We start from the raw sequence: 72,089 nt of genomic DNA, 5'->3' as shown, positions 1-72,089 counted from the left end.
CTACTCATGTACAGATCCTCTTCCCATGTAAATTACTATTATTTTTTTAAATAAATTTATTTTATTTATTTATTTATTTTTGGCTGAGTTGGATCTTCGTTGCTGCATGTGGGCTTTCTCCAGTTGCGGTGAGCGGGGGCTACTCTCCGTTGCGGTGCACCGGCTTCTCACTGCAGTGGCTTCTCTTGTTGCGGAGCACGGGCTCTAGGCGTGTGGGCTTCAGTAGTTGTGGTGCATGGGCTCAGTAGTTATGTCTCATGGGCTCCAGAGCGTAGGCTCATTAGTTGTGGTGCACGGGCTTAGTTGCTCTGCTGCATGTGGGACCTTCCCGAACCAGGGATCGAACCTGTGTCCCCTGCATTGGCAGGTGGATTCTTAACCACGGTGCCACCAGGCAAGCCCCCGTGTAAATTATTACAGAGCGTTCAGTAGACCTCCCTTGGTATATGGTCGGTCTTTTTGATACGTGTGTTTAATATGTATTTGCATACGTACGGTAACCCTAATCTTAATGTATCCATTCCTCCCACCTTTCCTTTTAGATAACCATAGTTTGTTTTCTAAGTCTGTGAGAGTCTTTCTCTGTGGAAATATGTTCATACGTGTCAGTTGTTAGGTAACAGCTAGGAGTGATATCACAGGTTATTTGTCGGCTGCTTTCCGACTTACCTCATGTTCTGTGATTATCTCTAGGCTCATCTATGGTGCTGCAAAGAGCAGTGTTTCATCCTTTTCCATGGCGAATATTGCATTGTGTACATGGACCACTTCTTCTTTGTGCATTCATCTGTGGATGGACATTTTGGTTACTTCCAAGTCTTGGCAATGCTAAATATTGATGCAGTGCAGGATTGCCAGCCTGTGTCTTTTGGATTCTGGTCTTCTCAGGGATTAGGCCCAGCAGTGGGCCTACTAGATCATATGGTAGTTCAAATTTTTCCCTTTCAACGCACCTCCATTCTGTTCTCACTACTGGCTGTTACCAGTGTACATCCCACCAGCAACTAGAGGGTACACAGTTCTCTAAAACCCCTTCAGAATTTATTGTTTGTAGACTTTTTACTGATGGCATTTTGAGTGTTGGGTGGTGATACCTTTTTGTAGGTTGGATTTGCATGCGTCTAATAATTCCCGATATTGAGCTTTCATCTACATTTTTTTTTTAAGTAAAACAGAGAAACTCACCTCTTCAAATTGTTTCCTTGAAAAATTTGCCATGTTCTGAATTCCTGTGGCCATTACCTGCACCAGGACATTTTTTGAGGGCAGGTGTCCTTTACAGCCCTGTAGTAATTGTGAATATCACATGACCATTAGTTCTGCATTTAAAGCTGCTGTTGCAGGAAACGGCCACAAGGGGGCAGCATTTCTATATTCCCAACTCTGGTTACTAGGGCAACACAGCCTTCCTGGAAGTCCTGTTTGTAGGTTGTAAAGTAGAGTGGAATGTGCCAGGACAAACCCCCAGAAACTATGTCTACTTATTTGTTGTTGATATTCTCAGTTTAATTTTCATTTTTCTCAGAGCAAATTTGATTGCAATGTTGTGTTTGTTCTAGGTGTACAGAATGTCTTTCATTGATTCATATATCTTTTCATGTTTGGATCCTGTTCCGTAGAGATTATTACAGAATGTTGTGTAGACCTCTCTTGGTATTCGGTATGTCTGATGATTATATATTTTATAAGTATTAGCATATGTCTGTTAAACCCAATATCCTCCGTTATACATTCCTCACACCTTTCCGTTTGGTTAAGCACAAGCTTGTTTTCTGAACACGTGAGTGTCCTTCTCTGTGGAAATAGGTTCATTCCTATCAATTTTTACATAAGACCTATACGTGATATCATAGGATATGTGTCTCTCGCTTTCTGACTTACTTCAAGTTGTGTGATTGTCTGTAGCCTCGTCTATGGTGCTGCAAACGGCATTGTTTCATTCTTTTCTGTGTCTAATATTGCATTGTGTACATGGACCACTTTTTCGTCCATTCATCTGATGATGGACATTTTTGTTGCTTCCATGTCTTGGCTATTGTAAATACTGCTGCAATACACGATGTTCCATCCTGTGTCTTTTTGATGCTGGCTTTCACAGGTGACAGGCCCAATAGTGGGCCTTCCGGATCATATGGGGACTCAATTTTTACCTTTCAACGCACTGCCATTCTGTTCCTATTATTGGCGGTTACCAGTTTACATCCCACTTAGACCGAGAGGTTACGCTATTCTCCACAACTTCTTCAACATCTATTGTTTGTTGACGTTTTGCTGATGGTCATTCTGACTGGTGTGAGGTGATACGTTTGTGTAGATTGGATTTGCATGCGTCTAATAATTCCTGATGTTTTGCGTGGATCAATGTCCTTTTCATTTTTTTTTAAGATTCAGCTAAACTTACAACTTCAAATTTCCTTCTTGAAAAATTTGCCGCGTTTGGATTTTTTTGGCCATTCCCTACCCCAGGACAGTTTTTGAGGGCATGAGTCATTTACAGCCCTGCAGTCCTTGTGAATATTAGTGACCATTAGCAGTGGATTTAAAGCTGCTGTTTGAGGAAACGGCCTTAAGGTGGCAGCATTTCTACGTTGCCAACTCTGCTTGCTAGGGAAACAGAACCTTGCTGCAAGTTGTGCTTTTAGGTTGCAGATTAGAGTGGAATGTGTCAGGACAAACCCCCATAAGTTTTAGCCTCCTTAATTCTTGTTTGTGTCTTTAAGTTTTCATTTTTATCAGAGCAAATTGGATTTTAAAATGTCTTTTGTTCTAGCTGCACAGAATCTTGTTCATGTACACATATACATATATCTATTGATCTTTGTGTCCTTTTCCATGTAGGTTATTGTAGAGTGTTGAATAGACCACTCTTGGTATTCCATAGGTCTTTGGGGATGATATATTTTATATGTATTAGTATATGTTTGTTAACCCCAATATCCTAATTTGTCCATTCCTCACACCTTTTCTTTGGCTTAACCATAAGTTTGTCTTCTCCATCTGAGATTGTCTTTCCCTATGGAAATATGTTCATTTTTATGAATTTTCAGATAACATAAGTGATATCGTAGAACATTTGTCTTTCGCAATCTGACGTACTTCACGTTGTGTGATTATCTCTAGGCTCATCCGTGGTGCTGCATATGCCATTCTTTTATTTTTTTTTCGTGGCTAATATTCCATTCTGTACATATACCACTTCTTCTTTGTCCATTCATCTGTTTATGGAGCTTTTTTTTGCTTCCATGTCTTGGCTCTTTCAATATTGCTGCAGTGCACATTTGCCTGCCTCTGTCTTTCCGATTCTGGTGGTCTTAGGTTATAGGCCCAGAAGGTGCCCTGCCGCATCATACGGTAGCTCAATTTTTACCTTTTAAAGCAGCTGCATTCAGTTTTCATTAGTGCTGTTAGCACTTTACACCCCATCAGCAGCTAGAAGGTACACAGTTCCCTAAAACCTCTTCAGCATTTATAGTTTGTAGACTTTTTGCTGATGGTCATTTGACTGGTGTGAGCTGAAACCTTTGTGGACGTTGGATTTGCATGCAGCTAATAATTCCTTATACTGAGCTTTAGGCATGTCTTTTTTTTCCTTTTCCTTTTTTTTTTTAAAGAGTGAGTACAACTTCCCTCTCATATTGACTTCTTGAAAACTTTGTCATGTGTTGAAATTTCTTGCCTATTCCCTACCCCAGGACATTTTTTGAGGGCAGGTATCATTTACAGCCCCGCAGTCCTCGTGACTATTAAGCGACCATTAGCACTGTGTTTAAAGCTGCTGTTGTGGGAAACAGCCACAAGGCGGCAGCATTATTACGTTCTCAACTCTTGTTACTAGGGCAACAGAGTCTTCCTGGACGTCGTGTTCCTCGGTTGTAAATTAGAGTGGAATGTGCTGGGACAAGCCCCCAGAAGTTTATGTCTCCTTACTTATGTTCGTTTTTTAAATTTAATTTATATTTCTTATCGGAGGAAATTTGATTAGAGTGTTGTGATTGTCTGGCTGTACAGAATCTGGTCAATGATTCATACATATGTCTGTTCATCTTTGGATCCTGTTACCATGTATGTTATTACAGAATGTTGAGTAGACCTCCCTTGGTATTTGGTAGGTGTTTTGTCATGATATATTTTATATGTATTGGTGATTATATAATTCATATAGTTTATATGTTATATGTTTATATACATTTAACATATGTTAGTATATGTATGCTAATTTCCTAATAATCCTAATTTATCCATCCTCCCACCTTTCATTTTGGTTAACCATTAGTTTGTTTTATCAGTCTGTGAGTGTGTTTTTCTGTGGAAATATGTTCATTGGGAGCAATCTTAGGATAACACGTATAAATGATATCATAGGATATTTGTCATTCCCTTTTGACTTACGTAACGTACTATGATTATTTCTAGGCTCATGTGTAGTCCTGCAAACGGCATTGTTCATTTTTTTCCCGAGGCTACTATTCCATTCGGTACGTATACCACTTCTTCTTTGTCCATTTATCTGTTGATGGACATTTTGTTTGCTTGCATGGCTTGGCTATTGTAAATATTGCTGCAGGGCATGTTTGCCTGTCTGTGCCTTTCCCATTCTGGTCTTCTTAGGGTATAGGCCCATTAGGGGATCGGCCGCATGATATGGTAGCTCAATTTTTACCTTTTAAACGCAGCTCCGTTCTGTTCTCATGATTAGCTGTTACCAGTTTACATCCAACCAACAGCATAGTGGGTATGCATTTCTCCCCCAACCCGTCAGCATGCATTGTTTGTAGACTTTTTACGGATGGCATTTTGAATATTGGGTGGTGAAATCTTTTTGTAGTTTGGATTTGCATCCAACCAATAATTCCTGATATTGAGCTTTTATCCATGTTCTTCTTTTTTTAAAACAACCGAGTGAGTAACACTTACCTCTTCAAATTGTTTTCTTGAAAAATTTTCCGTGTTGTGAACTTTCTTGGCCATTACCTACCCCAGGACATGTTTTGAGGACACGTGTCATTTACGGCCCTACAATTACTGTGAATCTCAAGTGACCCTTAGCCCTGTGTTTAAAGCTGCTGTTGTGGGAAACGGCCACAAGGCGGCAGCATTTCTCCATTCCCAAGTCTGGTTACTAGGGCAGCAGAGCCTTCCTGAAAGTTGTGTTCCTAGGTTGTAAATTAGAATGGGATGTGCCAGGGAAAACCCCAATAACTTTATGTCTCATTAATTGTTGTTCGTGGTTTTAATTTTTTAAATTGGGGTAATGAGCAGAATAGTGTTTGTTCTGGGTGTGCACAATCAGGTTCAATTGAACATTATATATATCTACTCATGTACAGATCCTCTTCCCATGTAAATTACTATTATTTTTTTAAATAAATTTTATTTATTTATTTATTTATTTTTGGCTGAGTTGGATCTTCGTTGCTGCATGTGGGCTTTCTCCAGTTGCGGTGAGCGGGGGCTACTCTCCGTTGCGGTGCACCGGCTTCTCACTGCAGTGGCTTCTCTTGTCGCGGAGCACGGGCTCTAGGCGTGTGGGCTTCAGTAGTTGTGGTGCATGGGCTCAGTAGTTATGGCTCATGGGCTCCAGAGCGTAGGCTCATTAGTTGTGGTGCACGGGCTTAGTTGCTCTGCTGCATGTGGGACCTTCCCGAACCAGGGATCGAACCTGTGTCCCCTGCATTGGCAGGTGGATTCTTAACCACGGTGCCACCAGGCAAGCCCCCGTGTAAATTATTACAGAGCGTTCAGTAGACCTCCCTTGGTATATGGTCGGTCTTTTTGATACGTGTGTTTAATATGTATTTGCATACGTACGGTAACCCTAATCTTAATGTATCCATTCCTCCCACCTTTCCTTTTAGATAACCATAGTTTGTTTTCTAAGTCTGTGAGAGTCTTTCTCTGTGGAAATATGTTCATACGTGTCAGTTGTTAGGTAACAGCTAGGAGTGATATCACAGGTTATTTGTCGGCTGCTTTCCGACTTACCTCATGTTCTGTGATTATCTCTAGGCTCATCTATGGTGCTGCAAAGAGCAGTGTTTCATCCTTTTCCATGGCGAATATTGCATTGTGTACATGGACCACTTCTTCTTTGTGCATTCATCTGTGGATGGACATTTTGGTTACTTCCAAGTCTTGGCAATGCTAAATATTGATGCAGTGCAGGATTGCCAGCCTGTGTCTTTTGGATTCTGGTCTTCTCAGGGATTAGGCCCAGCAGTGGGCCTACTAGATCATATGGTAGTTCAAATTTTTCCCTTTCAACGCACCTCCATTCTGTTCTCACTACTGGCTGTTACCAGTGTACATCCCACCAGCAACTAGAGGGTACACAGTTCTCTAAAACCCCTTCAGAATTTATTGTTTGTAGACTTTTTACTGATGGCATTTTGAGTGTTGGGTGGTGATACCTTTTTGTAGGTTGGATTTGCATGCGTCTAATAATTCCCGATATTGAGCTTTCATCTACGTTTTTTTTTTTAAGTAAAACAGAGAAACTCACCTCTTCAAATTGTTTCCTTGAAAAATTTGCCATGTTCTCAATTCCTGTGGCCATTACCTGCACCAGGACATTTTTTGAGGGCAGGTGTCCTTTACAGCCCTGTAGTAATTGTGAATATCACATGACCATTAGTTCTGCATTTAAAGCTGCTGTTGCAGGAAACGGCCACAAGGGGGCGGCATTTCTATATTCCCAACTCTGGTTACTAGGGCAACACAGCCTTCCTGGAAGTCCTGTTTGTAGGTTGTAAAGTAGAGTGGAATGTGCCAGGACAAACCCCCAGAAACTATGTCTACTTATTTGTTGTTGATATTCTCAGTTTAATTTTCATTTTTCTCAGAGCAAATTTGATTGCAATGTTGTGTTTGTTCTAGGTGTACAGAATGTCTTTCATTGATTCACATATCTTTTCATGTTTGGATCCTGTTCCGTAGAGATTATTACAGAATGTTGTGTAGACCTCTCTTGGTATTCGGTATGTCTGATGATTATATATTTTATAAGTATTAGCATATGTCTGTTAAACCCAATATCCTCCGTTATACATTCCTCACACCTTTCCGTTTGGTTAAGCACAAGCTTGTTTTCTGAACACGTGAGTGTCCTTCTCTGTGGAAATAGGTTCATTCCTATCAATTTTTACATAAGACCTATACGTGATATCATAGGATATGTGTCTCTCGCTTTCTGACTTACTTCAAGTTGTGTGATTGTCTGTAGCCTCGTCTATGGTGCTGCAAACGGCATTGTTTCATTCTTTTCTGTGTCTAATATTGCATTGTGTACGTGGACCACTTTTTCATCCATTCATCTGATGATGGACATTTTTGTTGCTTCCATGTCTTGGCTATTGTAAATACTGCTGCAATACACGATGTTCCATCCTGTGTCTTTTTGATGCTGGCTTTCACAGGTGACAGGCCCAATAGTGGGCCTTCCGGATCATATGGGGACTCAATTTTTACCTTTCAACGCACTGCCATTCTGTTCCTATTATTGGCGGTTACCAGTTTACATCCCACTTAGACCGAGAGGTTACGCTATTCTCCACAACTTCTTCAACATCTATTGTTTGTTGACGTTTTGCTGATGGTCATTCTGACTGGTGTGAGGTGATACGTTTGTGTAGATTGGATTTGCATGCGTCTAATAATTCCTGATGTTTTGCGTGGATCAATGTCCTTTTCATTTTTTTTTAAGATTCAGCTAAACTTACAACTTCAAATTTCCTTCTTGAAAAATTTGCCGCGTTTGGATTTTTTTGGCCATTCCCTACCCCAGGACAGTTTTTGAGGGCATGAGTCATTTACAGCCCTGCAGTCCTTGTGAATATTAGTGACCATTAGCAGTGGATTTAAAGCTGCTGTTTGAGGAAACGGCCTTAAGGTGGCAGCATTTCTACGTTGCCAACTCTGCTTGCTAGGGAAACAGAACCTTGCTGCAAGTTGTGCTTTTAGGTTGCAGATTAGAGTGGAATGTGTCAGGACAAACCCCCATAAGTTTTAGCCTCCTTAATTCTTGTTTGTGTCTTTAAGTTTTCATTTTTATCAGAGCAAATTGGATTTTAAAATGTCTTTTGTTCTAGCTGCACAGAATCTTGTTCATGTACACATATACATATATCTATTGATCTTTGTGTCCTTTTCCATGTAGGTTATTGTAGAGTGTTGAATAGACCACTCTTGGTATTCCATAGGTCTTTGGGGATGATATATTTTATATGTATTAGTATATGTTTGTTAACCCCAATATCCTAATTTGTCCATTCCTCACACCTTTTCTTTGGCTTAACCATAAGTTTGTCTTCTCCATCTGAGATTGTCTTTCCCTATGGAAATATGTTCATTTTTATGAATTTTCAGATAACATAAGTGATATCGTAGAACATTTGTCTTTCGCAATCTGACGTACTTCACGTTGTGTGATTATCTCTAGGCTCATCCGTGGTGCTGCATATGCCATTCTTTTATTTTTTTTCGTGGCTAATATTCCATTCTGTACATATACCACTTCTTCTTTGTCCATTCATCTGTTTATGGAGCTTTTTTTTGCTTCCATGTCTTGGCTCTTTCAATATTGCTGCAGTGCACATTTGCCTGCCTCTGTCTTTCCGATTCTGGTGGTCTTAGGTTATAGGCCCAGAAGGTGCCCTGCCGCATCATACGGTAGCTCAATTTTTACCTTTTAAAGCAGCTGCATTCAGTTTTCATTAGTGCTGTTAGCACTTTACACCCCATCAGCAGCTAGAAGGTACACAGTTCCCTAAAACCTCTTCAGCATTTATAGTTTGTAGACTTTTTGCTGATGGTCATTTGACTGGTGTGAGCTGAAACCTTTGTGGACGTTGGATTTGCATGCAGCTAATAATTCCTTATACTGAGCTTTAGGCATGTCTTTTTTTTCCTTTTCCTTTTTTTTTTTAAAGAGTGAGTACAACTTCCCTCTCATATTGACTTCTTGAAAACTTTGTCATGTGTTGAAATTTCTTGCCTATTCCCTACCCCAGGACATTTTTTGAGGGCAGGTATCATTTACAGCCCCGCAGTCCTCGTGACTATTAAGCGACCATTAGCACTGTGTTTAAAGCTGCTGTTGTGGGAAACAGCCACAAGGCGGCAGCATTATTACGTTCTCAACTCTTGTTACTAGGGCAACAGAGTCTTCCTGGACGTCGTGTTCCTCGGTTGTAAATTAGAGTGGAATGTGCTGGGACAAGCCCCCAGAAGTTTATGTCTCCTTACTTATGTTCGTTTTTTAAATTTAATTTATATTTCTTATCGGAGGAAATTTGATTAGAGTGTTGTGATTGTCTGGCTGTACAGAATCTGGTCAATGATTCATACATATGTCTGTTCATCTTCGGATCCTGTTACCATGTATGTTATTACAGAATGTTGAGTAGACCTCCCTTGGTATTTGGTAGGTGTTTTGTCATGATATATTTTATATGTATTGGTGATTATATAATTCATATAGTTTATATGTTATATGTTTATATACATTTAACATATGTTAGTATATGTATGCTAATTTCCTAATAATCCTAATTTATCCATCCTCCCACCTTTCATTTTGGTTAACCATTAGTTTGTTTTATCAGTCTGTGAGTGTGTTTTTCTGTGGAAATATGTTCATTGGGAGCAATCTTAGGATAACACGTATAAATGATATCATAGGATATTTGTCATTCCCTTTTGACTTACGTAACGTACTATGATTATTTCTAGGCTCATGTGTAGTCCTGCAAACGGCATTGTTCATTTTTTTCCCGAGGCTACTATTCCATTCGGTACGTATACCACTTCTTCTTTGTCCATTTATCTGTTGATGGACATTTTGTTTGCTTGCATGGCTTGGCTATTGTAAATATTGCTGCAGGGCATGTTTGCCTGTCTGTGCCTTTCCCATTCTGGTCTTCTTAGGGTATAGGCCCATTAGGGGATCGGCCGCATGATATGGTAGCTCAATTTTTACCTTTTAAACGCAGCTCCGTTCTGTTCTCATGATTAGCTGTTACCAGTTTACATCCAACCAACAGCATAGTGGGTATGCATTTCTCCCCCAACCCGTCAGCATGCATTGTTTGTAGACTTTTTACGGATGGCATTTTGAATATTGGGTGGTGAAATCTTTTTGTAGTTTGGATTTGCATCCAACCAATAATTCCTGATATTGAGCTTTTATCCATGTTCTTCTTTTTTTAAAACAACCGAGTGAGTAACACTTACCTCTTCAAATTGTTTTCTTGAAAAATTTTCCGTGTTGTGAACTTTCTTGGCCATTACCTACCCCAGGACATGTTTTGAGGACACGTGTCATTTACGGCCCTACAATTACTGTGAATCTCAAGTGACCCTTAGCCCTGTGTTTAAAGCTGCTGTTGTGGGAAACGGCCACAAGGCGGCAGCATTTCTCCATTCCCAAGTCTGGTTACTAGGGCAGCAGAGCCTTCCTGAAAGTTGTGTTCCTAGGTTGTAAATTAGAATGGGATGTGCCAGGGAAAACCCCAATAACTTTATGTCTCATTAATTGTTGTTCGTGGTTTTAATTTTTTAAATTGGGGTAATGAGCAGAATAGTGTTTGTTCTGGGTGTGCACAATCAGGTTCAATTGAACATTATATATATCTACTCATGTACAGATCCTCTTCCCATGTAAATTACTATTATTTTTTTAAATAAATTTATTTTATTTATTTATTTATTTTTGGCTGAGTTGGATCTTCGTTGCTGCATGTGGGCTTTCTCCAGTTGCGGTGAGCGGGGGCTACTCTCCGTTGCGGTGCACCGGCTTCTCACTGCAGTGGCTTCTCTTGTTGCGGAGCACGGGCTCTAGGCGTGTGGGCTTCAGTAGTTGTGGTGCATGGGCTCAGTAGTTATGGCTCATGGGCTCCAGAGCGTAGGCTCATTAGTTGTGGTGCACGGGCTTAGTTGCTCTGCTGCATGTGGGACCTTCCCGAACCAGGGATCGAACCTGTGTCCCCTGCATTGGCAGGTGGATTCTTAACCACGGTGCCACCAGGCAAGCCCCCGTGTAAATTATTACAGAGCGTTCAGTAGACCTCCCTTGGTATATGGTCGGTCTTTTTGATACGTGTGTTTAATATGTATTTGCATACGTACGGTAACCCTAATCTTAATGTATCCATTCCTCCCACCTTTCCTTTTAGATAACCATAGTTTGTTTTCTAAGTCTGTGAGAGTCTTTCTCTGTGGAAATATGTTCATACGTGTCAGTTGTTAGGTAACAGCTAGGAGTGATATCACAGGTTATTTGTCGGCTGCTTTCCGACTTACCTCATGTTCTGTGATTATCTCTAGGCTCATCTATGGTGCTGCAAAGAGCAGTGTTTCATCCTTTTCCATGGCGAATATTGCATTGTGTACATGGACCACTTCTTCTTTGTGCATTCATCTGTGGATGGACATTTTGGTTACTTCCAAGTCTTGGCAATGCTAAATATTGATGCAGTGCAGGATTGCCAGCCTGTGTCTTTTGGATTCTGGTCTTCTCAGGGATTAGGCCCAGCAGTGGGCCTACTAGATCATATGGTAGTTCAAATTTTTCCCTTTCAACGCACCTCCATTCTGTTCTCACTACTGGCTGTTACCAGTGTACATCCCACCAGCAACTAGAGGGTACACAGTTCTCTAAAACCCCTTCAGAATTTATTGTTTGTAGACTTTTTACTGATGGCATTTTGAGTGTTGGGTGGTGATACCTTTTTGTAGGTTGGATTTGCATGCGTCTAATAATTCCCGATATTGAGCTTTCATCTACGTTTTTTTTTTTAAGTAAAACAGAGAAACTCACCTCTTCAAATTGTTTCCTTGAAAAATTTGCCATGTTCTCAATTCCTGTGGCCATTACCTGCACCAGGACATTTTTTGAGGGCAGGTGTCCTTTACAGCCCTGTAGTAATTGTGAATATCACATGACCATTAGTTCTGCATTTAAAGCTGCTGTTGCAGGAAACGGCCACAAGGGGGCAGCATTTCTATATTCCCAACTCTGGTTACTAGGGCAACACAGCCTTCCTGGAAGTCCTGTTTGTAGGTTGTAAAGTAGAGTGGAATGTGCCAGGACAAACCCCCAGAAACTATGTCTACTTATTTGTTGTTGATATTCTCAGTTTAATTTTCATTTTTCTCAGAGCAAATTTGATTGCAATGTTGTGTTTGTTCTAGGTGTACAGAATGTCTTTCATTGATTCATATATCTTTTCATGTTTGGATCCTGTTCCGTAGAGATTATTACAGAATGTTGTGTAGACCTCTCTTGGTATTCGGTATGTCTGATGATTATATATTTTATAAGTATTAGCATATGTCTGTTAAACCCAATATCCTCCGTTATACATTCCTCACACCTTTCCGTTTGGTTAAGCACAAGCTTGTTTTCTGAACACGTGAGTGTCCTTCTCTGTGGAAATAGGTTCATTCCTATCAATTTTTACATAAGACCTATACGTGATATCATAGGATATGTGTCTCTCGCTTTCTGACTTACTTCAAGTTGTGTGATTGTCTGTAGCCTCGTCTATGGTGCTGCAAACGGCATTGTTTCATTCTTTTCTGTGTCTAATATTGCATTGTGTACATGGACCACTTTTTCGTCCATTCATCTGATGATGGACATTTTTGTTGCTTCCATGTCTTGGCTATTGTAAATACTGCTGCAATACACGATGTTCCATCCTGTGTCTTTTTGATGCTGGCTTTCACAGGTGACAGGCCCAATAGTGGGCCTTCCGGATCATATGGGGACTCAATTTTTACCTTTCAACGCACTGCCATTCTGTTCCTATTATTGGCGGTTACCAGTTTACATCCCACTTAGACCGAGAGGTTACGCTATTCTCCACAACTTCTTCAACATCTATTGTTTGTTGACGTTTTGCTGATGGTCATTCTGACTGGTGTGAGGTGATACGTTTGTGTAGATTGGATTTGCATGCGTCTAATAATTCCTGATGTTTTGCGTGGATCAATGTCCTTTTCATTTTTTTTTAAGATTCAGCTAAACTTACAACTTCAAATTTCCTTCTTGAAAAATTTGGCGCGTTTGGATTTTTTTGGCCATTCCCTACCCCAGGACAGTTTTTGAGGGCATGAGTCATTTACAGCCCTGCAGTCCTTGTGAATATTAGTGACCATTAGCAGTGGATTTAAAGCTGCTGTTTGAGGAAACGGCCTTAAGGTGGCAGCATTTCTACGTTGCCAACTCTGCTTGCTAGGGAAACAGAACCTTGCTGCAAGTTGTGCTTTTAGGTTGCAGATTAGAGTGGAATGTGTCAGGACAAACCCCCATAAGTTTTAGCCTCCTTAATTCTTGTTTGTGTCTTTAAGTTTTCATTTTTATCAGAGCAAATTGGATTTTAAAATGTCTTTTGTTCTAGCTGCACAGAATCTTGTTCATGTACACATATACATATATCTATTGATCTTTGTGTCCTTTTCCATGTAGGTTATTGTAGAGTGTTGAATAGACCACTCTTGGTATTCCATAGGTCTTTGGGGATGATATATTTTATATGTATTAGTATATGTTTGTTAACCCCAATATCCTAATTTGTCCATTCCTCACACCTTTTCTTTGGCTTAACCATAAGTTTGTCTTCTCCATCTGAGATTGTCTTTCCCTATGGAAATATGTTCATTTTTATGAATTTTCAGATAACATAAGTGATATCGTAGAACATTTGTCTTTCGCAATCTGACTTACTTCACGTTGTGTGATTATCTCTAGGCTCATCCGTGGTGCTGCATATGCCATTCTTTTATTTTTTTTTCGTGGCTAATATTCCATTCTGTACATATACCACTTCTTCTTTGTCCATTCATCTGTTTATGGAGCTTTTTTTTGCTTCCATGTCTTGGCTCTTTCAATATTGCTGCAGTGCACATTTGCCTGCCTCTGTCTTTCCGATTCTGGTGGTCTTAGGTTATAGGCCCAGAAGGTGCCCTGCCGCATCATACGGTAGCTCAATTTTTACCTTTTAAAGCAGCTGCATTCAGTTTTCATTAGTGCTGTTAGCACTTTACACCCCATCAGCAGCTAGAAGGTACACAGTTCCCTAAAACCTCTTCAGCATTTATAGTTTGTAGACTTTTTGCTGATGGTCATTTGACTGGTGTGAGCTGAAACCTTTGTGGACGTTGGATTTGCATGCAGCTAATAATTCCTTATACTGAGCTTTAGGCATGTCTTTTTTTTCCTTTTCCTTTTTTTTTTTAAAGAGTGAGTACAACTTCCCTCTCATATTGACTTCTTGAAAACTTTGTCATGTGTTGAAATTTCTTGCCTATTCCCTACCCCAGGACATTTTTTGAGGGCAGGTATCATTTACAGCCCCGCAGTCCTCGTGACTATTAAGCGACCATTAGCACTGTGTTTAAAGCTGCTGTTGTGGGAAACAGCCACAAGGCGGCAGCATTATTACGTTCTCAACTCTTGTTACTAGGGCAACAGAGTCTTCCTGGACGTCGTGTTCCTCGGTTGTAAATTAGAGTGGAATGTGCTGGGACAAGCCCCCAGAAGTTTATGTCTCCTTACTTATGTTCGTTTTTTAAATTTAATTTATATTTCTTATCGGAGGAAATTTGATTAGAGTGTTGTGATTGTCTGGCTGTACAGAATCTGGTCAATGATTCATACATATGTCTGTTCATCTTCGGATCCTGTTACCATGTATGTTATTACAGAATGTTGAGTAGACCTCCCTTGGTATTTGGTAGGTGTTTTGTCATGATATATTTTATATGTATTGGTGATTATATAATTCATATCGTTTATATGTTATATGTTTATATACATTTAACATACATTAGTATATGTATGCTACCCCCATAATCCTAATTTATCCATCCTCCCACCTTTCATTTTGGTTAACCATTAGTTTGTTTTATCAGTCTGTGAGTGTGTTTTTCTGTGGATATATGTTCATTGGGAGCAATCTTACGATAACACGTATAAATGATATCATAGGATATTTGTCATTCCCTTTTGACTTACTTAACGTACTATGATTATTTCTAGGCTCATGTGTAGTCCTGAAAACGGCATTGTTCATTTTTTTCCCGAGGCTACTATTCCATTCGGTACGTATACCACTTCTTCTTTGTCCATTTATCTGTTGATGGACATTTTGTTTGCTTGCATGGCTTGGCTATTGTAAATATTGCTGCAGTGCATGTTTGCCTGTCTGTGCCTTTCCGATTCTGGTCTTCTTAGGGTATAAGCCCATTAGGGGATTGCCCGCATCATAGCCGCAAATAGCAAGACAGGAACACAAACCCACCCATTAGCAGAGAGGCTGCCTAAAATCATAATAAGTTTACAGACATCACAAGACACACCACCAGACATGGTCCTGCCCAGAAGAATGACAAGATCCAGCCACATCCATCAGAAGAGAGGCACCAGTCCCTTCCACCAGAAAGCCTACACAACCCACTGAACCAACTCTGGGGGCAGGCAGCAAGTAAAACGGGAACTACGAACCTGCAGCCTGAGAAAAGGAGACCCCAAACACAGTAAATTAAGCAAAATGAGAAGACAGAGAAATATGCGGCAGATGAACAAGCAAGGTAAAAACCCACCAGGCCAAACTAATGAAGAGGAAATAGACAGTCTACCTGAAAAAGAATTCAGAGTAATGATAGTAAAGATGATCCAAAATCTTGGAAATAGAATGGAGAATATACAAGAAACTTTTAACAAAGATCTAGAAGAACTAAAGAGCAAACAAACAATAATGAACAACACAATAAATGAAATTTAAAATTCTCTAGAAGGAATCAATAGCAGAATAATTGAGGCAGAATAGCGGATAAGTGACCTGGAAGAAAAAATACTGGAAATAACTAACACAGAGCAGCATAAAGAAAAAAGAATGATAAGAATTAAGGACAGTCTCAGAGACCTCTGGGACAACATTAAACACACCAACATTCGAACTATAGTGGTCCCAGAAGAAGAAGTGAAAAAGAAAGAGACTGAGAAAACATTTGAAGAGATTATAGTTGGAAACTTCCCGAATATGGGAAATGAAATAGTCAATAAATTCCAGGAAGCACAGAGAGTCCCATAAAGGATAAATCCAAGGAGAATCACGCCAAGATCCATATTATTCAAACTATCAAAAATTAAATACAAAGAAAAAATATTAAAAGCAGCAAGGGAAAAGCAACAAATACCATACAAGGGAATCCACATAAGGTTAACAGCTAATCGCTCAGCAGAAACTCTGCAAGCCAGAAGGGTGTGGCAGGACATATTTAAAGTGATGAAAGGGAAAAAACCTACAACCAAGATTACTCTACCCAGCAAGGATCTCATTCAGATTTGATGGAGAAATTAAAACCTTTACAGACAAGCAAAAGCTAAGAGAATGCAGCACCACATAATCAGCTTTACAACAAACGCTAAAGGAACTTCTCTAGGCAGGAACCACAAGAGAAGGAAAAGACCTTCAATAACAAACCCAAAACAATGAAGAAAATGGTAATAGGAAAATACATATAGATAATTACCTTAAATGAAATGAATTAAATGTTCCAACCAAAAGACATAGACTGGCTGACTGGACACAAAAACAAGACCCATATATATGCTGTCTACAAGAGACCCACTTCAGACCTAGGGACACATACAGACTGAAAGTGTGTTGATGGAAAAACATATTCCATGCAAATGGAAATCAAAAGAAAGTTGGAGTAGCAATTCTCATATCAGACAAAATAGACTTTAAAATAAAGACTATTACAAGAAACAAAGAAGGACACTGCATAATGATGAAGGGATCAATCCACAAAGAAGATATAACAATTGTAAATATTTATGCACCCAACAAAGGAGCACCTCAATACATAAGGCAAATGCTAACAACCACAAAAGGGGAAATTGACAGTAATACAATCATAGTGGGGGACTTTAACACCCCACTTTCACCAATGGACAATTCATCCAAAAGGAAAATAAATAAGGAAACACAAGCTTTAAATGATACATTAAACAAGATGGACTTAATTGATATTTATAGTACATTCCATCCAAAAACAACAGAATACACTTTCTTCTCAAGTGCACATGGAACATCCTCCAGGGTAGATCTTATCTTGGGTCACAAATGAAGCCTTGGTAAATTTAAGAAAATTGAAATCGTATCATGTATCTTTTCTGACCACAACACTATCAGACTAGATATGAATTACAGGAAAAAATCTGTAAAAAAATACAAACACACGGACGCTGAACAATATACTACTTAATAACCAGAGATCACTGAAGAAATCAAAAAGGAATTTAAAAAATACCTTGAAACAACTGACAATGAAAACACAATGACTCAAAATCTAAGGGATGCAGCAAAAGCAGTTCTAAGAGGGAAGTTTATAGCAATACAATCCTACCTCAAGAGAAAAGAAAAATCTCAAATAAACGACCTAAACTTACACCTAAAGCAATTAAAGAAAGAATAATTTAAAAAACCCCAAAGTTAGCAGAAGGAAAGAAATCATAAAGATGAAATCAGAAATAAATGAAAAAGAAATGAAGGAGGGCTTCCCTGGTGGCGCAGTGGTTGAGAATCTGCCTGCCAATGCAGGGGACACAGGTTCGAGCCCTGGTCTGGAAAGATCCACGTGCCGCGGAGCAGCTAGGCCCGTGAGCCACAACTACTGAGCCTGCGCGTCTGGAGACTGTGCTCCACAACAAGAGAGGCCGCGATAGTGACAGGCCCACGCACCGCGATGAAGAGTGGCCCCCGCTTGCCGCATCTAGAGAAAGTCCTCGCACAGAAATGAAGACCCAACACAGCCAAAACTAAATATAAAAATTTTAAAAAAAGTTTAAAAAAAAGAAATTAATAAAACAATGCATAAAGGCTGGATAGGGTGTGGAGAAAAGGGAACCCTCCTGCACTGTTGGTGGGAATGTAAACGGATACAGCCATTATGGAGAACAGTATGGAGGTTCCTTAAAAGCTAAAAATAGAACTGCCATATGACCCAGCAATTCCACTACTGGGTATATACCTGGAGAAAACCATAATTCAAAAAGATACATGTACCACAATGTTCACTGTAGCACTATTTACAATAGCCAGGACATAGATGCAACCTAAATGTCCATCGACAGATGAATATATAAAGAAGACGTGGCACATATACACAATGGACTATTACTCAGCCATAAAAAGGAACAAAACTGAGTTATTTGTAGTGAGGTGGTTGGACCTAGAGTCTGTCATACAGAGTGAAGTAAGTCAGAAAGAGAAAAACAAATACCGTATGCTAACACATATATATGGAATCTAGAAAAATGGTACTGACGAACCTAGTGACAGGGCAGGAATAAAGACACAGATGTAGAGAATGGACTTAAGGCCACAGGGGGGAAGGGGAGACAGGGACGTAGTGAGAGAGTAGCACTGACATATATACACTACCAAATGTAAAATAGCTAGTGGTAAGCTGCCGCATAACACAGGGAGATCAACTCGGTGCTTTATGTCCGCCAGAGGGGTGGGATAGGGAGTGTGGGAGGGAGGCTCAAGAGGGGGGGATATGGGGAATATATGTATACATATAGCTGATTCACTTTGTTGTAAAGCAGAAACTAATACAATGTTATAAAGCAATTATACTCCAATAAACATGTATTTTAAAAACCCACAGCATTGTAAATCAACTACACTTGAAGATATTTCTTTAGTGCAAAAAATTTTTTGAATGTAAGTTTTATTGTGTGTGTGTACCACAGGTTCAATATATATGAATTATGTCAAATTGATTACATTGCTTTTCAAAATAAAGAATTTTTGATATTTTACATCAGCTTCATAATATAAATGCAGAAAAAATATATTATTTTTTTCTAAAGTTCAGAAATAGCCATTTTGCTCATTCGGTATACTATAAACCACTAACTTTATTAAAAAGGGATTTGTGACCGACCTCTTCCTTCCAAAGAAATATTTCTCCACTCACACAAGTTTAATAGAATGTTCCGCCATGAACTGACTTCCCACCTTAGAGACACGAGATTTGCATCCTGAAATCTCTTTCTTGCAAAAATGTCCAATTAGCATCCTAGCATTACAGAAAGGAAATGCTTTTTTCCAGATCTCAAATTCCATACAACTTTAGTCAAGACATCATGTATGTTTTTTTTCACACACACAGACTGTATTTTATTTTTACAAGAGATAAATCAACTGACACCAAGCACTGTAAATGGATGACCACAACAAAAACAACAATGATTGCAATTACCAAACACGAAACACACTCATACTATGTCATAATATTGACATTCAGTCCAGTAATCCTCCACTGTAACAGCTCCTTTACTTTGCAGTGAAAGACATCATGTATTTTAAAATAATCAGCACTCACCTGAGGTCTTTAAATATCAACAAAAACATAATTTTGTGTTCGCTTTCATTTATTCTGGTTCTAAGTGGTCATTTCTAAATGAAAGTATTTAAGTATGTTAACGTCATCTTATAACATCATATTTCCAATGACTACCGTGTCTACAAAGATGAAATATGAGGAACTCATAATTAGGCTTTCCAAAGTTTTACTCTCTGAATCTGTATAACCCTTCTGCTGAACTCCACACTGTTCATTATTCTCTGAGAATATTCTTTTTCTTGTATGGCCATCTCACATGCTCTTTCATTTCATGAAGTTTTTTCCTACAATTTTATGCCTAGTTTATTTCTGAGAAAATGCATTATTTCGGAGTGATATTTATAGACACAAAGAAGACTTCTCTATAATTCCCTGAGAGTTTCAAGAACTCCTTCTTCTTTTTTTTTAATACCTAGATTCTGAAGCTCTCCACAAAGCATTACTAAAATTGCATTTACATAAGTATCTACATATTAATCACACATTAATGCATTTACTATTGTATTATGATTTATTGTTAATGTTGGAGCATAAACGTAGCTGTCTTATTTACCACCCTCTTGGAAATCACTTTAATATTTGCACTTAGGACTTGAAAGAGAATGGATAAATAAAAACCTGAAGAATATGCAGATCCAATTTATATATTTCTCATAAAATTAGGTGATTATCTAAACTTTATCCAGGAAAAAGAAGAGCCCAGATACTCTGCAGGCATGATACTCCAGAATGTATGGTCTTCTAGCAGGAAAACATGCATTAATCCATGTGGCAGAGTTTACCTGTGACCAGCTGGGGTTAGTGACCTATGCATTCCTTACATGCAACATATCAGGAGTGGAAAAAAGGAATCTGTCATTTGTGGCAATAAGTATAATGAAGTTTTGTAGCAGGTCACGCTCATATATTCAACACAGGTACAATCAAAATTTTGCTCAATTCTGATGAATCTAAGTCTGTATCTGTTACCATGTCTTTAACGAGGAAATGTCAGAACTGATTTACTAAAAAAAAAAAGTGTTTTGTTTGTTTGTTTGTTTTAATTACAGTCACGGTGAGCAACACTTAGCTCAGAACAGCTAATGTGACTTAGTGATTCTCTCATCAGGAAATACAGTTTCTACTTCCTTGTTTATTCTCCACATCCTGTAGTAAGTAAAGTTTCAATGAAAGATAAACGTACACAGTGAAAAGAAAACTTACATGTGTTGATAAGATCATTTTGACAGGTTGTACCACGTATGTCAGTGTTTCTGGGGATGGAAACAAGCCAGAGCTCCCTACTCTGACATTTTCACTGATTTCATTCCCCTGATCCTCAATTTGAAAGTGGATAAAAATGTTTTCTATGTTTTCTTATTTAAGAAATTAAATAAAGAATGCTTTCTAGACATGATTCTCTAATGATTTTCAGTCAGTGGTCATCAACAGAGGAAAAGCACAGAATCTCATCCCCACAGAAGGGTGACATTCAGTCAGGTAAGAAAATCTCCCCCCGAAATCAGAGCTTCATCTTTAACATGCAATCAAAGGCTTTCACAGGTTCTTCATCACTCTGCACTCAGCCCTACCATATGGGATTGGCTCTGAGAATATCACATCAGATGACTGACAAACATTTCATAGTACACTGATCTGATACCAGATCCTGCCTCTCTTAATGATCTCCTGCAGGGACATTGGAATATTCTAGGATATTTCCTGGAGCCCTCTACTCTATACAGGTACACTTCCAAGTAGAAACAGAAGCTTTGATTTTCACTGGGACCCCTGCTCTGTCCAACCAACCTCTCTAGAAATATGATGTTCTAATCTCTCCTGATTAGAACACTTCAAGGTCTCTCCCTGTGCTAATTTAGTAAAGGTAAAAGAGAAACAAGAAAGAGCAAACTATGCAGGGAGCAATATATAAGATTCCTTTACTTAATGTATTTATCTGATATACCCAAATATTGAGAAATATAGATTCATTTCATAATGGTCAAGAAAAGAGGAGGAGGAACCTCCATTCCAACAGTATATATAAAATGGAATCAATATTGCATAAGCTCCAGCTTAAGCTTAGCTACGAGGTACTAACTCTTCTCATAAAGAAGCAATAGTTCTCCATCATTTGAAGCACACTGAGGACTCAGACAGCTGGACACTGAGGGTGTAGTCTCCTCATTCGAATTCTGTACCTGCATCACAGAGCCATGAAATATTCCCAAAGAATTATTAAGGATGAGGGGGGGAGCCGAAATAAAACAGATGAATCCAAAGTCTGTCCTGCCATCTGTTCTGCTGGATATTACCACCATCTTGGCCCAATATGACCTTCCTACTTCTCTCTGGGCCTCCCTACTTTCCACCTCCATCCTCTCATTATATCTTACCTACACTTGGAAACGACTCTAGTTTTTCCACTTATCTTTATCAACAAGTAATCCAAATAGCAACTGTGTATATAACTGCTTAGAAACCTCAGGTCTGACTCACTAACACATGACCTTCGAAGTCCAAAGTTTTCCTAATTCCCTTTATTATTTTTTTTCTAATTTCCATGTACTTACACTCTCAGGACCTTCACTGTTCTCAAGTTCGTCTTCCCTGCAAAATCTGTCAACCTAGACATAGACTTAAGTACCACCCTCTAATTATCTCCTAGGGAATTCAGTTTTTAAAAAAGCCTCAGCAAGCCTTATGGACTTTATTAAAGACTCTTTAAGATAACCCATGGGAGATAGCAGTGTACACATAGATATCTATTTAATACACCCTCAGAGTAATTTTTTTTTATAAAGTCTCTTCTGGCCAATGAAGACTCTCAGCTCTTCTTCTTCAACATATGCAGTGTCTCACCCTTCTGATTACTCTCTGCTCTATCCCAGGTCCACTCCCTTTCCTGATATTACATTCTTTCCCAATTTTGTATGTTGGTAAAATCAAATAACATAAAATATAACATGTTAATTACTATAAAGTGCACCGTTCAGTGATATTAAATACATTCATATTATTGGGCGATCAACATCACCATTTATCTTTCTAATTCTTTTCTATGTTTTAAAACTGTAACTCTGTATCCTTTAAACATAACTTTCCTTTTTGTTCCATAACCACCTGAAAAACATCATTACCCTCCTAATTTCTATGGTTTTGACTACACTAAGTACCCCATATAATTGAAATAAGTAGTTGTATTGTTATGACTCACTAAAAGTCACCAAAATGGCATTTTTGGTAGCTAAATTTCCTCAAGATTCATCCATGTTGTAGCATATTCTTACATCTTTTCCTTCTTAAGACTGAATAATATTGTATTATATCGGTATACCACACTTTGCTTATCCAGGAACTAGTGGATGAACACTTAGGTTGCTTTCATATTTTAGCTACTGTGATTATTACTGCTCTAAACACTGGAGTACAAATATTTCTTTAAGACCCTGATTTCAATTCCTTTGGGTATACCTCATAGTAAAATTCCTGGATCATGTAATAATTCTATTTTTCAATATCTGAAAAATTGCCATACTCTTTTGCAAAGCAGCTGTATCATTCTACATTCCCTCTGACATAGCACAATGGTTCCAACTCCCTCACATCCTCACCAATACTTGTTTTCTGCTTGTGTATGTGTGTGTGTGCTTGTGTGTGTATGCATGCACACAAATATATAAACATGCATTTAGTGATATGGAGCATCTATTCAAGTGCTTAGTCATTTGTACATCTTTTTGAAGAACAATCTATTCAAGTCTTTCATCCATTTTTGAATCAGGGTGTTTGCTTTTTCTTGAAGTGTAGGAGTTCTCTGTATATTCTGAATAGAAATCTCTTGTCAGATACATGGCTTTCAAATATTTTCTCCCATCTTGTGGGTTGCCATTTTATTCTGTTTACATTTCTTTCATACACATTTTTTTTTAAAAATTATGTACTGCAAATTGTTAGTTTTGTTAGCTGTACCTTTGTTGTTCCTTTGTTTCATATTGAGGAAAACACTGCCAAATCCAATGTCGTGAAGCTCTTGTCCTGTGTCTTCTTCTAAGACTTTTTATTTTATTAGGTCTTATATTTAGTTTCTTGATACGTTTTCATTAATTTTTGCATATGATGTTAGGTAAGGGTCCATCTTCCTACTTTTGCATGTTGACAACATGACTTCTCAGCACCATTTGTTGAAAATACTATCCTTTCTACTTGGAAAAGTCTTGGCAACTTGACAAAAATCATTTGGCCATATATCAGGGTTTACTTCTGGGTGTTCTATTCTATTCTATTGGTTTTGAATAAGGGAGAAAATAGTATAACCTATCCAGGTTGATGAAGAACATAAAGGAAGACCAGGACTGAGAATTAGGACGGCAATATAAAACAACAGGGAGTAAAAGACAGTGTGAGAGAAGATCTTGTATTTGCAAGTTCATGGAAATAAGATCATGCTAAAACCAGTAAACGCCTGACTTTGAACAACACGGTAAATGTGCTAGCAAGAAACATAACACTTAGCCATCTCTGGGAAATATAGTATGGGCATAAAGATAAACTACACACAAATATATTAAAAAGGGAAGGGTTTTCATGGTGTGAAAATGTTGTGGGATTTGAAATACAATTTACTTCTGTTCTACCATTGTCTCTAAAATTTATCAAAGTGTATATACAAGCAATTCCAATTCTGGTAATGTGCTTGACAGGTTTATATATGAACTTCAGCAGACCAGTAAATGTACATTGATAGTAAGACTGTTCCCTAAACCAAAAAACAAAACTCAAAAACTGGAAAGACTAGAGTTCACTTTGTCAACACACATACAGATGCAATGATGGTTAACGGTCCAAAAACAGAAAGTGAGCATGGGTGCAAGAGGTTAATCCCCAGGTTGGGGTGGGGTGCAGAGTTTGAGGTTAACACAGGTAGAAAAGGCTTTTGTCCTACCCTTGATTTTTGAGGTATGGAAATTCACAGGTCACTACCTTCATTTCAAACTGAATGAATGCACTATTCAATTTCTTTAAACAGGCGAAGTAGACATGAGTGATAATAAATTTCAAACTGTCGCTAATCAAATAAGATACTAAGAAAACTTAAATAATATGATTTAAGAATGAAGTGGACATATTGTTCAAAATGGTAGCATTCAAAGACCCAGAGCTTGATGCCTCTCATGGGCACACCAAAGTCACAACAGTTTACAGAACAGCAATTGATGAAAAAGGCTGGGACCTGCTGTAAAAGATGTTTTACGCCTAAAGACATAAGGAAGGCACCTCGACAAGACAGAAAGGAAGGGCAAAATCTCAATAGAGTCAAGACCCATACCACCAGGTGGGTGGCCCACAAATGGGAGAATAATTACAATTTCAGACGTGGTCCCAGGTAGCAAGGGGTATGAACCCAACATCAGGCTCCCAAGCCCAGGGATCCTGTGCTGGAAAGAAGAGTTCCTAAAAAGTTGGGCTTTGAAGACCAGTAGTGCTTATTTTCCAGAGAGCCAGAGGGTTGTGGGAAATAGAGATTCCACTCTTAAAAGATGCTCACAAAATCCCACATGATCCGAGAGTCAGAACAGAAGCAGTCATTTGAAAGGATCCCGGGTCACACCTACCTCCTGATCTTGGAGAGTCTCCCAGAGAGGCAACAGGCAACTACAGCACAGCCTCAGGGACATAGACACTGGCAGCAGCCATTTGGGGGAGCTCCTTCTACCTCGTGGACACTGGTACCAGCAAGCATAATTTCAGAATCCTCCCTCTATCTCTTTAGCCTCAGGACCTAGCCCTACCCATTTCCACCAGACTATAGACACAAGTACTAGGATGCTGCAGGCCAAACAACTAACTGAGCAGGGGCATAGCCCCACCCACCAGCAAACAGGCTGCCTTCAGACCCTCTCAATGCACAGCTGCCCCTGTACATGGGCCCAGCCACCAAAAGCCCCAGGACCAGCCTCCACACCTCAGTGGACAGGCACCAGCCCCAGAGTCCCTGACCCCTCTGACACGTGAGCCTACTCGGGCCTTGGAGTCAGCCTCACCATCGGCAGGTGATAACTGCACAGGGACTGGATGGAGCTTGGACCTACCCAACAGCAAACCTGCTCGAGCATTGGGATCAGCCTCATACACCAACAGGCACACACCAGCTCCAGGAATACCACAGCCCAGCAGCCTGTGTGACCAGAACACTCACTTGCAGGCCAGAAGCAGCCATGGACTCAGCTGGGACCTGACCCTGCCCATCAGAATGCCAACACAAGATTAGGGATACCCCAGACCCTGCAGATAGCTGTGTCAGGAACAGTGATCCAACACCAACTCTGTGACTCCTGGGCCCTGCAGCCAGAACTCAGGACCTGTCTCTTCCTCCCAGTAGCCAATATAGCCCCAGGACCAGTGACTGGGCACTAGCCCTGATATCACCTGGACTGCAGTTCTACCCATAAGTGAACCAGCACTAGATTTGGTGTCCCCCAGAGTTGTGCAGCCAGCTGCCTTATGATTTAGTCTCACCAAGCAGCACAGACATCCTCCACACAAGGCAGAGCCTGGCAAACAAGCAGTCTGGGGGCAGCCAAGCTTACCAGACCACCCACAGTAGTCAGCCCACCACAGCAGAAGAAACCAAGCAGCCCACATAGGGGGTACACCTAGAACATATAGTTCTAGTGACCAGGGGACAGTGGGCTGCTGGGACACATAGGACCTCTCCTACAAAAGGCCACTTCTCCAAGGTCAGGAAATGTAACGAACCTACTACACACATAGCAATAAAAACAGCAAGTTAAGAAAAATGAGGTGACACAGAAACACGATCCAAATGAAGGAACAAGATAAGAATTCAGAAGATCTAAGTGAAGTGAAGATAGCCAATCTACTCAAGAAAGAGTTCAAGGTAATGACTGTAAAGATGATCAAAGAACTCAGGAGAAGAATGGATGACCAGAGCAAGAAGTTAGAAGTTTTTAAAAAAGAGTTAGACCATTAAAGAACAACAAAACAGAGATGAGGAATACAATATGGAGAAAAAACTGTCTCTTCAATAAGTGGTACTAGGAAAACTGGTCAGCTATATGGGAAAGAATAAAATTAGATTATTTTAGCACACCATATATAAAATAAATGCAAAACTGAATAAACACCTAAATGTAGGACCAGAAACCATAAAACCCCTAGAGGAAAATATAGAACATTCTTCAACATAAATGATAGCAACAGGTTTAGGTTCAGTCTACTAAGGCAAATGAAACAAAAGCAAAAATAAACAAATGGGACTTCACTAAACTTAAAAGATTTTGCGCAGCAAAGGAAACCAAAGACAAAATGAAAAGACAACCTGCTGAAGGAGAGAAAATATTTGCACATGATAAGAGGTTAACACCAAAAAGATGACTAAGCAAGGGTTCATAGCTAAACTACAGAAACAGCACATACAACTCAATACCAAAAAAACACCCAAAATCTTTTTTTTAAAAAAATGAGAAGACCTAAATAGACATTTTTCCAAGGAAAAAATACAGATAGACAGCCGGAACTCACAAAGATGCTAAACATAGTTAATTGGCAGTAAAATGCAAATCAAAACTATGAGATATATCACCTCAGTCTTGTCAGAATGGCTGTCATCAAAAAGATCACAAATAATAAAGGTTAGTGAGGATGTGGAGAAAGGGAAACTCTTGTACACTCTTGATGTGAATGTGAAGTAGTGCAGCTACTGTGGAAAGCAGAATGGAGGTTCCACAAAAAACTAAAAATAGAACTACCATAATATCCAGCAATTTCACTCTTGGGTATATCAGAAGAAAACAAAAACACTATTGCAAAAAAAGTAACTGCACCCCAATGTTCATAACAGTGTTATTTGCCATAGCCAAGATATAGAGTCAAACTAAGTGTTCATCAATAGGTTAGTGGATAAAAAAGATTTTTGATGATGACTTCAGCAAAAAATGAAATTTTGCCATTTGCAAGAACATGGATGGACTTGGAGGGTATTATGTTTAGTAAAATAAGCTGCAGAGATAACAAGCATGGTATGTTATGAGAAAACAAGCATGGTATGTTATCACTTACACGTGGCATCTAAAAAATCGAATACAACAACAACAACAAAAACAAAACAGACTCACAGATTAAAGAACAGACTAGTGGTTACCAGCAGGGAGAGATAGGGTGGAGAGCAAAACAGTAGTAGGAGATTTTGAGGTACAATCCACTATGTATGAAATCAATAATCTACAGTGGTGTACTGTATAGCATGGGGAATATAGCCACTCTTTTATAATAACTATAAATGGAGAAGAACCTAAACATTTATGAATCACTGTTGTACCTCTGAAACTAATATAATAATGTAAATTAACTATAGATCAATAAAATATAAAGTAAGAAACAGTAAAGGGGAGACACCGATTATTAGATAGAAATCAATTAAATAAACATAAGTTTTGGAAATCAAGGAATTAAAACACAACATGTAAGACACAACATTGGCATTTAAAGTGTACAATCTATTCATTTAAAAGAAATCATTTAAGTGGTAAAAAATGGTACCCATTCTCACAATTTTGTATATCTAGGATAAATTATTATCTACAAAAATACGTTACAAATATTCACTCAAAAAGAAAGAGAAAATTTGGATAAACCCATTTTAGTATACAAATTTAATATCAAAGTCTCTATGTAAAATTGATTTGAATAAGTTCTGTTAGCCACTTCTAGTTTCTTTGTGATGTAAAATCTTTTAAAGCATAAAAATCAGCCTTTCTACATTATTCAGACAAGGGATGCCGCAACTCCAGCCGGGACTCTGCACTTCCCCATCCCTGATTCTCCAGAAGAGCAGGTGGCCCCCCTCTGAGGGCAGGGGCAAGACCAGGGACCAAGTCCCCCTGCACTAAGGCGCTACTGGAAGCTCTTCCTGAACAGCAGTGCTGGCTTGGAGCGAACCCGTGCACCGCCAAAGTTGGTCTCGTCCTGCAGCTGAGGGACGCAGGCTTTAAGTCAGCTGCCTTGGCTTTAAATCAATCAGTCCCCCCTTTAAGTCAGGTGACCCGACTTTAAATCACTGTGTGCCCCTCAAGCCTGCAACTTCAAAAGTTGGGAACTTCACTTTGATCCCAGCACCTCACACAGCTGAATGCACACTGTAGTCACCCCCAAGCCTGGCTTAGAGGCAGGATATAAGGTAAGGGGATGGGCGTGCACACATGGTGATGAGGGTGCACTTCATGTACCAGAAGGGTCCAGGTACTCTGAGTACAGCAAGCAGTGCACGATACAGCAGCTCCCTGGCAAAGCTGGTGATGCACAGGGGGAGCAGGCACACCCAGGCATGCAGAGGTTCCAGGGCGGGAGCTGGGGCACAGCCAGCCGGGAGGGTGTGAAAGCGGAGGATCTGAGCCTTCTTGAGAAAGGCAGACACAGAGGATGGATGAGAAACAAAGACCAGATGAAACATGGATTTGAAAAACACACCCTGCTCTTGAAATTGGGGTGGGGGGCACCCCAGATTTGAGTCTTCTTACTCCCCAGTACCTAGTGCTTTGGCATTTGCCCAATTACTTATAAAATGTGACTGTTAATATCTAACACGTACAATACTGCATTTGGAGTGGTTTTGCATGTTTATGTTTCTATAGTGTAATAAGCTTTTCTACAAGAAAAATGTACACAATCTGAAATAAATTAAAACCCCTCTTTAAAAAGTACTATATCAGACTTCCCTGGTGGCGCAGTGGTTAAGAATCTGCCTGCCAAGGCAGGGGACATGGGTTCGAGCCCTGGTCAGGGAAGATCCCACATGCCGTGGAGCAGCTAAGCCCATGCGCCACAACTACTGAGCCTGCAGGCCACAACTACTGAAGCCCACGTGCCTAGAGCCGGTGCTCCACAACAAGCGCAGCAAGAGAAGCCACCGCAATGAGAAGCCCGCGCACTGCAACAAAGAGTAACCCCAGCTTGCCGCAACTAGAGAAAGCCTCAGCCAAAAACAAATTAATTAATTAATTAGTTAACTATTTTTAAAAAGTACTATATCGTTCTGTACAACTTCTCTGGGAATAACAGAGAGATGGCGTAGGAGAGTGAGAAAGACCAATATTTAGTGCACATCTCTCATGCAGGTGCTCTGCTGGCTCAGATAGATTTATCCCCACTTTACAAAGGAGCAAATAATCTCGGAGAGGTTTAGTAATTTTCCCAAAGCCAAACAGCTATTGAGTGGCAGAACCAAGATCTGAACCAAGTCTGTTACCTTCAAAGCCTAAGTCCTCATCACAACAAAACTCAATTAATATTTACATTTATCGAATTACATTGCAACCTAGGGAGTTCTTGGCACAATCCTGAATAAGAGTGAGAAAGAAAGAAATAGCCTTGTTCCTACAGTCAACCAAAATTTTTGCAGCAGCTGCTAGTTTCCTGGCCCTTTTTGGGGTTCAGCAGTGATCAAGACAGGAAGAGTCCTGCTTTCATGAACCATGTAGTGGGGAGGAGAGACGGGTGCATCTTGGGTGAGGGATTTCACCTTGCTGGACCTCTGTTTTCTCATCTGGAAAATGGGATGAGTGTTCCTGGTTTTCTGGGATTGTCCAGCCCTCACATTCTCTGATTCCATAAGAAGCATTTGTTTTCCTGTTTCGTTAAAATTCATTCAGGCCGTGAGCTGTGATGAATGTTGTTAGCTGCTCCCCAAATCACTCTATTCCTACCCTTTTCCTGTGATCAGGTCTTTCCCGAAACATGACTCACAGTCAGTCACGTCACAGAACCTAAGGGGCACCCAGCAGAAAAATTCCAACCCTTGCTTCCCAGGAGCCCTGCGGTCTACCTACCAGGTAAACTTAATTCACCTGGCACAAGGTGGCCATCCCTGGTTTCACATCAACATGATCTCAGGCACAAACCTTATTTTTCCATTTTGTCTTTAAGTTACTTGTTGAAACAACTGCACAAATATGACAAAGATATAAAATCAGGCATCTTCTGCCCCCAGTGCCTACTAATAAATGATTTTCTGCCACTTGAATGATAAAGGTAGAACATTTCAACATTCTGCTGCCCTTATTATTTGTCATTTTTGTTGATATTTCTATTGAATACATCTTTCAATATTTTAACAATGGAACATTTATTTAGGTTGTTCCACACCCAGCCTTTAGTGGTAAAGGTTTTGTTGTTATATTTCTATTGTTTCCTTTAAAAATCATTATCCTATTTAAATGGATTAAGTCAATTCTATAGGCATTTATCTTATGATATTGATGAAATTGATACATAGAGGGCAGTAGTACAAGTTGATTGGACTTGAGAACCTCTATTAGCACAGTTAAGTATAAATATTATCTATACGTAAACCAAAGTACATGCCGAGTGAGATTCTCCGACTCTTTTTCACTGTCTGCCCCTCAAGCCTGTGAGAAATGGAATATTTCTTGCCATATCAGTAAACAAAGGGTGTCACAGTCATCAGCACTTGCAGCCCTCCAAAGTGAGCTGGCAGGCCCTGAGGCACTCAGGATATGCAAATACAGAATGCTGGCCCCAGAGAGCTGAGGTGCATATCAAAGGAAGGATTTCAGTGAGCCCAGACTCTTGCATCTTCCCATACAAAGAAAAGAGCTACATTCCTCACCTTGGGAGAGCTGGTTTTCCTTAGTTACCAATCACCTTTTGATGTTCCCCATTACCTGCGCCATTGCCCTGCCCTGTCCCCTCCCCCCCCCCCCGGTACTTTAGCTGAGGGAGGAGGAAGCGTAGAGAGACTCGGCTGAACAAGGGGCCTGCGCGCCTCGGGAGGAGTTTTCAGCCGCTTTCCCTGCAGTCGCGAGGAGGGGCGCTGAGGCTGCAGCCGGACCCTGTGCCTCCCTTGCCCCGTTTCCCCTCAGGACGCTCAGACCGACCCCCACCCCACGCCCACCAGGCCCCGCGAGCCAGGCCGAGGGCAGGGGCGAGAGGAGGGACCGAAGTTCCCCGGGACCAGATGCTGGGGGCCGCTCTTTCTGCACAGCAGCGGCGGGTGGCAGCGAACCCCTGCCCCTCAGAAGCTGGTCTTGCGCTGCCGCCCGGGCACAGGACCAGGCCCACTTACCCGGCCCGCCGTCCCCACGACTGTCGTGGCTTCGGCCGCCGGGGCCCCTCCGGAGCCGGCAGCCTCAGTGAGGCCGCCCTCCCCTCGGGCTCCGGGGCAGTTCCGTGACGGCGGAGGAAAGAGACCCCGAGCCGGGAGTCCCAGCTCTGCGGAAACGCGGGCTCCGCTCTGGGCGCAGGGGGTGGGACCACTCTGCCCCGAGGCCTTCCGGAAGGGAGGGGGGCGCCGGGGGAGGAGCCGCCAGGAGCGCAGGGCCCCGTCGGGGGTCCTGGAGGGGCGGCCCGGCCTGGGGACCACGCCCACTGTGGCCGCAGCACTGGCCTTTTTCCTGGAATCCTACACAAAAAAGTTAGAAAGATACACGGTCTATAGTAAATATTCACAAATGATTGTTGCTGCTGTGCTTACTATTCTATTAAAGGTGTAAAATCCATAAAACACTTTAAGTTCAAAATTAAATATGAATTTTTACCTTTCTAATTATGTCTCTGCTATTCACACTTGTGGTTAATGAATCAGAGACTGTGGCATCACTAGTTAAAAATGAGCTTGTTAAAAAAGTAGAACTCAGGCCCACCGGACCTACTGAATCACAATCTGCACTTTTACCATCTCCCCAGTGTACTTGTGTACCCATGAATAGTTGAAAGGTACATTTCTACCTCGACATGTCTTTTCTGTCTGAGAAATACACACATTTTATCCAGTTTGATATAAATAAAACACTCAAAAATGCATATGCCTGTGTTGAAACCATCATTTTATCATTTCTTTTCCAGACAAGTATAGTCTCTATACTGGTTTTGTGGATCACATGCCATACTCTTTTCTTGTAGTTAGAAATAAGGTAGAGAAAGTTACTTTGTAAAAAAAAAAATTATATATATATATATATATATATATATATATATTAGTGGATAATTGAAGACAGTCTTCTAAATTAAAACCAGTTCTCTTAACTTGCTGTTTTCTTCTTGGGTCACATTATGAACTCTTCCCGTGGCCACATGGCATGTGTACTTTTAATTTCAGGGACTGCTGACATTCCCGGATGTGGCCATAGATTTCTCTCAAGAGCAGTGAGAATGCCTGGACCAAGATTAATGGGAATTGTACAGGGATGTGATGTTAGAGAAGTATAGGAACCTGCTCTCCTTGGGTGAGGATACCTTCCTTCCAGAATTCCTTATCGAACCACAGGGTTTAGAGTCCTTCATTTGTAGAATGTCTCCTGGAATCTTCTGCTTCCTGCAATAGGGTTTCAGATTGCAACGTTTCAGGAAAGATTGGGAGTTTGTGGGTATAATTTTTCTTATTCTTTTAAAATTGAAGCCTCCCTTTTAATATACTTTGTAACTGCTTGGGATGTGTCTATATGAACTGTGTACTATATGCTTCTGTTATAGTCCTTACAATATTTTATTGTTTTATTTTCTGTAATAATTTTCCATGGATTCTTTGGGCTTAAGGTATATTAAAAGGGAGACTGCGATTCTGGGACTTCCCTAGTGATGCAGTGGTTAAGAATTCGCCTGCCAATGCAGGGGACCCAGTTTGATCCCTGGTTCGGGAAGATCCCATGTGCCACGGAGCAACTAAGCCAGTGGGCCACAACTACTGAGCCTGTGCACCACAAGTACTGAAGCCGGTGTGCCTTGGGCCCATGCGCCATTTATTTTTTGGAGAATAAAACCACCTCTGAGTGATTAAAATTTAGACCAGCTAGTCAAAATGCTTTATCACCTGTTCATCTAAAACACTGATCAACGGAACAAGTTTTACTAGGGATAACAGTGTAATTGTATTCTGGAGTTCATATCGGCAATATGGTTTATGACCTTGATGCTGGATCACGACATTTCAATGGTATAACTGCTATTAATTGTCTGTTAGTTCAACGATTAAAGTCTCACGTGATCTGAGTTCAGACTGGAGTCATTCTGGTTGGTTTCTGTCTATTGCAGATTTCTTCCAGTATGAAAGGACAAGAGCAATTCGGCTTACTTTACAAAATGTCTTCAAACTAAATGATGATATAATCTACATTCAATTAATTTATACATACCCAGTGTAGAACAGGGTTTGCTACGGTGGCAGAGCCCGGTAATTATGTAAAACTGAAACCTTTATCTGCACTGGTTCAAGTCCTCTTCCTAAGAATATGTTTATAATCAACATTCTTTCACAAATTACCCAATTTAATTCACCATAGCATTCCTCATATTAACTAAATGGAAAATCCTAGGCTATATACAAATCCAGAAAGGGCCAAAAGTCATCAGCCCCTACGGATTATTACAACCCATTGCTGAGGCATTCAAATTACTTATGAAAGAACCACTATGTCCATCAACATCATCAATTTATATATTATTGCCCCAATGCTAGCCTTAACCCTGGCTCTCACAACATGAATTCCTCTCCCATATCTTATCCACTAATTAATATAAATGTAGGCATATTATTTATATTAGCCATATCACACCTAGCCATTTATTCCATCCTCAGATCTGGATGAGCTTCAGATTCAAAATACTCACTCACCGGAGCTCTAGGGACAGCAGCACAGACAATCTCATATGAAGTAATGTAGCAGTTATTCTGTTCTCAGTCTTACTGATAAATGGATCATTTACACTTTCAACAGTAATTATTACACAAGAACACCTATGACTAATTTTCTCCTGACCCCTACCCAGAATTTGATTATCTCCGCAGTAGCAGAAATCCAATGAAGCCCCACTTGATTTAACAGAAGTAGAATCAAAACCTGTATATGTCTTCAATGTAGAAAATGTAGCAGGCCCATTCACCCCGTCCTTCCTAGAGAATATGTCAATTTCCCTATAATAAACATTTCCACCATAATCTATTTTTAGGAGCATTTGACAATCCCTAGGTGCCAGAATTATACAATCTTTCATCTTGTGAATATAGTTTTTTTTAAAAAATAATTTTTATAGTTTTACTACCTTTAAACAAAATGTACTCCATTGTTGTGGAATATTCCTTCATAGGAGCGTTCATGGTTCATTTCTGCATCCGCTTGTGATGGCCTTCAGGTTCTTTCAGGTTTGGCTCCTGTGGCTGCAGAGTCCATGTCCGTGTGTCCTGGTGCAGGGCTGGTGGGTTTGTGTTCAACTGGGAGGAGCACTGTGGGTCTGTGTGCACGGACTTCGCTATCTGAGGCCCGATGGATTCAGAAGTGGTTGCACCCCCCGCTGCGTACCAGGCTTTCCATTGCTCCACATCCTGCTGATATTTGATACTATGTCTTTCATGTCTGCCATTCTGGTAGGTGTATGCACAGTATTTTTCTTATGGCTTTAATCCCTCGGTTGTTAGTGAAGTTGTGCATCTTGTGGTATTCATGGACTATTTCCTGTTGTTTTTTAAAAAGTTTTAAAAATTGTGGTCAAATACACATAACATAAACTTTACTGTCTTAACCATTTTTAAGTGCACATTTCAGGGTCAAGAAGTAATTCCCACTGTTGTGAAAACTTGACCGCCTTCGTCCTCCAAAACTTTTTCATCTTGCAAAATTGAAACAGTCCCCATTAAACACTCACTCCCCATTGTCCCTCCCTCAGCCTCTGGCACTCAACATCCTACTTTATGTCTCTATGTTTCCGACTGCTCTAGGGGTCTTGTATGAGAGGATCAAGCACTGTTTGTTTTTCTGTGTCTAGCTTACATCACTGAGCATAATGCCCTCAAGGTTCATCCCTGCTGCAGCCTGTGTCAGAATTGCCTTTCTTTTTAGGCTGAATAACATTCCCTTATATTGATGGACCGTGTTTTTCTTCTCCATTCATCCATTAGTGGACACATGTAATATCTACATTCATTTCTCCTGTCATAATATTTGTGGAATAACATCAGAAAGTCCTATGAATCAAAAGTCATTTGCCATTAACCTTTTTCTTAAACTTTTTATTGTTAAAAACATCGGGGCTAAGAAAAGGGAAAAATACATGTCCGCTTCACTTGTGTTCAGGAATTAATGCTTTACGGATTCACTTTATTCCCTGTGTGTGTGCTATGCGTGTGCATGTGCCTGTTTGCATACATATGCTGTGAATGTGCATAGGTATGTGCACTTGCACACGTTAGTGTGTCCATGGGCATATGCGTGCATGTGTGTTCATATGCTAGTGTGTGAATATATTTGTGCTGTGCACGTGCATGTGTTTGTGTGTGTGCTGTGCCTGCCTGTGCGCACACCTGTGTGTTTGCTGGAACCCCTTGCACACGTTAGTGTGTCCATGGGCATATGCGTGCATGTGTGTTCATATGCTAGTGTGTGAATATATTTGTGCTGTGCACGTGCATATGTTTGTGTGTGTGCTGTGCCTGCCTGTGCGCACACCTGTGTGTTTGCTGGAACCCCTTGCACACGTTAGTGTGTGCATGGGCATATGCGTGCATGTGTGTTCATGTGCTAGTGTGTGAATATATTTGTGCTGTGCACGTGCATATGTTTGTGTGTGTGCTGTGCCTGCCTGTGTGCACACCTGTGTGTTTGCTGGAACCACTTGCAAGTTGGTTGCAGACTGAATTGTGCCCCAGATATATCCGCACGCAGCTGCTCCAACAATCCTGCGTAGCCACGTAAAGGCCACAGATCTCAGGGATTTAAATGGATGGAGCAGGATGTCCTGACTGAGTCTGTCTTCCAATGACTGTCACTGTCTCAGTAACATCCTTCACACCTTCTTTAAACCCCATTCAGGGTCCAGTTTAGACCCCCATTACATTCAGTCACCTGCCCCAGGTCCCCTAAAGCAACAATGTCACAGTTGGGGAGCCCGACCAAGGATGGGGGTGCCCCTCCTGTTGGCCTGGCCTCCAGGCTCTGCACTTGGCTCCTGTGTTCCCATCTCTCAGCCAGGCCCCGACTTGGATGGGGCCGCCACCTCTTTCCTCACAGGGTCCCATCGCCCAGTCAAGGGGGTTCATTCTCCCCAAACACAGTATCAGGAGTGTGGGGGGGTGACAGTCCCCACTGGGTCTCCTTCATGTGAGACCCTGTGCTGTTGAAAGACCAGGCACCATGCCCTCGGGGGTGGGGGGCTGGGGGGTGACATGCGGCCCACGATGGGCAGTCGGGTCCCCGGGTGGGGCGAGCCAGTGTGCAAGGAGTTCCGCTGTAAGTTCTCCTCTCCAACGGCTTCTGTGTCGCTACCTCTCCCCGTGCCTCCCCTCGAAGACAGCGCGGTGCCCGGGACGGGAGCCATGGGAGCCGTCAGCCACCGCCCCCTCTACACACACACACACACACACACGCACACACACACGCTGCAGGGAAGCAGGACCTGAGTGCAGGGCTCTCAGCGGCCCTGAGCGCCCCGCCCGGAATCGGCCAGCCGAATGGACAGACCGGATCTCCCGGCCCGGACCATGCAGGACTCTCCTGCCTGGGCTTCCGGTGTGGCCGCCTCCTTCTGGAAGCCTGGGAGGCTGGATTCAGGCCACTTCTTGTCTGTCCTGGCAGCAGACTGGGCTGCACTCTAAGAAGTTCGTGACTCACCCGTGGATCCTGACCATCAGGTGGCCAGAGAAATTGGGAACATTTCTGTTTTGCCTGTTGAAATGTTTAATGACAAAGATTTTGTTCAGTTTCCTGATGTGGGTGTCCAAAGATGAGAGACCCATGTGTGTGACCTGTACCTCCTATGAGATCAGCCCTAAGCTAGTTTAAACATGGTCAAGTTCTGTCTACACGGTAGATTTAGACCTCTGCATGTCCTGTCTACTGATTATGTTTAGAGCTGACCATGTGCTGTCTATAGTAAGAAGATTTAGACCTGACCATGTTCTGTATACGATAGGACTATGGGGACCTGGGTAGAGACCTGGCCTGGCCTCAGTACTGGGAAGCTCCGTGCCTGCATCTGAATGTCAGTGCTTAGATGTCTGGGGTCTGGAGCTGAGGTGGGCTTGTCTATGTAACAGCCTCTCTTCTGAGTGTGGTTACCTGGTCCTCCCAAAGGTCAGTGCTATGGTCGGGGCCTTAGTCTTAATCCCTGCAAGGTTCACCTTCCCTGGGGCTCGTGGAGAATCCTCAGGGGGGCTACCTGGCAATAATTCCAATTTACCAGCACGTGCATGGTGCGTAGGGAGGCAGGTTTAGCTGGTGAATTGATTGCAGGGCACGCAGGTCGGGCAAAAGGCCGATGGGTAACAGGTGAGGCTGCTGCTGAGATCTCCTTCCAGTCTACCGTCCCTACTCAGCAGAGTCCAGAGCTGCCCCTCGGCTTTCAGCCCTGCTGTCCTGTGAGTTTTCTTAACATGTAAGTGAGACGAGAAAGGACTGAGCCTGCCAGCACCAAGGTCGTGTGTTCAACTCTAGCATGAAAGCTTTAAAAACAGTTAAAATCACACAGAACCAAAGTGAGAAGTGGAGGACTCCTCTGGGACAAGTGTGGGGAGAGGAGACCCACCTAACACTTTTTCCCATCCCAGGAGATCCCAGGGACCCAGCTTGTTTCCACATTAGGGGAGCCCCCTGCAGAGCCATGGTGTCCTGACCAAGGGGACGTGTGATCCCAGGTGCAGGGTCTGGGGAGGTGAGGTCACCCTGGGACTGTGGACATGTGACCCAGGTGGAGGGGTCTGAGGAGGAGGGGTCACCTGGTGAGAGAGAACGTGTGACTTTAGGTGCAGGGTCTGGGGAGGTGGGTCACCCTGGTGGGTGTGGATGTGTGACCCCAGGTATAGGATGCGGGGACTGTGTGGGTCTCACCACACCTGCATGGGTCAGGATCACATGTACGGGGAGACCGCATATGCGCTCTTTGCCTGCAGTGTCCTGTCCCCTTTGAGGTTTCCAACCTCTGCATTAAGGGTGTTGCCCTGATTAACCTGTGGTTCCTTTTCTTCTTTTAATCTTGTCACAATCATATGAGGTCAGGTATGTTTGAGTGGGTTGCTGCTCTGTGTTCTGGTGAGTGACAACACTTGGTGGTATCATATTAATATCATAGCATATCATATGTCTCATCTATGGGGGTCACCGCTGCCTGGGTCCCCCTGACAGAGGTCAGGTGAGCACAGACTAGCCCCCCCTAAGAATGGTCTCCCACGTACTCTGTGAGGATACCGTGATGGCCCCTAAGGTAGGGGACTGTGTCTGGGCCTCCGACATTTGTGATGAAGGGGAGTCGAAATGGAATCTCAATTAACAAGACATTATTTTAAGAATTTATTTTAAGTGAAATAAAACACACATCACATACCCTTTACCATCATCGCCATTTTAAGTGCACGTTTCTGAGGCATCAGATATATTCACTTTCTCGTGGAGCCATCACCACCATCCCTAGAACTTTTCATCTTGCAAAACCAAAATTCCACAACCATGAAAGTCTCACTCCCCATTCCCTCCCACTGCCCCTGGCACCGATATCCACTTCAGTCCCTGAGTTGTCGACTCCAGAGCACCCACTGGAGTGGAATCCTGCAGTGTTTGCTGACGGGTCATTTTGGAAGAGCTGACTTTCAGTCTGAAGCTCTGCCTGTTTGCATCTGAAGAATCTGCATTTAAGGAGAGGGTGTATGAGGAAGGGGGTGTATGAGGGACAAAGGTGTCCGGGGTGCAGATGAGCCAGGACCTGACCAGCAGCCTTTTGGGTCCTCTGGTCCCATCTCTTGGTCTGTGCCTCATCTGCATCATCACTCTCCCCGCTGGCACCCCTGGGGTGTTGTTGTCTGAGTGAGATTCCCCTGGTGCCCCTGCTCTCCTCCCCTCCTCCTGCTGGTTGGGGAGGGAACTGCTTGCTGTGTGGTCTCTACTCCTGAGGCAGGAAGGACCCTGTAGCATGGACCTGCAGAGTGTGGGGTGTGGTCCCAAGAGCATGGGGCCCACATAGGACACAACATCGGGGCGTGACAAGCGCTAGGGCTGCCTCATCACTGACAGGGAATTTTGCCCAGATCCTGCTCGGCAGGGTGTGGTGGGTGGCCTGGGACCCTAGAGGCCCCATTCCTATCCTGGAGCTTGGAGAGTGCATCTCCATGGGCTCCAGATTCACCCCATATCTCAGCCATATCCCTCTGTCCTGTCTTTGAACTCAGGAAAACGAGCTCTCTTGTCCACAACATAGGCCTGGTCCTGTTGGTATTAGGATTCTTTAAGTTAGGCGTCCTGGGATAGCAGCTCTTTTTAGGCCTGAGAAGGAACAACACAGGAGTGTACAACAATTTCAGATGAAACTAATATTCAATGACTATCTCTAACTACTCGGTTGTTGACTTCTATTAGTCATTATTCTCCTGGTTTTAGCTCTGATGTGAGGATTACAGAGGAGTCAACATTTAAATCTTCATAATCTGTGTATTTGTAGCTTCAGTATCATTACTGACCCATAGTTTTTTATGGTTTGGGAAGAGTTATTGATTTCATGTATCATGTAAAGGATTCACAATGATGATAGGGCAATTAAGATTACAATAGTGGCTAGTAAATTGTTCACATTTTCTCTACCTGTGCATCTATTGTATGCATATGAGTTAGTTTAGATGTCAATATTAGTGAAATGATATAGAGGACTAGAGAACTTATTTTAAAAATCACTATTAATGTGTGATGATGAAAATGTAAAAGTTCTTCCATAATCGGTGATGTTGTATCTTGAGAGCCTAGATGAAATGGATATGCCTTAGTGATATACAGGATTTTAGCCTATGATTTAACTTTGACAAAGCTACATCACTTTTTACTTTTATCTCATTGATTGAGAAAGATATAATTGTTATGGTGTTGGCTTGAAACTGGTTGAAAAGAACTTGAGTCCTTCCTTATTTTACATTTACATAGGTAGGCTCTTGAAACATAGGATATGGTGGAGGGCATTCGTGTAACCATTCTAGGTTAGGAGTAGCAGTTTCCACTGGTAAGACTTCTTGTTTAGATGCAAATGCTTTTCAAAGTATGAAGATTATTAGCATTACTGCTGCTACTGAGATGAATGAGCCTAAAGACAAAATATTTCACGTTGTGTGTGCCCCAGGGTACTCAGACTAACGTAGTGACATCCCTGAGAGGCCAGGAAAGTGCTGCAGGAAGTCATATTTACTACTACAGATATACTTGTGAAGTGAATCTTTGCTCATGCTGAGTTAGCTGTGTAACCTGAGAAGAGTGGGAATCAGTGTAGGAAGCCTCCTATAATAGTGAAGACTGCTCCCATGGACATTAGGTCATGGAAGTGTGCTACTACATAGTATGTATCCTGGAGGACAATGTCTGGGGATGAGTTGGCTAAGATGATTCCTGTCAAACCACCTATTGTAAAAAGAAAAACTAAAGCCTAAAACTCATAATATAGTGGGAGGTCATATAATACTACCTCCGTGAACAGTTGCTAACCAGGAACTTCCCTGATGGCACAGTGGTTAAGAATTCGCCTGCCAATGCAGGGGACACGGGTTCGAGCCCTCGTCTGGGAAGATTCCACATGCCGCGGAGCAAAAAGCCCGTGCGCCACAACTACTGAGCCTGCCCTCTAGAGCCCGCAAGCCACAACTACTGAAGCCCACGCGCCTAGAGGCCGTGCTCTGCAACAAGAGAAGCCACCGCAATGAAAAGGCCGCGCACCGCAACGAAGAGTAGCTGCCGCTCACCGCAACCAGAGAAAGCCCACGTGCAGCAAACAAGACCCAACGCAGCCAAAAAAAAAAAGAAAAGAAAAAGAAAAATTAAATAAAGAGTTGCTTATCAGCTAGATACTTTTACTCCTGTAGGGATAGAAGTAATTACGGTAGCTGATGCAAAGTATGCTCCTGAGTCGACAGCTATCCCTATGGTAAACATATGATGGGCCCACAAGAGAAATCCTAAAAAGCCAGTGGACATGACTCATACTATTCCCAAATAGCTGAAAGGCACTTTTTGTCCTAAATAGTATGTAATGATATGTGAGTTTATAACAAACCCTGGTAGGCCATGAATACAGACTTCAGGGGGAGCAAAGAATCAAAATAGGTGTTGGTGTAGGATTCGGTCTCCTCCTGCAGGGTCAAAGGAAGTAGTGTTTAGATTTCTATCTCTTAACAGTATGGCAATTCTGGCTGCTCGGACTGAGATTGGTAATTATAGTAATATGGCTATAGTTGGGGAAGATTAAACAAATAGTGGTGTTTGGTATTGGGATATGACTGCTGGTTTTGTATTAAAGACTATAGTAATAAAAGTAATAATACCAAGAATTGAAGAGACACCTGCTAAATGTAAGGAGAAAACAGTTAGGTCGACAGAGGCTCCTGCATGGGCCAGATTGCAGGCTAGAGCTGAATACACGGTTCCACTGGTACCAGAACCAGCTTCTACTACTGGTGATATGAGTAGGAGTAAGAATGATGGGGGACGTAGTCAAAAGTTTATATGATTTATTTGGGGAAATGCTACTTCAGGTGTCCGAGTTATTAGTGGCCCAAGTCAGTTTTCAAACCCTGCAATCATAATGGGTACAACTATAAAGAAAATTATTACAAGTGCAGGGACTGTTATGACTACCTTACAGATTTGGGCATCTCCAAGTAGCGCTCCAGGTCAGCATAGCTCAGCCTGGATTAATATACTTAAGGTGCTGCCTGCTACTCCAGCTCAAGCACCAAATAGTAAAGATAAAATGCCGATATCTTTGTGATTTGTTGAAAATAATCAGCAGTGTATGAACAGAGGTAAAATGACTGAGTTAGCATTAGACTGTAAATCTAAAGACAGAGATTGAGCCCTCTTTCTGGCAAACCCTGTGCTGAATCAACAAATTGAATTGTAACTTCAGAGAAGCAGCTTCAATTCTGCCGGTGATTTTCCTGCCTTTTTTTTTCTTTTTTTCTTTCTCACATGAAGGAGAAGTAGACTGAAGCCAGTTGACTAGAGGATTTACCTGTTAACTAAAGTTTCCTGGGGTTAAAACTCATCAATCTCGTAAAGATTTGGCTTAAATACAGTGTTTGCTTTACATTCAATTGATGTAGAATAAAGTCTTGCAATCCTTATTTTTAGGAATTAAGTAAATTTTACTTGTTTAGGGTTTTGAAAGCTCTTGGTCTGAACTAACCTAAATTCCTAGTCCAGCACCGATAGAATGGGTGTTGTGTGTAGTAATCGTGTGGGTATTATGATTGGTAATGATAGGAAGGTTATTTCTTTGTATGTTCAAATTGTTTTGTGTTTGTGTTGTTTAATGAAGGGAATATAGTTAGTGATGTGGAGTATGTTAGCTGCAAGTAGAAATACACACTGAGGACTGCTATGATGGCTATTAGTGTTGGTAGAATGATGTTGTCATTTTTGTTATCTCTTGGATAATTATTCATTTGGGTAAAAACCCTGATAGTGATGGGCGATGTCCTAATGATACTATAATGGTGAGGAAAAGGATTGTGATGGGAGGTGTTTTATCTCATGTGTGTGATAATGATACTCTTGTAGTACATGATCTGGACATAAATAAGAAGATAGTGTTGTTATGATATAAATTAGTATGTTTAGGATTGTTATAAACTGAATATACATTATACTAGCTGTTATTCATCCTATATGGGCAATTGATGAGGAGGGTGTAATATTTTCCAGGTGAGTATGGCAAAGTCTGCCTCAGCCTCCAGATTATAACATCGCTATGATTTATAATATCACTATGATTAATAGTATATTTAGGTTGATGGATGGTGACATGTGGCATAAAACTGATGGGGTGCAATTTTGTCATGTTGATAGCATCAGGTTTGCTGTTCATGGGATGCCTTGTGTGACTTCAGGCACTCAGAAGTGAAGTGGGGAAAGTCCTACTTTTGTGACAAGGGCGATTGTCATGAGGGTGGATGCTGCTGGATTAAAGATTTTTGTTATTCATTGTGTTCTTTGACCAGAGTATATTAGATTAATGATAATAGCCATTATAAGTAGTATTGATGTGGTGGATTGTTTTAGGAAATATTTGTTGGATGCTTCTGTAGCTTATGGGTTCATGTTTTTTATTAGAATGGGGATACCATTAACCAGTGTGAGCTTGTTATACAATTATATTTCCTGAGAAAATGGTCAGTAGAATGATAGTAAAAACAATGAGAGTTTATTAGCACAGGAAGGATATACAAAAACATTTTGAGGGTATGGGTCTGAAGCTTACTTAGAGAACCTTACTATATAGCATGTGGTGTAATGTGGTAGCATGGAGAATGTAAAATTCTTAGAAAGAATTCAATTCCAGGAATAAGAGCATTGAAACCTCTATGATTTACTCTATCAAAGTAACTCTTTTGTCAGACACATTTCTTAAGTTTGTGGTGGGTTGCCTGGTATGATGACAAGTAGTGAAAACTCTCATATACATAGGGTTAATGTTAGTAGTAAAAAAAACTTTTTATAAGAGATGTATGCGTTGATCATATCAAAATTGTGGGTAGGATGCTCATATTCATAGAAAGGAGATTGTTAGATGTGTTTTAATGATGACTTGGGTTGTATATAATTCTGGCACCTAGGGATTGTCGAATGCTCCTAAAAATAGATTGTTGTGGAAATGTTGATTATAGGGAAATTGACATATTCTCTAGGAAGGACGGGGTGAATGGGCCTGCTACATTTTCTACATTGAAGACATATACAGGTTTTGATTCTACTTCTGTTAAATCAAGTGAGGCTTCATTGGATTTCTGCTACTGCGGAGATAATCAACTTCTGGGTAGGGGTCAGGAGAAAATTAGTCATAGGTGTTCTTGTGTAATAATTACTGTTGAAAGTGTAAATGATCCATTTATCAGTAAGACTGAGAACAGAATAACTGCTACATTACTTCATATGAGATTGTCTGTGCTGCTGTCCCTAGAGCTCCGGTGAGTGAGTATTTTGAATCTGAAGCTCATCCAGATCTGAGGATGGAATAAATGGCTAGGTGTGATATGGCTAATATAAATAATATGCCTACATTTATATTAATTAGTGGATAAGATATGGGAGAGGAATTCATGTTGTGAGAGCCAGGGTTAAGGCTAGCATTGGGGCAATAATATATAAATTGATGATGTTGATGGACATAGTGGTTCTTTCATAAGTAATTTGAATGCCTCAGCAATGGGTTGTAATAATCCGTAGGGGCTGATGACTTTTGGCCCTTTCTGGATTTGTATATAGCCTAGGATTTTCCATTTAGTTAATATGAGGAATGCTATGGTGAATTAAATTGGGTAATTTGTGAAAGAATGTTGATTATAAACATATTCTTAGGAAGAGGACTTGAACCAGTGCAGAAAACGTTTCAGTTTTACATAATTACCTTGCTCTGCCACTGTAACAAACCCTGTTCTACAGTAGTCTATGTATAAGTTAATTGAATGTAGATTATATCATCATTTCGTTTGAAGACATTTTGTAAAGTAAGCCGTATTGCTCTTGTCTTTTCATACTGGAAGAAATCTGCAATAGACAGAAATCAACCAGGATGACTCCAGTCTGAACTCAGATCACGTGAGACTTTAATCGTTGAACAAACAGACAATTAATAGCAGTTATACCATTGAAATGTCGTGATCCAGCATCAAGGTCATAAACCATATTGCCGATATGAACTCCAGAATACAATTACACTGTTATCCCTAGTAAAACTTGTTCCGTTGATCAGTGTTTTAGAAGAACAGGTGATAAAGCATTTTGACTAGCTGGTCTAAATTTTAATCACTCAAAGGTGGTTTATTCTCCAAAAAATAAATGGCTCACCGGCTCAAGGCACACCGGCTTCAGTAGTTGTGGCACGCAGGCTCAGTAGTTGTGGCCCACTGGCTTAGTTGCTCCGTGGCACGTGGGATCTTCCCGGACCAGGGATCGAACAGCGTCCCCTGCATTGGCAGGCGAATTCTTAATCACTGCATCACCAGGGAAGTCCCAGAATTGCAGTCTCCCTTTTAATATACCTTAAGCCCAAAGAATCCATGGAAAATTGTTACAGAGAATAAGACAATAAAATATTGTAAGGACTATAACAGAAGAATATAGTACACAGTTCATATAGACACATCCTAAGCAGTTACAAAGTATATTAAAAGGGAGGCTGCAATTTTAAAAGAATAAGATAAATTATACCCACAAACTCCCAATCTTTCCTGAAACGTTGCAATCTGAAACCCTATTGTAGGAAGCAGAAGATTCCAGGAGACATTCTACAAATGAAGGACTCTAAACCCTGTGGGTGGATAAGGAATTCTGGAAGGAAGGTATCCTCACCCAAGGAGAGCAGGTTCCTATACTTCTCTAACATCACATCCCTGTACGATTCCCATTGATCTTGGTCCAGGCCTTCTCACTCTTCGTGAGAGAAATCTATGGCCACATCCTGGAATGTCAGCAGTCCCTGAAATTAAAAGTACACATGCCATGTGGCCACGGGAAGAGTTCATAATGTGACCCAAGAAGAAAACAGCAAGTTAAGAGAACTGGTTTTAATTTAGAAGACTGTCTTCAATTATCCACTAATATATATATATATATATATATATATATATATATATATTTACAAAGTAACTTTCTCTACCTTATTTCTAACTACAAGAAAAGAGTATGGCATGTGATCCACAAAACCAGTATAGAGACTATACTTGTCTGGAAAAGAAATGATAAAATGATGGTTTCAACACAGGCATATGCATTTTTGAGTGTTTTATTTATATCAAACTGGATAAAATGTGTGTATTTCTCAGACAGAAAAGACATGTCGAGGTAGAAATGTACCTTTCAACTATTCATGGGTACACAAGTACACTGGGGAGATGGTAAAAGTGCAGATTGTGATTCAGTAGGTCCAGTGGGCCTGAGTTCTATTTTTTTAACAAGCTCGTTTTTAACTAGTGATGCCACAGTCTCTGATTCATTAACCACAGTTGGGAATAGCAGAGACATAATTAGAAAGGTAAAAATTCATATTTAATTTTGAACTTAAAGTGTTTTATGGATTTTACACCTTTAATAGAATAGTAAGCACAGCAGCAACAATCATTTGTGAATATTTACTATAGACCGTGTATCTTTCTAACTTTTTTGTGTAGGATTCCAGGAAAAAGGCCTGTGCTGCGGCCACAGTGGGCGTGGTCCCCAGGCCGGGCCGCCCCTCCAGGACCCCCGACGGGGCCCTGCGCTCCTGGCGGCTCCTCCCCTGGCGCCCCCCTCCCTCCCGGAAGGCCTCGGGACAGAGCGGTCCCACCCCCTGCGCCCAGAGCGGAGCCCGCGTTTCCGCAGAGCAGGGACTCCCGGCTCGGGGTCTCTTCCCTCCGCCGTCACGGAACTGCCCCGGAGCCCGAGGGGAGGGCGGCCTCACTGAGGCTGCCGGCTCCGGAGGGGCCCCGGCGGCCGAAGCCACGACAGTCGTGGGGACGGCGGGCCGGGTAAGTGGGCCTGGTCCTGTGCCCGGGCGGCAGCGCAAGACCAGCTTCTGAGGGGCAGGGTTTCGCTGCCACCCGCCGCTGCTGTGCCGAAAGAGCGGCCCCCAGCGTCTGGTCCCGGGGAACTTCGGTCCCTCCTCTCGCCCCTGCCCTCGGCCTGGCTCGCGGGGCCTGGTGGGGGTGGGGAGGGGGTCGGCCTGAGCGTCCTGAGGGGAAACGGGGCAAGGGAGGCGCAGGGTCAAGCTGCAGCCTCAGCGCCCCTCCTCCCGACTGCGGGGAAAGCGGCTGAAAACTCCTCCTGAGGCGCGCAGGCCCCTTGTTCAGCCGAGTCTCTCTGCGCTTCCTCCTCCCTGAGCTAAAGTACCGGGGGGAGGGGACAGGGCAGGGCAATGGCGCAGGTAATGGGGAACATCAAAAGGTGATTGTTAACTAAGGAAAACCAGCTCTCCCAAGGTGAGGAATGGAGCGCTTTTCTTTGTATGGGAAGATGCAAGAGTCTGGGCTCACTGAAATCCTTCCTTTGATATGCACCTCAGCTCTCTGGGGCCAGCATTCTGTATTTGCATATCCTGAGTGCCTCAGGGCCCGCCGGCTCACATTGGAGGGCTGCAAGTGCTGATGACTGTGACACCCTTTTTTTACTGATATGGCAAGAAATATTCCATTTCTCACAGGCTTGAGGGGCAGACAGTGAAAAAGAGTCGGGAGAATCTCACTCGGCATGTACTTTGGTTTACATATAGATAATATTTATACTTAACTGTGCTAATAGAGGTTCTCAAGTCCAATCAACTTGTACTACTGCCCTCTATGTATCAATTTCATCAATATCATAAGATAAATGCCTGTAGAATTGACTTAATCCATTTAAATAGGATAATGATTTTTAAAGGAAACAATAGAAATATAACAACAAAACCTTTACCACTAAAGGCTGGGTGTGGAACAACCTAAATAAATGTTCCATTGTTAAAATATTGAAAGATGTATTCAATAGAAATATCAACAAAAATGACAAATAATAAGGGCAGCAGAATGTTGAAATGTTCTACCTTTATCATTCAAGTGGCAGAAAATCATTTATTAGTAGGCACTGGGGGAAGAAGATGCCTGATTTTATATCTTTGTCATATTTGTGCAGTTGTTTCAACAAGTAACTTAAAGACACAATGGAAAAGCAAGGAGGTTTGTGCCTGAGATCATGATGATGTGAAACCAGGGATGGCCACCTTGTGCCAGGTGAATTAAGTTTACCTGAGGTAGACCGCAGAGCTCCTGGGAAGCAAGGGTTGGAATTTTTCTGCTGGGTGCCCCTTAGCTTTTGTGACTTGATTGAGTGTGAGTCATGTTTCAGGAAAGACCTGATCACAGGAAAAGGGTGGGAATAGAATGATTTGGGGAGCAGCTAACAACATTCATCACAGCTCACGGCCTGAATGAATTTTAACGAAACAGGAAAACAAATGCTTCTTATGGAATCAGAGAATGTGAGGGCTGGACAATCCCAGAAAATGAGGAACACCCATCCCATTTTCCAGATGAGAAAACAGAGGTCCAGCAAGGTGAAATCCCTCACCCAAGTTGCACCCGTCTCTCCTCCCCACTACGTGGTTCATGAAAGCAGGACTCTTCCTGTCTTGATCACTGCTGAACCCCAAAAAGGGCCAGGAATCTAGCAGCTGCTGCAAAAATTTTGGTTGACTGTAGGAACAAGGCTATTTCTTTCTTTCTCACTCTTATTCAGGATTGTGCCAAGAACTCCCTAGGTTGCAATGTAATTCGAAAAATGTAAATATTAATTGAGATTTGTTGTGATGAGGACTTAGGCTTTGAAGGTAACAGACTTGGTTCAGATCTTGGTTCTGCCACTCAATAGCTGTTTGGCTTTGGGAAAATTACTAAACCTCTCTGAGATTATTTGCTCCTTTGTAAAGTGGGGATAAATCTATCTGAGCCAGCAGAGCACCTGCATGAGAGATGTGCACTAAATATTGGTCTTTCTCACTCTCCTACGGCATCTCTCTGTTCTTCCCAGAGAAGTTGTACAGAAGGATATAGTACTTTTTGAAAATAGTTAACTAATTAATTAATTAATTTGTTTTTGGCTGCGTTGGGTCTTCGTTGCTATGCGCAGGCTTTCTCTAGTTGCGGCAAGCGGCGGCTACTCTTTGTTGTGGTGCACGGGCTTCTCATTGCGGTGGCTTCTCTTGCTGCGCTTGTTGTGGAGCACCGGCTCTAGGCGTGCGGGCTTCAGTAGTTGTGGCCTGCAGGCTCAGTAGTTGTGGCGCATGGGCTTAGCTGCTCCACGGCATGTGGGATCTTCTCTGACCAGGGCTCGAACCCATGTCCCCTGCCTTGGCAGGCAGATTCTTAACCACTGTGCCACCAGGGAAGCCCGATATAGTACTTTTTAAAGAGGGGTTTTAATTTATTTCAGATTGTGTACATTTTTCTTGTAGAAAGGATTATTCCACTATAGAAACATAAACACGCAAAACCACTCCAAATGCAGTATTGTATGTGTTAGATATTATCAGTCACATTTTATAAGTAATTTGGCAAATGCCAAAGCACTAGGTACTGGGGAGTAAGAAGACTCAAATCTGGGGTGCCCCCCACCCCAATTTCAAGAGCAGGGTGTGTTTTTCAAATCCATGTTTCATCTGGTCTTTGTTTCTCATCCATCCTCTGTGTCTGCCTTTCTCAAGAAGGCTCAGATCCTCCGCTTTCACACCCTCCTGGCTGGCTGTGCCCCAGCTCCCGCCCTGGAACCTCTGCATGCCTGGGTGTGCCTGCTCCCCCTGTGCATCACCAGCTTTGCCAGGGAGCTGCTGTATCGTGCACTGCTTGCTGTACCCAGAGTACCTGGACCCTTCTGGTACATGAAGTGCACCCTCATCACCATGTGTGCACACCCATCCCCTTACCTTATATCCTGCCTCTAAGCCAGGCTTGGGGGTGACTACAGTGTGCATTCAGCTGTGTGAGGTGCTGGGATCAAAGTGAAGTTCCCAACTTTTGAAGTTGCAGGCTTGAGGGGCACACAGTGATTTAAAGTCGCGTCACCTGACTTAAAGGGGGGACTGATTGATTTAAAGCCAAGGCAGCTGACTTAAAGCCTGCGTCCCTCAGCTGCAGGATGAGACCAGCTTTGGCGGTGCACGGGTTCGCTCCAAGCCAGCACTGCTGTTCAGGAAGAGCTTCCAGTAGCGCCTTAGCGCAGGGGGACTTGGTCCGTGGTCTTGCCCCTGCCCTCAGAGGGGGGCCACCTGCTCTTCTGGAGAATCAGGGAGGGGGAAGCGCAGAGTCCCGGCTGGAGTTGTGGCACCCCTTGTCTGAATAATGCAGCAAGGCTGATTTTTATGCTTTAAAAGATTTTACATCACAAAGAAACTAGAAGTGGCTAACAGAACTTATTCAAATCAATTTTACATAGAGACTTTGATATTAAATTTGTATACTACAATGGGTTTATCCAAATTTTCTCTTTCTTTTTGAGTGAATATTTGTAACATATTTTTGTAGATAATAATTTATCCTAGATATACAAAATTGTGAGAATGGGTACCATTTTTTACCACTTAAATGATTTCTTTTAAAAGAATAGATTGTACACTTTAAATGCCAGTGCTGTGTCTTACATGTTGTTTTTTAATTCCTTGATTTCCAAAACTTATGTTTATTTAATTGATTTCTATCTAATAATCTGTCTCCCCTTTATTGTTTCTTACTTTATATTTTATTGATCTATAGTTAATTTACATTATTATATTAATTTCAGAGGTACAACATAGTGATTCATAAATGTTTAGGTTCTTCTCCATTTATAGTTATTATAAAAGAGTGGCTATATTCCCCATGCTATATAGTACATCACTGTAGATTATTGATTCTATACATAGTGGATTGTACCTCAAAATCTCCTACTACTGTTTTGCTCTCCACCCTATCTCTCCCTGCTGGTAACCACTAGTCTGTTCTTTAATCTGTGAGTCTGTTTTGTTTTTGTTGTTGTTGTTGTATTCGATTTTTTAGATGCCACGTGTAAGTGATAACATACCATGCTTGTTTTCTCATAACATACCATGCTTGTTATCTCTGCAGCTTATTTTACTAAACATAATACCCTCCAAGTCCATCCATGTTCTTGCAAATGGCAAAATTTCATTTTTTGCTGAAGTCATCATCAAAAATCTTTTTTATCCACTAACCTATTGATGAACACTTAGTTTGACTCTATATCTTGGCTATGGCAAATAACACTGTTATGAACATTGGGGTGCAGTTATTTTTTTTGCAATAGTGTTTTTGTTTTCTTCTGATATACCCAAGAGTGAAATTGCTGGATATTATGGTAGTTCTATTTTTAGTTTTTTGTGGAACCTCCATTCTGCTTTCCACAGTAGCTGCACTACTTCACATTCACATCAAGAGTGTACAAGAGTTTCCCTTTTTCCACATCCTCACTAACTTTTATTATTTGTGATCTTTTTGATGACAGCCATTCTGACAAGACTGAGGTGATATATCTCATAGTTTTGATTTGCATTTTACTGCCGATTAGCTATGTTTAGCATCTTTGTGAGTTCCGGCTGTCTATCTGTATTTTTTCCTTGGAAAAATGTCTATTTAGGTCTTCTCATTTAAAAAAAAAAAAGATTTTGGGTGTTTTTTGGTATTGAGTTGTATGTGCTGTTTCTGTAGTTTAGCTATGAACCCTTGCTTAGTCATCTTTTTGGTGTTAACCTCTTATCATGTGCAAATATTTTCTCTCCTTCAGCAGGTTGTCTTTTCATTTTGTCTTTGGTTTCCTTTGCTGCGCAAAATCTTTTAAGTTTAGTGAAGTCCCATTTGTTTATTTTTGCTTTTGTTTCATTTGCCTTAGTAGACTGAACCTAAAACTGTTGCTATCATTTATGTTGAAGAATGTTCTATATTTTTCTCTAGGGTTTTTATGGTTTCTGGTCCTACATTTAGGTGTTTATTCAGTTTTGCATTTATTTTATATATGGTGTGCTAAAATAATCTAATTTTATTCTTTTCCATGTAGCTGACCAGTTTTCCTAGTACCACTTATTGAAGAGACAGTTTTTTCTCCATATTGCCTGCTTTGTCATAAATCAATTAAATATAAGTGTGTGGGCTTATTTCCGGGATCTCTATTCTATTCCAGTGATCTTTGTGTCTGTTTTTGCTCTGGTACCTTTCTCTTTGATTACTGTCGCTTTGCAGTATAGTCTGAAGTCAAGGTGCGTGATGCCTCCAGCTCTGTTCTTTCTCAAGATTGTTTGGCTATTTGGGGTCTTTGTGTTCCTATACAAATTTTAAAATTACTTTTTCAAGTTCTGTGCAAATGCTTTGGTATTCTGATAGGGATTGCATTAAATCTGTAGATTGTCTTTGGGAGTATGTTTATTTTAAGAGTATTAATTCTTCCACTCCATGCACATGCTATATTTTTCCATCTTTTTGTGTTGCCTTCAGCTTCTTTCACCAATGGCTGATAGATTTCTGAGCACATGTCTTTTACCTGCTTAGGTGTGTTTATTCCTAGGTATCTGATTCTTTTTGATGTGATTGCATATGTTATAGTTTTCTTAATTTTTCTTTCTGACAGCTTTGAGTTTTGTTTTTTCTTCTTTTTCTAATTCCTTCAGGTGTAATGTTAGGTTGTTTATTTGATATTTTTCTTGATTCCTACGAATAAGCTTGTATCACTATAACTTCCCCCCGTGAACTGCGTTGCCTGTGTCCCATAGATTTTGGATCATTGTGTGTTCATTTTCATTTGTCTTGGGTATTTTTAGAATCCCTCTTTAATTTCTTCAGTGTTCCTTTCTTCCCCTTTTGTTCCCTTCATCTGTGATGTGAGGACTATCTTTAATATTATGTTTGGATTTCTTTCAGTTTTGTGTGAGTGTGTGTGTGTGATTATTTAAGTTGCTGAGCTCTTAATTTCACATGGACACTACCAACCCTGCATTGTTACTCTCCTCCCCCACAGTTACTGAATTTGTCCTTATAATTTACACCTACTTGTTTTGTGTGTCCCTTAACTTCTTATTGTGAATATAGATGATTTTATTACTGTTTTCTTTCATCCTTCCTATTAGCTGTGTACATGGTTGATTTACTACCTTTGTTGAATATTTGCCTTAACCAATGAGGTTTTTCCTTTAGTAAGTTTCCTTTCCTAATTTTTATGTTTCAATCGTGACCTTTTCTTTTTCACTTAGAAAAGCCCCTTTAAGATTTCTCATAAAGCTGGTTTGGCGATGCTGAGCTCCTTTAGTTTTGCTTCTCTGTAAAACTTTAGATCTCACCATCAAATCTGAAGGAGAGCCTTGCTGGGTAGAGTATTTTTGGTTATAGGCTTTTCCCTTTCATGACTTTAAATATACCATGCCACTCCCTTCTGGCATGCAGAGGTTATCCTGAAAAGTGAGCAGATAACTTTATGCAATTTCCCATGTTTGTAACTTGTTGCTTTTCCTTTGCTCCTTTTAATAGTGTCTTTTTATCTTTATTTTTTTTTCCATTTTAATTACAATTAGTCTTGGTGTGGTCCTCTTTGGGTTGATCCTGTTTTGGCCTTACTGTGTTTACTGGACTTGGATGTCTGTTTTCTTTCCCAGGTTAGGGAAGTTTTCAGCTCGTATGTCTTCAAGTATGTTCTACACTGCTTTCTCTTCCCTTTTTGCTTCTGGGACCAGTATAATGCAAATACTAGTACACTTGATGTTGTTTCACAAGTCTGTTCAACTTTCCTCATTTCATTTTAATCTATTGTTTTACCGTTCATCTTCAGTGATTGCCAGTACTCTGTCCTTCAGTTTTCTGATTCATTCCTCTGTATCATTTAGTCTACAGTAGTTTCCTTAATGTATTTTTCATTTCAGTTATTGTATTCCCCATCTCTGTTTTGTTGTTCTTTAATGGTCTAACTCTTTAAAAAAATTCTAACTTCTTGCCCTGGTCGTCCGTTCTTCTCCTGAGTTCTTTGATCATCTTTACAGTCATTACCTTGAACTCTTTCTTGAGTAGATTGGCTATCTCCAGTTCACTTAGATCTTCCTCTGAGTTCTTATCTTGTTCCTTCATTTGGATCGTGTTTCTGTGTCACCTCATTTTTCTTAACTTGCTGTTTTTATTGCTATGTATGTAGTAGGTTCATTACATTTCCTGACCTTGGAGAAGTGGCCTTTTGTAGAAGAGGTCCTATGTGTCCCAGCAGCCCACTGTCCCCTGGTCACTAGAACTATATGTTCTAGGTGTACCCCCTATGTGGGCTGCTTGGGCTCTTCTGTTGTGGTGGGCTGACTACTGTGGGTGGTCTGGTAGGCTTGGCTGCCCCCAGACTGCTTGTTTGCCAGGCTCTGCCTTGCATGGAGGCTCTCTGTGCTGCTTGGTGAGACTAAATCATAAGGCAGCTGGCTGCACAACTCTGGGGGACACCAAATCTAGTGCTGGTTCACTTATGGGTAGAACTGCAGTCCAGGTGATATCAGGGCTAGTGCCCAGTCACTGGTCCTGGGGCTATATTGGCTACTGGGAGGAAGAGACAGGTCCTGAGTTCTGGCTGCAGGGCCCAGGAGTCACAGAGTTGGTGTTGGATCACTGTTCCTGACACAGCTATCTGCAGGGTCTGGGGTATCCCTAATCTTGTGTTGGCATTCTGATGGGCAGGGTCAGGTCCCAGCTGAGTCCATGGCTGCGTCTGGCTTGCAATTAAGTGGCCTGGTTATACAGGCTGCTGGGCTGTGGTATTCCTGGAGCTGGTGTGTGCCTGTTGATGTATGAGGCTGATCCCAATGCTCGAGCAGGTTTGCTGTTGGGTAGGTCCAAGCTCCATCCAGTCCCTGTGCAGTTATCACCTGCCGATGGTGAGGCTGACTCCAAGGCCCGAGTAGGCTCACGTGTCAGAGGGGCCAGGGACTCTGGGGCTGGTGCCTGTCCACTGAGGTGTGGAGGCTGGTCCTGGGGCTTTTGGTGGCTGGGCCCATGTCCAGGGGCAGCTGTGCATTGAGAGGGTCTGAAGGCAGCCTGTTTGCTGGTGGGTGGGGCTATGCCCCTGCTCAGTTAGTTGTTTGGCCTGCAGCATCCTAGTACTTGTGTCTATAGTCTGGTGGAAATGGGTAGGGCTAGGTCCTGAGGCTAAAGAGATAGAGGGAGGATTCTGAAATTATGCTTGCTGGTACCAGTGTCCACGAGGTAGAAGGAGCTCCCCCAAATGGCTGCTGCCAGTGTCTATGTCCCTGAGGCTGTGCTGTAGTTGCCTGTTGCCTCTCTGGGAGACTCTCCAAGATCAGGAGGTAGGTGTGACCCGGGATCCTTTCAAATGACTGCTTCTGTTCTGACTCTCGGATCATGTGGGATTTTGTGAGCATCTTTTAAGAGTGGAATCTCTATTTCCCACAACCCTCTGGCTCTCTGGAAAATAAGCACTACTGGTCTTCAAAGCCCAACTTTCTAGGGACTCTTCTTTCCAGCACAGGATCCCTGGGCTTGGGAGCCTGATGTTGGCTTCATACCCCTTGCTACCTGGGAGCACCTCTGAAATTGTAATTATTCTCCCATTTGTGGGCCACCCACCTGGTGGTATGGGTCTTGACTCTATTGAGATTTTGCCCTTCCTTTCTGTCTTGTCGAGGTGCCTTCTTTATATCTTTAGCTGTAAAACATCTTTTATGGTAGGTCCCGGCCTTTTTCATCAATAGCTGTTCTGTAAACAGTTGTGACTTTGGTGTGCCCATGAGAGGCATCAAGCTCTGGGTCTTTGAATGCTACCATTTTGAACAATATGTCCACTTCATTCTTAAATCATATTATTTAAGTTTTCTTAGTATCTTATTTGATTAGCGACAGTTTGAAATTTATTATCACTCATGTTTACTTCGCCTGTTTAAAAAAATTGAATAGTGCATTCATTCATTTTGAAATGAAGGTAGTGACCTGTGAATTTCCATACCTCAAAAATCAAGTATAGGACAGAAGCCTTTTCTACCTGTGTTAACCTCAAACTCTGCACCCCACCCCAGCCTGGGGATTAACCTCTTGCACCCATGCTCACCTTCTGTTTTCAGACCGTTAACCATCATTGCATCTGTATGTGTGATGACAAAGTGAACTCTAGTCTTTGCAGTTTTTGTGTTTTGTTTTTTGGTTTAGGGAACAGTCCTACTATGAATGTACATTTACTGCTCTGCTGAAGTTCATATATAAACTTGTCAAGCACATTACCAGAATTGGAATTGCTTGTATATACACTTTGATACCTTTTAGAGACGATGGTAGAACAGAAGTAAATTGTATTTCAAATCCCACGATATTCTCACACCATGAAAACCCTACCCTTTTTAATATATTTGTGTGTAGTTTATCTTTATGCCCATACTATATTTCCCAGAGATGGGTAAGTGTTAGGTTTCTTGCTGGCACATTTACCATATTGTTCAAAGTCAGGCGTTTAGTGGTTTTAGCATGATCCTATTTCCATGAAGTCGCAAATACAAGATCTTCTCTCACACTGTCTTTTACTCCCTGCTGTTTTATATTGCCCTCCTAATTCTCAGTTCTGGTCTTTCTTTATGTTCTTCATCAACCTGGATAGGTTATACTATATTCTCCCTTATTCAAGACCAATAGAATAGAATAGAACACCCAGAAATAAACCCTGATATATGGCCAAATGATTTTTGCCAAGTTGCCAAGACTTTTCAAAGTAGAAAGGATAGTATTTTCAACAAATGGTGCTGAGAAGTCTTGTGGTCAACATGCAAAAGAAGGAAGATGGACCCTTACCTAACATCATATGCAAAAATTAATGAAAACGTATCACGAAATTAAATATGAGACCTAATAAAATAAAAAGTCTTAGAAGAAGACATAGGACAAGAGCTTCATGACATTGGATTTGGCAGCATTTTCCTCAATATGAAACGAAGGAACAACAAAGGTACAGCTAACAAAAAAATAAACAATTTGCAGTACATAATTTAAAAAAAATGTGTATCAAAGAAATGTAAACAGAATAAAATGGCAACCCACAAGATGGGAGAAAATATTTGAAAGCCATCTATCTGACAAGAGATTTCTATTCAGAATATACAGAGAACTCCTACAACTGAACAAAAAGCAAACACCCTGATTCAAAAATGGATAAAAGACTTGAATAGATGGTTCTTCAAAAAGATGTACAAATGACTAAGCACTTGAATAGGTGCTCCATATCACTAAATGCATGTTTATATATTCGTGTGCATGCATACACACACAAGCACACACACACATACACAAGCAGGAAACAAGTATTAGTGAGGATGTGAGGGAGTTGGAACCATTGTGCTATGTCAGAGGGAATGTAGAATGAAACAGCTGCTTTGCAAAAGAGTATGGCAATTTTTCAGATATTGAAAAATAGAATTACTACATGATCCAGGAATTTTACTATGAGGTATGCCCAAAGGTATTGAAATCAGGGTCTTAAAGAAATATTTGTACTCCAGTGTTTAGAGCAGTAATAATCACAGTAGCTAAAATATGAAAGCAACCTAAGTGTTCATCCACTAGTTCCTGGATAAGCAAAGTGTGGTATACCGATATAATACAATATTATTCAGTCTTAAGAAGGAAAAGATTTAGGAATATGCTACAACATGGATGAATCTTGAGGAAATTTAGCTACTAAAAATGCCATTTTTGTGACTTTTAGTGAGTCATAACAACACAACTACTTATTTCAATTATATGGGGTACTTAGTGTAGTCAAAACCATAGAAATTGGGAGGGTAATGATGCTTTTCAGGTGGTTATGGAACAAAAAAGAAAGTTATGTTTAAAGGATATAGAGTTACAGTTTTAAAACATAGAAAAGAATTAGAAAGATAAATGGTGATGTTGATCGCCCAATAATATGAATGTATTTAATATCACTGAACGGTGCACTTTATAGTAATTAACATGTTATATTTTATGTTATTTGATTTTACCAACATACAAAATTGGGAAAGAATGTAATATCAGGAAAGGGAGTGGACCTGGGATAGAACAGAGAGTAACCAGAAGGGTGAGACACTGCATATGTTGAAGAAGAAGAGCTGAGAGTCTTCATTGGCCAGAAGAGAGTTTATAAAAAAGAAAAAAAATTACTCTGAGGGTGTATTAGATAGATATCTGTGGGTGTACTGCTATCTCCCATGGTTTATCTTAAAGAGTCTTTAATAAATTCCATAAGGCTTGCTGAGGCTTTTTTAAAAACTGGATTCCCTAGGAGATAAGTAGAGGGTGGTACTTAAGTCTATGTCTAGGTTGACAGATTTTGCAGGGAAGACGAACCTGAGAACAGTGGAGGTCTTAAGAGTGTAAGTACATGGAAATTAGAAAAAAAATAATAAAGGGAATTAGGAAAACTTTGGACTTCGAGGTCATGTATTATTACTGAGTCAGACCTGAGGTTTCTAAGGAGTTATATACACAGTTGTTATTTGGATTACTTGTTGATAAAGATAAGTGGAACAACTAGAGTCGTTCCCAAGTGTAGGTAAGATATAATGAGAGGATGGAGGTGGAAAGTAGGGAGGCCCAGAGAGAAGTGGGAAGGTCATATTGGGCCAAGATGGCGGTAATATCCAGCAGAACAGATGGCAGGACAGACTATGGATTCATCTTTTTTATTTCGGCTCCCCCCCTCATCCTTAATAATTCTTTGGGAATATTTCATGGCTCTGTGATGCAGGTACAGAATTGGAGTGAGGAGACTACACCCTCAGTGTCCAGCTGTCTGAGTCCTCAGTGTGCTTCAAATGATGGAGAACTATTGCTTCTTTATGAGAAGAGTTAGTACCTCGTAGCTAAGCTTAAGCTGGAGCTTATGCAATATTGATTCCATTTTATGTATACTGTTGGAATGGAGGTTCCTCCTCCTCTTTTCTTGACCATTATGAAATGAATCTATATTTCTCAATATTTGGGTATATCAGATAAATACATTAAGTAAAGGAATCTTATATATTGCTCCCTGCATAGTTTGCTCTTTCTTGTTTCTCTTTTACATTTACTAAATTAGCACAGGGAGAGACCTTGAAATGTTCTAATCAGGAGAGATTAGAACATCATATTTCTAGAGAGGTTGGTTGGACAGAGCAGGGGTCCCAGTGAGAATCCAAGCTTCTGTTTCTACTTGGAAGTGTACCTGTGTAGAGTAGAGGGCTCCAGGAAATATCCTAGAATATTCCAATGTCCCTGCAGGAGATCATTAAGAGAGGCAGGATCTGGTACCAGATCAGTGTACTGTGACATGTTTGTCAGTCATCTGATGTGAGATTCTCAGAGCCAATCCCATAGGGCTGAGTGCAGAGTGATGAAGAACCTGTGAAAGCCTTTGATTGCATGTTAAAGATGAAGCTCTGATTTCGGGGGGAGATTTTCTTACCTGACTGAATGTCACCCTTCTGTGGGGATGAGATTCTGTGCTTTTCCTCTGTTGCTGACCACTGACTGAAAATCATTAGAGGATCATGTCTAGAAAGCATTCTTTATTTAATTTCTTAAATAAGAAAACATAGAAAACATTTTTATCCACTTTCAAATTGAGGATCAAGGGGATGACATCAGTGAAAATGTCAGAGTAGGGAGCTCTGGCTTGTGTCCATCCCCAGAAACACTGACATACGTGGTAAAACCTGTCAAAATGATCTTATCAACACATGTAAGTTTTCTTTTCACCCTGTAGATTTATCTTTCATTGAAACTTTACTTACTACAGGATGTGGAGAATAACAAGGAAGTAGAAACTGTATTTCCTGATGAGAGAATCACTAAGTCACATTAGCTGTTCTGAGCTCTGTCTTACTCATCGTGACTCTAATTAAAACAAACAAACAAACAAAACACTTTTTTTTGTAAGTCATTTCTGACATTTCCTCGTTAAAGACAAGGTAACAGATACAGACTTAGATCTACCAGAATTGAGCAAACTTTTGATTGTACCTGTGTTAAATATATGAGCATGACCTGCTACAAATCTTCATTATACTTATTGCCACAACTGACAAATTCCCTTTTTCCACTCCTGATATGTTGCATGTAAGGAATGCATAGGTCACTAACCCCAGCTGGTCACAGGTAAACTCTGCCACATGGATTACTGCATGTTTTCCTGCTGGAAGACCACACATTCTCGAGTATCACGCCTGCAGAGTATCTGGGCTCTTCTTTTTTTCTGGATAAAGGTTAGATAATCACCTAATTTTATGAGAAATATATAAATTGTATTTGCATATTGTTCAGGTTTTTATTTATCCATTCTCTTTCAAGTCCTAAGTGCGAATAGTAAAGTGATTTCCAAGAGGGTGGTAAATAAGACAGCTACGTTTATGCTCCAACATTAACAATAAATCATAATACAATTGTAAATGCATTAATGTGTGATTAATATGTAGATACTTATGTAAATGCAAGTTTAGTAATGCTTTGTGGAGAGCTTCAGAATCTAGGTATTAAAAAAAAAAGAAGAAGGAGTTCTTGAAACTCTCAGGGAATTATAGAGAAGTCTTTGTGTCTATAAATATCATTCTGAAATAATGCATATTCTCAGAAATAAACTAGGCATAATATTGTAGGAAAAAACTTCATGAAATGAAAGAGCATGTGAGATGACCATACAAGGAAAAGAATATTCTCAGAGAATAATGAAGAGTGTGGAGTTCAGCAGAAGGGTCATACACATTCAGAGAGCAAAACTTTGGAGAGCCTAATTGTGAGTTCCTCATATTTCATCTTTGGAGACACGGTAGTCATTTGAAATATGATGTTATAAGATGACTTTAACATACTTAAATACTTTCGTTTAGAAATGACCACTTAGAACCAGAATAAATGAAAGAGAGCACAAAATTATGTTTATGTTGATTTTTAAGGACCTCAGGTGAGTGCTGATTATTTAAAAATACCTGATGTCTTTCACTGCAAAGTTAAGGAGCTGTTACAGTGGAGGATTACTGGACTGAATGTCAATATTATGACATAGTATGAGTGTCTTTTGTGTTTGGTAATTTCAATCATTGTTGCTTTTGTTGTGGTCATCCATTTACAATGCTTGGTGTCAGTTGATTTATCTCTTGTAAAAATAAAATACAGTCTGTGTGTGTGAAAAAAAACATACATGATGTCTTGACTAAAGTTGTATGGAATTTGAGATCTGGAAAAAAGCATTTCCTTTCTGTAATGCTGGGATGCTAATTGGACATTTTTGCAAGAAAGAGATTTCAGGATGCAAATCTCGTATCTCTAAGGTGGGAAGTCAGTTCATGGCGGAACATTCTATTAAACTTGTGTGAGTGGAGAAATATTTCTTTGGAAGGAAGAGGTCACGAATCCCTTTTTAATAGTTAGTGGTTTATAGTATACCGAATGAGCAAAATGGCTATTTCTGAACTTTAGAAAAAAATAATATAGTTTTGCTGCATTTATACTATGAAGCTGATGTAAAATATCAAAAATTCTTTATTTTGAAAAGCAATGTAATCAATTTGACATAATTCATATATATTGAACCTGTGGTACACACACACAATAAAACTTACATTCAGAAAATTGTTTGCACTTAAGAAATATTTTCAAGTGTAGTTGATTTACAATGTTGTGGGTTTTTTAAATACATGTTTATTGGAGTATAATTGCTTTATAACACTGTATTAGTTTCTGCTTTACAACAAAGTGAATCAGCTATATGTATACATATATTCCCCATATCCCCCCCTCTTGAGCCTCCCTCCCTCCCTCCCTATCCCACCCCTCTGGGGAACATAAAGCACCGAGCTGATCTCCCTGTGCTATGCGGCAGCTTACCACTAGCTATTTTACATTTCGTAGTGTATATATGTCAGTGCTACTCTCTCACTACGTCCCTGTCTCCCCTTCCCCCCTGTGTCCTTAAGTCCGTTCTCTACATCTGTGTCTCTATTCCTGCCCTGTCACTAGGTTCGTCAGTACCATTTTTCAAGATTCCATATATATGTGTTAGCGTACGGTATTTGTTTTTCGCTTTCTGACTTACTTCACTCTGTATGACAGACTCTAGGTCCAACCACCTCACTACAAATAACTCAATTTTGTTCCTTTTTATGGCTGAGTAATACTCCAGTGTATAAATGTGCCACATCTTCTTTATATATTCATCTCTTGATGGACATTTAGTTTGCTTCTATGTCCTGGCTATTGTAAATAATGCTACAGTGAACATTGTGGTACATGTATCTTTTTGAATTATGGTTTTCTCTGGGTATATGCCCAGTAGTGGGATTGCTGGGTCATATGGTAGTTCTGTTTTTAGCTTTTAAGGAATCTCTATACTGTTCTCCATAGTAGCTGTATCAGTTTACATTCCCACCAACAGTTTAGGAGGGTTCCCTTTTCTCCACACCCCCTGCAGCCTTTATACATTGTTGTATTAATTTCTGCTGTGCAGCAAAGTGATTCAGTTTTATATATATAGATATAGATAGATATATATCTATATCTATCTATCTCTCTATATATATCTATATATCTATATATATGTATATCTATATATCTGTATATATTCTTTTCCATTATGGTTTATCACAAGATATTGAATATAGTTTCCTGTGCTATACAGTAGGTCTTTGTGGGTTGTCCATCCTATGTAGAATAGTTTGCTTCTGCTATTCCAAAACTCCCAATCTTTCCTTCACTCTCTCCTTGGCAACCACAACTCTGTTTTCTATATCTGTGTGTTTGTTTCTATTTCACTGACATGTTCATTTGTGTCCTGTTTTCGATTCCACATATAAGTGATATTATATGGTATTTGTCTTTCTCTCTCTGACTTACTTCACTTAGTATCATTATCTCTAGGTCCATCCATGTTGCTGCAAATGGCATTATTTCATTCTTTTTTATGTCTGAGTAATATCTATTGTATACGTATACCACACCTTCTTTATACATTCATTTTTCAATGAACATTTAGGTTGTTTTCATGTCTTGGCTATTATAAATAGTGTTGCTATGAACATAGGGTTTCATGTATCTTTTTGAATTATAGTTTTGTCTAGATATATGTCCACAAGTGGGATTGCTAGATCATATGGCAACTCTCTTTATAGTTTTTTTGAGGAACCTCCATACTGTTTTCCATAGTGGCTGCACCAACTTACATGGCCACCGACAGTGTAGAAGGGTTCCCTTTTCTCCATACCCCCTCCATTTGTTAACTGTAGATTTTTTTTAATGATGGCCATTCTGATCAGTGTGAAGTGATACCTCATTGTAATTTGGATTTGCGTTTCTCTAATAATTAGTGATGATGAGCATCTTTTCATGTGCCTATTGGCTATCTGTATGTCTTCTTTGGAGAAATGTTTATTTAGATCTTCTACCCATTTTTCCATTGAGTTATTTGTTATTTTGTTATTGAGTTGTATGAGCAGTTTGTATAGTTTGGAAATTAAGTCCTTGTCAGTCTCATCATTTGCTAATATTTTCTCCCAGTCCATAGGTTGTATTTTCATTTTGATTATGGTTTCCTTTGCTGTGCAAAAGCTTATAAGTTTGATTAGTTCCTGTTTCTTTTTTGCTTTTACAGTAAGTCCCCTACATATGAACAAGTTCTGTTCCAAGAGTGCGTTTGTAAGTCCAATTTGTTTGTAAGTCCAACAAAGTTCGCCTAGGTACTCAAATTACACAGTCGGCTATATGGTATGGTACCGTAATAGGTTTATAATACTTTTCACGCAAACAATACATAAAAAACAAGCACAAAAACAAAGAAAACATTTTTAATCTTACAGTACAGTAACTTGAAAAGTACAGTAATACAGTACAACAGCTGGGATACTCGGGCTGGCATCGAGGGAACAGGAGAGAAGAGTTACTGATTGGAGGAGGGAGAGGAGGTGGGAGATGGTAGAGGTGAAGGATTATCAGCAGTAGGAGACAGAGGGCAAGCTGCAATTTCACTCATACCTGACGTTGATGGCAAAGGTTCTGGTTCCTTGCTGGATTTAATTCTATCTACCCTCTTGAAAGAATGATCCATTGATGTCTGGGAAGTAGCTCTTTTTTTCTCATCATAGATGACAAGGTAGCACTGGATTGCATTCTGAATGGCTGCTGCCACCTTTGGGTTCCATTCTAGGTTCGGGTCCTGTGCCTCAAAAGCTAACAGTGCTTCCTCAAATAACGAAGATTCGCTTGCCATTTTCTGTGTCGTGAATCTCTTCAGTTCTTCAGTTACTTCTTCTTCCTCCTGTCCCTCTTCATCCTTTCTCTGGGCCTCCAATTCCGTCAGCAAGCTCCTCATGTTGCACAGCAAGGAGTTCAATGAAATCATCCTCTTGCAGATCTAGCTCCAGCTTCTCGCTGAGGGTCACTACGTTGCTGAAGACCTCTTCGGACTTCTGATCTACCTTCTCAAATCCACAAAAATCATGAACAAACTGTGGGCAAAGGTTCTTCCAAACCCCATTCATGGTGACCGCCATACCCTCACACCATGCAAAGTCAATGTTTTTTATGGTCTTGTAGATGTTATAGTCCTTCCAAAGTTGTCCCTAGGTTGTTCCTGATTTGTCACCTACCTTTACTGCCTGACAAAAAGTGTGACATAAATAATATTTCTTGAAAGTCGCTATAACTCCCTGGTCCATAGGTTGGATGAGCAACGTAGTATTCGGTGACAGATGCAGTACTTTGACGTTGGGATGAAAGTCATCCATGAATGGGGGGTGGCCCAGAGCATAGTCGAGCAGCAATAGAATGTTTTGCTGGAACGTCCTCCTCCAAGCAATATTTCTCTACATCAGGGATAAAGTGGTGGCAAAACCAGTCCTGGAACGTGGCCTGTGTAATCCAGGATTTGGGGTTACGCTTCCACACAACAGGAAGAGAGCCCTTGGCTATGTTTTTAAGGGTTCTTGGGTTCTGTGAATGATAAACTAAGAGAGGTTTCAGCTTCAATTCACCGGAAGCATTGCCACCAAACAACAGTTAGCCTATCCTTTGCTGCTTTACAGCCTGGCATCAACTTTTCCTCCTTACTGATGTAACTTCGGTCTGGCATCCTCTTCCAGTACAGTTGTGTCTCATCCACATTAAAAACCTGGTTGGGTAAATATACACTATCATCAATAATTTCTCAAAGTGTTTCCGGAAGTTCCTGGACAGCTACCCTATCTGCACTTGCTGCCTCTCCACTTACTTTTACATTGTGAAGGTTGGTTCTAGCCTTGAACCGATGAAACCAGCCATGGCTGGCATTAAAAGATGTGCCCTCTGATTCTTTGCCTTGTTTCTTCTTCAAGTCTTCATAAAGGCTTTTAGCTTTCTCTTGAATCAGCGTTAAGCTGAGCAGGACTCAGCGCTGATGTTGATCCTGCATCCGCACACTGAGAAGTTTCTCCATCTCCTCCATCACTTTCCCATGCTTCTTCAATATTTTGTCAACATCGTCGGCACAGCAGACTTCACATGTTCCATGATCTTGTCCTTGTTCTTTAGATTCGTGCCAATGATTGAATGATTCATGTTATAAGAATGAGCGATGTCTAACATCTTTTTGCCTCGCTCCACTCTCTCAATTACTTTCACTTTTGTTTCCATCATTATCGCTTGGCGCTTCTTAACAGTACCAGCTACATCACCTCTGCTTTTACGCTTGCTTCCAGACATCTTGGGCTTGAAATAAAGGTACTGTACTACTGTACTCTATACAGTACTGTAAAGTACACAAAAGCACAACCACATATAGAGGAAGCACACACGTGACAATGTATGCCAGACACGTGAACTAACTTACATGATAGGACATGCGAATGGACGTTTGCATCTTTGAAAGTTTGCAACTTGAATGTTCGTATGTAGGTGACTTAACTGTATTTGTACTGCCTAAGGAGAACTACCTAGGAAAACTTTGGTATGACTTACGTCAGAGAATGTTTTGCTTATGTTGTCTTCTAGGAGTTATAAGGTGTCCTATCTTATATTTAAGCATATAAGCCGTTTTGAGTTTATTTTTGTGTATGGTGTGAGGGTATGTTCTGACTTCACTGATTTGCATACGGCTCTCCAACTTTCAAAACACCACTTGCTGAAGAGACTATCTTTTCCCCATTGTATATTCTTGCCTCCTCTGTCGAAGGTTAATTGACCATAGGTGTGTGGGTTTATTTCTTAGCTCTCTATTCTATTCCATTGATCCATTGATCCATGTATCTCTTTCTGTGCCAATACCATGCGGCTTTGATTACTGTAACTTTGTAGTATTGTCTGAAGTTTAGGAGGGTTATGCCTCCTGCTTTGTTCTTTTTCCTGGGGATTGTGTTGACATTTCTGACTTTTTATGGTTCCAGATACATTTTAGGATTATTTGGTCTAGTTCTGGGGAAAATGTCATGGGTAATTTGATAGGGATCACATTAAATCTGTAGATTGCTTTGGGTAATATAGCCATTTTAACAGTATTAATTCTTCCCATCCAAGAGCGTGGGATGTCTTTCCATTCCTTTGAATCATCTTCAGTTTCCTTTACTAATGTTTTGTAGTTCTCAGCATATAAATCTTTCACCTCCTTGGTGAGGTTTATTCCTAAGCATTTTATTTTTTTGATGCCATTTAAAAAAGGATTGCTTGTTTACATTTCCTTTCTGATATTTCATTGTTAGTGTAAAGAAATGCAACCAGGGACTTCCCTGGTGGCTCTGTGGTTGAGAATCCGCCTGCCAATACAGGGGACACTGGTTTGAGCCCTGGTGCAGGAAGATCTCACATGCCATGGAGCAACTAAACCTGTGTGCCACAACTACTTAGCCTGCACTCTAGAGCCCGTGAGCCACAACTACTGAGCCCATGTGCCACAACTACTTAAGCCCACGTACCTGGAGCCCATGCTCCGCAACAAGAGAAGCCACTGCAATGAGAAGCCTGTGCACCACAACGAAGACTAGCTCCCACTGGCCACAACTAGAGAAAGCCCGTGCACAGCAATGAAGACCCAATGCAGCCAAAATAAATTAAAAAAAAAAAAAGAAAACCCAAGAAACACAACCAATTTTTGTATGTTAATCTTGTATCCTGCTACTTTGCTGAACTTGTTTATCAGTTCTAGTAGTGTTTGTGTGGAATTTTTAGGGTTTCCTTTATATATATTAGCATGTCATCTGCATATAATGACAACTTTACCTCTTTCCTTCCAATTTGGTTAGATTTTATTTCTTTTTCTTGTCTGATTGTTGTGGCTAGGACTTCCAATACTATGTTGAAGAGAAGAGGTGAGAATGGGCATCCTTGTCTTGTTCCAGATTTTAGTGGGAAGGCTTTCAGCTTATGAACATTGAGTATTATATTGGCTGTGGGTTTGTCATAAATAGCTTTTATTATGTTGAGATATGTTTCCTCTATACCCACTTTGGTAAGTGTTTTTATCATGAATGGATGTTGAAGTTTTTCAAATGCTTTTTCGGCATCTATTGAGATGATCATTTGTTTTGTGTTTTTCCTTTGTTGATGGGGTGTATCATGTTGATTGATTTGCATATGTTGAAACAACTTTGTGACACCGGGGTGAATCAAATTTGGTCATGGGGTATGATCCTCTTATGTGTTGTCAGATTCGGTTTTCTAATATTCAGTTGAGAATTTTTGCATCTATATTTATGAAAGATATTGGCCTGCAGTTTTCTTTTTTGGTAGTGTATTTCTCTGTGTGTTTTTTTAAAGTCTTTATTGAATTTGTTCCAATATTGCTTCTGTTTTATGTTTTGGTTTCTTGTTTGTGAGGCATGTGGGATCTTAGCTCCACCACCAGGGATCGAACCCGCACCCCCTGCACTGGAAGGTGAAATCTTAACTGCTGGACCACCAGAAAAGTCCCCATCTGTTTTATTTTGTTTTTTTTTAAAGTAAATTTCTTTCTTTCTTTATTTTTGGATGCATTGGGCGTTCGTTGCTGTGCTCAGGCTCTCTCTAGTTGCGGCGAACGGGGGCTACTCTTCATTGTGGTATGCAGGCTGTTCATTGCAGTGGCTTCTTTTGTTGCAGATCATGGGCTCTAGGTGCGCGGGCTTCAGCAGTTGTGGCTATCAGGCTCAGTAGCTGTGGCTCATGGGCTGTAGAGCGCAGGCTCAGTAGTTGTGGCACACAGGCTTAGTTGCTCCGCGGCATGTGGGATCTTCCTGGACCAGGGCTCGAACCTATGTCCCCTGCATTGGCAGACGGATTCTTAACCACTGTGTCACCAGGGAAGTCCCCCCCCATCTGTTTTTGATATCGGGGTGATGGTGGCGTCATAGAATGTCTTTGGAAGTATTCCTTACTCTTCAATCTTTTGAAGAGTTTGAGAAGAATCAGTGTAAGTTCTGCTTTGTATATTTGGTAGAATTTGCCTGTGAAACCATCTGATCCTGGACTTTTGTTGGTAGGGAGTTTTTTTAAAATTACAGATTCTATTTTTTTTTAAATTTTATTTATTTATTTATTTATTTATTTTTGGCTGTGTTGGGTCTTTGTTTCTGTGCGAGGGCTTTCTCTAGTTGCGGCGAGTGGGGGCCACTCTTCATCGCAGTGCATGGGCCTCTCACTATCGTGGCCTGTCTTGTTGCGGAGCACAGGCTCCAGACGCGCAGGCTCATTAGTTGTGGCTCACGGGCGCAGTTGCTCCACGGCATGTGGGATCTTCCCAGACCAGGGCTCGAACCCGTGTCCCCTGCATTGGCAGGCAGATTCTCAACCACTGCGCCACCAGGGAAGCCCTCTATTTTGCTTTTAGTGATCAGTATATTCAGATTATCTATTTCTTCTTGATTCAGTTTTGTTCGGCTGTAAAAAAACAACATATATTTTTAGGTTATGATAGCACCTAAATACTTACCATGTATTAGACCACAAAAGAGCGAAGAAAAAAATATTAAAATATTTTTTTCAAATAGAAAAAGTATTGAAATATTTTTAAGAAATTGGGATGATATACTAATTACAATAATGACAAATTGTTCTGAACTTAAAGACTACTTTATCTAAGATGCATATTATATGCTTATTGTTTTATTGTTTTTAAATACATGGAATATTTTCTCCTTTCTAATGTAATTCTTTTATTTTACCTGTATATTGTGAAAAAAGTTTAGTTGCACATAATATAAAAAATTACACTTTAATAGGAGATATTAATCCATTTACATTTACTATAGTACTGAAAATACTTAGGTTTAGAGTTACCATGTCATTGAGTGCTCTTGTTTATTTATTTATTTTTAAAAGAGATTCAATTTGGGGGGCATAAATTATTTATTTATTTATTTATTTATTTATTTTTAACATCTTTATTGGACTATAATTGCTTTACAATGGTGTGTTAGTTTCTGCTTTATAACAAAGTGAATCAGATATACATATCCATATATCCCCATATCTCCTCCCTCTTGCGTCTCCCTCCCACCCTCCCTATCCCACCCCTCTAAGTGGTCACAAAGCACTGAGCTGATCTCCCTCTGCTATGCAGCTGTTTCCTACTAGCTATCTATTTTACATTTGGTAGTATATATGTCCATGCCACTCTCTCACTTCGTCCCAGCTTACCCTTCCCCCTCCCCATGTCCTCAAGTCCATTCTCTATGTTTGCGTCTTTATTCCTGTCCTGTCCCTAGGTTCTTCCCAACCATTTCTTTTCTTTTTTTTTAGATTCCATATGTATGTGTTAGCATACAGTATTTGTTTTTCTCTTTCTGACTTACTTCACTCTGTATGACAGACTCTAGGTCCATCCACCTCACTACAAATAACTCAATTTCATTACTTTTATGGCTGAGTAATATTCCATTTTATATTGAAGATGTGCAATATCTTCTTTATCCATTCATCAGTTGATGGACACTTAGGTTGCTTCCATGTCCTGGCTATTGCAAATAGAGCTGCAATGAACATTGTGGAACATGACTCCTTTTGAATTATAGTTTTCTCCAGGTATATGCCCAGTAGTGGGATTGCTGTGTTATATGGTAGTTCTATTTTTAATTTTTTAAGGAACCTCCATACTGTTCTCGATAGTGGCTGTATCAATTTACACTCCCACCAATGGTGCAAGAGGGTTCCCTTTTCTCCACACCTCTGCAGCATTTATTCTTTGTAGATTTTTTTGATGATGGCCATTCTTACCTGTGTGTGGTGATACCTCATAGTAATTTTGATTTGCATTTCTCTAATGATCAGTGATGTTGAGCATTCTTTCATGTGTTTGTTGGCAATCTGTATATCTTCTTTGGAGAAATGTCTATTTAGGTCTTCTGCCCATTTATGGATTGAGTTGTTTTTTTTTGATATTGATCTGCATGGGCTGCTTGTAAAGTTTGGAGATTAATCCTTTGTCAGTTGCTTCGTTGGCAAATATTTTCTCCCATTCTGAGGGTTGTCTTTTCATTTTGTTTACGTTTTCCTTTGCTGTGCAAAAGCTTTTAAGTCTCCTTAGGTCTCATTTGTTTATGTTTTTTTAAAATTTCCATTTCTCTAGGAGGTGGGTCAAAAAGGATCTTGCTGTGATTGATGTCATAGAGTGTTCTGCCTATGTTTTCCTCTAAGAGTTTTATAGTGTCTGGCCTTACATTTAGGTCTTTAATCCATTTTGAGTTTATTTTTGTGTATGGTGTTAGGGATTCTTCTAATTTCATTCTTCTACCTGTAGCTGTCCAGTTTTCCCAGCACCATTTATTGAAGAGGTTGTGATTTCTGCATTGTATATTCTTGCCTCCTTTATCAAAAATATGGTGACCGTATGTGTATGGGTTTATGTCTGGGCTTTCTCTCCTGTTCCACTGATCTATATTTCTGTTTTTGTGCCAGTACCATACTGTCTTGACTACTGTACCTTTGTAGTATTGTCTGAAGTCAGGGAGCCTGATTCCTCCAGCTCTGTTTTTCTTCTCAAGATTGCTTTGGCTGTTCGGGGTCTTTTGTGTTTCCATACAAATAGTGAAATTTTTTTGTTCTAGTTCTCTGAAAAATTCCATTGGTAGTTTGATAGGGATTGCATTGAATCTGTAGATTGCTTTGGGTAGTAGAGTCATTTTCACAATGTTTATTCTTCCAATCCAAGAACATGGTATATCTCTCTATCTGTTTGTGTCATCTTTGATTTCTTTCATCAGTGTCTTATAGTTTGTTGAGTAAACGTCTTTTGTCTCCTTAGGTAGGTTTATTCCTAGGTATTTTATTCTTTTTGTTGCAGTGGTAAATGGGAGTGTTTCCTTAATTTCTCTTTCAGATTTTTCATCTTTAGTGTATAGGAATGAAAGAGATATCTGTACATTAATTTTGTATCCTGCAACCTTACCAGATTCATTGATTAACTCTAGTAGATTTCTGGTAGCATCTTTAGGATTCTCTATGTATAGTATCATGTCATCTGCAAACAGTGAGAGCTTAACTTCTTCTTTTCCAATTTGGATTCCTTTTATTTCTTTTTCTTCTCTGATTGCTGTAGCTAAAAATTCCAAAATTGTGTGGAATAAAAGTGGTGAGAGTGGGCAACCTTGTCTTGTTCCTGATCTTGGTGGAAATAGTTTCACTTTTTCACCATTGAGAACGATGTTGGCTGTAGGTTTGTCATATATGGCCTTTATTATGTTGAGGAAAGTTCCCTCTATGCCGACTTTCTGGAGGGTTTTTATCATAAATGGGTGTTTAATATTGTTGGAAGCATTTTCTGCATCTATTGAGATGACCATATGGTTTTTATCTTTCAGTTTTTTAATACGGTGTATCACATTGATTTGCATGTATTGAAGAATCCTTGCATCTCTGGGATAAACCCCACTTGATCATGGTGTATGATCCTTTTAAGGCACTGTTGGATTTTGTTTGCTAGTATTGTGCAGTGGATTTTTGCAGCTATGTTCATCAGTGATATTGTCCTGTAGTTTTCTTTCTTTGTGACATCTTTGTCTGGTTTTGGTGTCAGGGAGATGGTGGTCTCATAGAATAAGTTTGGGAGAGTTCCTCCCTCTGCTATATTTTGGAAGAGTTTGAGAAGGATAGGTGTTAACTCTTCTCTAAATGTTTGATAGAATTTGCCCGTGAAGCCATCTGGTCCTGGGCTTTTGTTTGTTGGAAGATTTTTAATCACAGTCTCAATTTCAGTGCTTGGGATTGGTTTGTTTATAGTTTCTATTTCTTCCTGGTTCAGTCTTGGAAGGTT

This window comes from Eubalaena glacialis, chromosome 7, assembly GCF_028564815.1.
Source record: "Eubalaena glacialis isolate mEubGla1 chromosome 7, mEubGla1.1.hap2.+ XY, whole genome shotgun sequence".
NCBI lineage: Eukaryota > Metazoa > Chordata > Mammalia > Artiodactyla > Balaenidae > Eubalaena > Eubalaena glacialis.
This window is presented reverse-complemented; position numbering follows the sequence as displayed.